This window comes from Hydra vulgaris, chromosome 04 (genome assembly GCF_038396675.1).
Source record: "Hydra vulgaris chromosome 04, alternate assembly HydraT2T_AEP".
Lineage (NCBI taxonomy): Eukaryota > Metazoa > Cnidaria > Hydrozoa > Anthoathecata > Hydridae > Hydra > Hydra vulgaris.
In genome coordinates, this window is record NC_088923.1 from 10,178,499 (window position 1) to 10,239,446 (window position 60,948).

The window sequence follows — 60,948 nt, forward strand, 5'->3', positions numbered from 1 at the left end:
GCATAAATAAGAAAATTGAATCCTGAAGACCTGTAGGGAACTGTAAGGAGTTGGAAGTTTCAAATTTATATATATATATATATATATATATATATATATATATATATATATATATATATATATATATATATATATATATATATATAATATATATACACATATATATATATATATATATTTTTATGTATATATATATATATATATATATATATGTATATATATGTATATATATATATATATATATATATATATATATATATATATATATATATATATATATACATACATATACATAATCTAAAACATGGGGTGACATGAGCCTGCTGATTTGACATGGAATTACCTATACATATATATATATATATATATATATATATATATATATATATATATATATATATATATATATATATATATATATATATATATATATATATATATATATATATATATATGTATGTATGTATATGCATATCTATATGTGTATAAATTCAAAGATAGTCAGAACAGTGAAACAAATAGAAAATCCAGTAAATCTTTTTTCTCAAAATGTTTTTATTAAAAACTATATAATTATATACCAATATAATACCAAAAAAATTACGAATACAAAATATTTTTTTAAATATTAAAACTATTATCACTAGAGGCCTTTTGAATAATCATCAGTAGTGCTGTTTTTGGTATTATTGCAAGATGTTTGTATTAAAAACAAAAATAATTTAATTTTCATATTGTTGCTATGGGTGACTATTGATTGTGAAGGATTGAATTGTAACTATAGACTGGAAATATTAATTAAATGTATCATGTTTTTGTTTGTGCAAATGCTTTTCATATAATAACAAAAAACTTTCATTGTTAAGCTCAAGAAAGACGATAAGTTGGAAAAAAGGTTCAATTACACTTTTGTGTGCATGTTGACAAGTATAAACATGGTTATGTCCGTTTATACGTAATCTTAAATTATTAGTTTATCCAGTATATGCTTGTTTTTTGCATGTTAAACATATTAGGTAATAAATTACATTTTTGCTGTTGCATGTGATGTGACTTTTCGCTTTCCAAATAGTACCATTAGATGTTTTAAACTCTTCTTGAAGGTATAGTTTGCAAATTTTGCACCGAATATCTTTGCATTTGAATATGCCAATCTTCTTACTATTTACTTCAATATTTGAATAAGTAAGTCTTCTTAGTAAGTTAGGAGGTTGTTTAAAAGCTAATACCAGGTGAATATTAGAAAAAACATTTTTAATTCTTTCATTATAAGATACTTTGAGCAAAAGGTGAGCTTCTATTATTAAAGGTTGACAATTGAGATTACTAAAGAATGTTGTCACTAAAGGAAATATTTCTTTAGATTCCTTTTGTTGTGCTGGTCCTTGTAGTTTTGCATTATGGAATGCTTTTTCTATAATTCCATCAGGGTATTCACAATCTTTTAACCATGACTTTAATTCTATTAGGCATAAATTTTTGATTTCATATTTAGATGTAAAAACAATTATTCTTTTTGCTAAATTATAAAGAATATTCTTTTTAATGTGAAATTGATGATGACTGTTATAGTTTAAATAGTCATGGGTGTTAGTTTCTTTATAGTAAATGTCTGTTTGAATTTTATTATAATTTTCAAGAATGTGTGCAATGTCTAAAAAGTTAATTACACTGTAGGTGCTATCATTTTTTATAAATTCCTTGCCAAAATCTATTGTAAACCCAATAGAGTCATTTAATTCACTTAAAGAAATTTCAAATTTTTTGGTGTCAAGATGTTTTGGCCAAATTATAAAACCATCATCAATATATCTAAAATAAAATTTCTTTATATCATCTACATCATGGTTAGAAAAATACTGAGGTAGGATTATTGAAAAAAGCTTGCTTTCTTTTAGGAACCCATTGTAAGACATGCAAAATCTGGTGCGAAATCTGTACCCATGGCTGTACCAGTTATTTGGTGAAATAATTGTTTGTCGAATATAAATTATTGTTATTTAGAATAAAAGATGCTGACTCAATTATGAATTCAGGTGTAAATCTTTTATCCGTCAAGTCTTTATATTTATTTATCCAAAATTGTAAGGCTTCTAATCCAAAATAATGTGGAATGCTTGTATAGAGGTTAACAATGTCACATGCCATTATATGACTTTCTGATTCAAGCTCTCTTGGAATTTTTCTGAGGAAATCCCAGTCATCTGTAATAAAATTATTTGTTTTTTTACAATAGAGATATCTTTTACCTTGTCAATAATTTCTTGACATTTGTGAAATTTAGGAATTATATAAAAATTACTTGATTTTCATTTAAAGTTTGTGATATATTTTATCTCATTTGTTGTAAGGCATTTATGTTTATTTATCAAATTAAATAGATTTCTAAAAACTAAAGCGTGTACACAAAATAAATGTGAAAGTAGAAGTAGTATTATTTCGAACCAAGTAATAATTTTAATACAAGATCAAACATTAAAAAAAAAAATTAATTGTTCCTGTGGAATTCTAATAAAATTTAGAGCTTTTGCTTTAGTGGTACCCATAAGCTTGCGCACAGAATAAGAATCAAAACTATTTGATGCTTTTTTAAATGATATTTTAATATCTTTAATGTTTCTGCAAAGCTTTTTTGTTTTTTTCATTTTTCTGTAAATAATAGCCCAGTACTTTTCAATAACTCTCAATTCTGGGCAGTTTGGAGGATTTTCTGTTTTAGGTACAATTTTCACATTATTCTTTTTATACCATTCCATAGCTAGTTTATAATAATGAATTAAAGCTAAATCAGGCCAGAACACAGGTCTGTTATTGTGTGATTTAATGAGAGATAAAAGGCGTTTTTGTAAACATTCTTAAACATATATTTGACCAGAAAGTGTGGACTTAGAAATAAGGTGCTGATTTTTTGCCACAACTGCAAATAGCTTGCTAAATCAAAGCTTTTTTAGCAAACTTGTCATGTTTTTTGTATTTAAATTTTTTATCTGCTTTTCCTCTATATTTGGCAATATAATAAACAGCACCAGGAATTTGTTGATGATCGTACTTGATATAAGTTTCATCGTCTTCAATAATACAGAAATTTTTAGAAATAAAATTGTCATACAACTTTCTGCCGCGGGTTCTTGCACTTTTTTGTTGAGTTTCAAAACGGTTGCGCACTTTTTGTGCTTTGAAAGTATGAAAACCATGTTTGTTTCTAACTTTTGCAACAAAACTATGAGAAAATTCATATATTTTTGCGCGTTTCCTTAGTGAAAGGCTTTGGTTATTTTTCTAACTAGTTTTATATCTTTAAAATCTTCCTTTCTTCCACCAGCAGATTTGCATTTGATCGATTTTGTTTGAGAAAAACGTTGAATAACACGACTAACGGTGTATGGATGTATTTGTAATGATTTTGCTATCGAATTGTAGCTACAATTAGGATTTTGTAAATATTTGTGCATAATTTTTTCTTTTACGTCTTCTTCTTTTGTCATTTTTAAAACTAATTTCAAGTTAAATCCAAAAACTAACATATTTATTTGAAACCACAACACGTTGTAAACAAAATACAAAACAATTAAAAAGATTTTAATACAACCACTAAAAAAAAATGGCGTGCTTATTCTTTCACATTTATTTCGTGGACACGCTTTATTTTATCAGATTCCAAACTTATTTTTTCGTATGTAGTAAGAGATAAAAGATGGTCTTGATGAACAAGTTTGTTAATACAATATGTTGAATCCATTATAACTAAAGTATTACCTTTGTCAGTTTTTTTAATAACTATGTCTTTCATTAGTTGCAGTTATTTAATCGCTTTTCTTTCTTGTTTAGTAATGTTATCAACATAATGAACTTTAATAGGTTTGATTGATTCAAATTGTGAAACAATTTCGTTTAATTCTGGCATAGTGGTTTTGGTACTATAGTTGGATTTTTTTTTTAATTATACTAATGTCATTACTTGTGGTAGCAAAAAATTTTTCTTTCAGTATAAGTTTCTGTGTAAAATTTTTAATATCTGAATCAATATGTAAGAAATTACCATTTGTGGCTGGGCAAAACTTATACATATATATACATATATATATATATATATATATATATATATATATATATATATATATATATATATATATATATATATATATATATATATATATAATAACAGAAATAATTAGCAAAAAAATTTTTAATAAATATGAGTAAAAGTTTCAGGTAACAGAGGAAAAACTATTCAAATTAAGATAAGTAAAATATGTTTATTATTAAAAATATATTATTTTAAATATTATAATTTTTTCTCCAACACAGAATGCCTTTCATATAAAATCTTCAGCCGTGTATGATATTTACAAAACTATAAAAACCTCTTTATATTGAACTTCCTATAAATAATTTTAAAAAGGAAGTCATTGAGGTTTATATAAAAGAATTACAATAACAATAATATAGCATAACTTAATTCTTATTGGTAAGGAAATTTTAAAAGTAATGTGAAAATTACTTTTCTGTTATATGTTCATTGTGTCATGTCCCTGTTTATGTAGGTGAACTTCATAAAAAAGAAGTAAATCGTTGTCAACATGGTTTTTATTAATCTTTTGGGCACACAGGTATTTTATTTTTATTTAACTGCCGAGGTTGCAAATTTTTTTATATTAAAAATAAAAAACTGAATTTATATTAAATTGATATTTTTTTTTTTTTTTTGTTATTCACCTCCTCAATGCCGAGAAGGCCACTACAGATGAGGAGGTTACTTAATAGTGGTTATAACCCTTTCTCAACTCTATAACTCCGAAACACGAACCTTGACGAACAAGGCCGCTGCGCGGAGAAACAAGTTGAGCGCGGTACTACCAGGGACGTGGTGGGGATCGAACTCGGAACCTCTCGCTTATGAAGCGAGCGCTTTACCACTACTCCACTACCGCATTTATTATTATATATATTAAACTAAACTAAAAAAATTTTTTAAGTAAACTTGAAATTCTTTCAAACTAGAAACTTAACTAAAAAATTAGCTTTTTCCAGTTTAAGATCTGACTGGAGCAGGGTTGAGGTTTTGCATAAAAATTGTTTTTTTTTTCATTTTTAACATTAAATATAGTTAATAACTCTCGAAATAAAATAGTTAGAAATATAGTTAATAACTATCGAAATAAAATAGTTTAAAAATTTACTTTTATGTGCTAGTTGTTAAAAGGCTTATTTTCATTCTATTTATTATACAATTTTGTTAGTATTGTCTTTTTTCTTAACCTAAATTATAAATACCTTTGTATTTTTTCTTAACCTAAATTACAAATAATTGTATTTAGAAAATGCTGATTACATATATATGTATTTTAGTTTGTATTTGGAAAGCAAGCATTTAAATATTTCTATTTGTATTTGATCAAATGTATTTAACCCTAAGCATAAGCTAATTGAACAACCAATTTATTAGTTATCTAAAGCAAGGTTATCTTGTATGCCAGATGGACTTCAACTGTTCAGGCTTCATTATTTAACTGAAAGAGTATCACTACCAAAATGTTATGAAATGTCTTGTGATGCAGTTGTTTTTATTTGGATGCGAACCAGAATATCCAAGTTCTGTAATAACTAAGATATGGCACAGCAGGTTGAATAATGTGTCAGGAAATTGTTAAAGCTGCATCTAAATATAAATGCCTTGCTATTAAGGTACACAGAATAAAACAACAACATGTTTAAAGGTGGCCTTCAGGAATTGTTTGGTATTCTGAGAACAGGCATGGTGGTAGAAATCCAAAGGGTTTCGCAAGCGGATGGAGTCCCTGTTGGTGATTTTGGTGTGCATTCTTAAGGCCACATACAGAGCCATTTGATGTGACTTTGAGTTATTTAGCAGCTAACTAGAGTTTATTATTATTTACCAATCAAATCAAGTCCTCTAATAACTTAAAAACATAACAAAAGAACTTAAAAATATTGAACATTAAAAACCATCAACTATTTATTTTAATCTTTCTTTTATAACTAATTTTTTTGATGTAGCTTTTTATCTGTTAAAAACTCCTGAAAAATTTACCATTTACCATTTTTGTGTAACTAATTTGAGTTGGCCTGTTTCATCTTTAGATCTCAGTGTTATTGATTCACAAAGACCTCAATAATCAAATGCTTGGCCTAGATATGTGCTTATATATCAACTCGCTTATTTGTTATAAAATTAGTTCCGAATCCTCTAATCATTTTTTTATTTGCTTTTATTTAGAATCGCTTCAGTCAATTGCCTTTCTCTTTTTTCTTTATTGTTTTCCTTCTCAAGAGTGCAATCTTGTCAACATTAACTTGCATCAAATTGACTGTGTCTCTAGCCTTTTCCAATCAGCCAATATTTTGACCCTGACTTGTGCTCAGTTTTTCCTTCCAAAAGTGTTTTCCAGAACTCTATTTAATATTCTATAAACTATTTAATAAGTGCTTTACTAAATCTGGTTTTCTTGCATGGTTTCAAATGGCATCTGTGTTTTTTTTTTTTTTTGAGAACTCTAGAGAACATTCTGCCCCCTCTAACTATTGTCAAATTATTCTTCTTAGCAATTATTAGCAAGATCTTGGAGTTAGTGACCCGGGTCCTGGCAGTGGTTCCAGCTACAAATGAGACTTTTCACAAACCATCAATGAATACTCGTCGATTTACATATTTTATTCTCAACAAATGTGAATGCAGCAAAAAAAACTTCAAATTTGATCTCTACATATTTGAATACAGCTCTAAATTTTCTTAAACTAAGAAAAAATTAAAACTTATAACTATTTCTCTTGATTCCAATTTTCTCTATTTTGTTTTTTATTATTTTTTTACTTAAAAATGTAATCTTTTTTTTTATTATATTCTTCCTTTATTATTATTTGTTTTTGTTTTATCTTTGTCATTGGTAAGATTATCTTTTATATTTTAAATAAAAAGATAGTAGTAATTTAATTTTTTGATTTATAATTTTTTTTTTTTTTATTTTAGTTTGTCTACTGTTGAAATATGGTTTAGATTTAGTAAATTTTCATGATTTTAAATTTACTATATTAATCATTAGCCAGCAGTTAATGAAAAGTAGTTCAACTCAATTAAGGTAAGAATAACTTTATTCACTTTTTGTGTTACAAAACAAGGTTTAACGGTTAAATATCTGATTGGCTAGTCTTCTTTGAAAGCCTGGATAAATCTCGGAGTTAAATAGTTTCTGGAAAAGTCATTTAATAACTACGCTTTATAGCAATTAGTCCTATAATGCCTGGATTTTTTTTTTCTGAAATAATTTAATACTCCTTTACTGTATATTTATCTTTTACAGAGTTATTAATTTGATTTTTATGTAGATTTATAGTTCCTTTAATAACTATTTATTGGAATACAATAAATAGTTTCTTTAATGTTCGTTTCAGCATTATTAAAATCTACTAATTAATTAGAAAATGAAGTATATAACTAATATAATGCTTGAGACTAAAAGCTTTTATTTTTAAACAGAAAAGCTAAACGATAAAAAGTATTCTTGGTTAAAAGTTTGCTTTAAGTTCTAAGAAAGCAAAATGTAATTAGTGCAGAACAGATATTTTATATTACTAAAAAATTGTAGAAAAAAATTACCAGTATATATATATATATATATATATATATATAATATATATATATATATATATATATATATATATATATATATGCTGGTAAGTTTTTCCTTTATTTCAAAACATGTGTCTTTTTTGAAAAGCTCAAAAGAATTAGATTTGTGTAATTGGTTGTGGTAACCTTTTTTTTCTACATTTTTTTAGCAAAAGATTTACTATAGAAAAATAATCTGGCAATGAGGCAGCTTCAAGTAATTTACAAGAACATTCTCCTAATTTAAAAAAGTTATCAACTACAAATCGGAACAGCCTATTATAGAAGACCTTTAAAAATTACGTAATATCATTTTAATAATTATCTGTTTATTAAGGAGCACCTTAATAACCAGGGAAAAAAAAAAATTAATCTCCAACTCTGGTTAGGCAGAATTAATACAGACTTGGAATTGTTGAACTTTTTTTTAAATGTCTAATTTTAAATTGTATAAGTGCCTATATTTAATTGAAATTGAAAGAACATGCAAAGGAGCTGCTGCTACATCGACTGAGGGTTTGGATTAGGTCAGCAATATCTTTACTTCTTTTTGATGAAAGCCGTATGGATTTAGGGGCCTTAAAAGTTCATTGTTTGTTGGCCACCCTGGTAAATAAGTTTTGGGATTTTATTGGCATAAACATTCATTTTATTGTGAAAACTAGCATTATAAATAAAAAAATAAATGATGAAATTTAGTGAAGGAAATGTGCATTTTATTGCAATTTTCGACTGGAGTCTTCTCGTTTAACTTTAACAAATTTAATCATATTCACCATTTTCTCTACACTATTCCGAAAATGCTAAGAGCTGGTTAGATTATATTTACAAATAAAGCTTTTACGAAGTTCAAAATTAAAATCAAAGTTTAACACCTTTTTATTTCTCATATATATTGTACCTGAAAGGTGTGTAAACTGAGTTCAAATCGTTGCAAAATAATTAATTTAATCGTAAATATCAAGCATTTGATATTAAAAAAAATTTCAGGAGACTCAAGGATTACTTTAGGGAAATGTTAGGACATTAAGCCGGGTAAATAAAAAAAAAGCAATTTACTCATTATTTTTGGATTAATTGCTCAGCTTTAGGTAAATAAAAACTTTTCCAATTTTGCTCAAACTTTTGTTCATATAAAGCTGAGCGTTCATTTAAATCTATTCAGCGTTTTTGGAGTAAATTGCTCAGTTTTGCGTGAAAATTTGAGCGATTTTACTCAAACTTTTATTCACGTAAAGCTGAGCAATTACTACAAAAACGCTGAGTAAAAGCTTTTTTTTATTCACTCAGCCTATTTAATCTGCTAAAACTATAAATTTAAGATCCAGATTCCTCGTGTTTATAAGCAGTCGTAGCGCAGCGTTTGCGCACTTGTCTAAGTAACAAAGAATCCGTGGTTCAAACCCCACCTCACGGCAAGTTTTGCCACATCGGTTAGGATGGAGGCGTTTTATGACTATTGAAAAATGATAAATGATAATCTAAATGCAATGATAACTATGAAACTAAATGATAATCTAAATGCAAGAAAAAAGAAGATAGTGACAACTGAAAAATTAAGGAAACTTGGTGAGCTAAACTGCTATATGCTACTAGAAGTTATATGCTATGTTCTACCAGCAGTTAGCAACTAGCAGATCAGCAGTTAGCTACTAATAGTTACCAACCCTTAATGGGCAATTCCACCGTTTCAAACGAGAAATTTTGGTTTTTGTAATATCATATTTTTAGATATACATTTTTTTATTATTATTTATATTTTATTTTATATTATTTTATTCTTTATTATTCATTGAACCTGTTGTTTTCATTTGAATATTTCAAGCCAAATATTTAACCTACATAAACTGGCTTCTTAAATTAAATTAAGTAGTTATTATTCTGCGTGAAATTATTCAAGAGATTGTTGTAGCTATTTATTTATATATCTTAAATCAAATTAGTTATCATTACTTACGATAACAGTTCTTAGTTATTAAGTTAACGTTACTTACTGTGACAATTCTACACTTTTATCAAAATGTAGTTTAGCTACCATTTATATAGAAAGAATGCCGTATGACTTTAATTTGAAATTTAAAACAAAAAATAGGGTAAAGTGACCAAATTCCAGCCGCATCTTTACGAAATCGTTTCTACAGAGATATTAACAAAAAGATCTATATGAAAATTATACATTTCTAGAAAGATAAATCTTTCAGCATTTAGGATAAATTACAGCAATTATCATAAATGAAAATTGTTTGAAACAACAACGATAACAAAAAGTATATAAATTAGACCAAAATACAGCCACTTTGACCAAATTTCAGCCAGGCGTATGCGGAATGAACTTAACTACAGCCAATATAAAAAACAAGCTTTTTACTTTTATGGGTTGGCATTTAAAATATTTAAAAACTATACTGTAAAAAAACTATACTTCTGTTTTAAAAGATTTGCATAGAATATAATATTCACATTAAAAAAAAAATTCAGTGAGCTCTATAAAAGACTTTTTTCAAACACTAAGAACAAAAATTCATAACAACATAATGAAATTACATACCGTTTTTTAATACTTTTATTGGTTCGTTTTTATAGCAACGGTTTTTTTCTAGGATTATATTTTGAAAATACTTTTGCTTCCTTTATTTTTAAGTTTTGTAGTCTTTTCAAATTACCCAAGCTTGCCAGCATATACCATGAATTGTTCTTTTCCAAAACCAATGCCCATCCTAGCTCGGTTGTCTGACACATCAAGTAACTTTTATTCAATATAAAGTGGCATTAAACTTTTTCTTCCTGCTTTTGCACCTATTTCAACTTTTTCATTTATTCTGCTCTGCAAAGTTGCTCGGGTTACTTTAAAAAATTTAGCAGCAGCTCTAACAGACATTTTAGGTGAACTAATAACACTATTTATAGCTTCAAGCAATACTTCCTCTTTATATTTTACATATTTACCTCGAGTTGGATGAAATTGTTTCTTATTACGAATTTCTTTTTGATTATCAGGCATTCTAAAATGAAAATTTTATGTTATAAATTATTAAAATTTTCAATTGAAGATTGTTTTATAATATAATTTCATTTATAAGCAATAATCTACATGAAACAATATGGTATCTTTCAATTATTTAGACTTTTGTTTATTTTAAGTCATCATCCTCATATTTTAATGATATTATATAAATTTTTAACTAAATTAATGCATATATTTAAGATAACTTTTAGGACATACATGTGTTATAAAGTACTTGTATTAAAAAAATAAATTCTAATAATATAAATATTTTACAAGTATGAATTACTTTTAGACACTCGTGAACCTAATTTCGGCCTTGGCCGGAATAAGGTTTATGCCTGGCCGGATTTTTGTCTCTCTACTAGGTGCATTTAATTCAGAAATACAATCTATAGAAATGACTCAGCATAATTATAAAGCTAAAATTGCTTTTTTAAGAAATATATTTATAGTTTAAAAAAATTAGCATTTCGTTAAGTAATAAATATATAGTGTTTATAAGCTTCAAACTGGATGCTTACATGATATTTCAAATCTAAAGTAGTACTTTTTTGAGATAAATATTTGTTATGATGATTCTTCTATTATAAACACCCGCCAACTGAAATAATGTCTTTTTTTATTGGCTGAGTTCATGCCAGTCTCAAAAAAGTCGCATTTATAAACATAAAGCAGAAACCAAGATAAAAATATTAAATTTAAAATGTGGCCAGAACTTGGTCACTGGCTCGAATTTGATCACTTTATCCTGACACAAATAACGTTATTAATCAAAATTTAAAATTTTAAAACATATGACAACCTAATAATTATTTGGTTTTTACTTGAATTTATTCATTTTATCGAAATAACTCACTTGAGCGTGGAATTGCCCTAATACGGTTTATTAGTAAAAAAAATTATAATTTAACTTTATATAATATCTTAATATTCTATAACATTTTAACTTGATATAATATTAGCTGTCCAGACCCTTAATATCATAAATTATGGCTGATATGTTTCACACCTACCATTTAAACAGGGTGTCTATCAACGTTATGTTTGATTTTTATGATCATCGAGTTGTTTTTTCTGATTAAAGTTACAAAAACTTAACTTAACAAAAAAAATGTATTTTAACCCTCTTAAAAAACACTTATCACTTGCAAATATAAAAATATCAATGAAATCTGCATTAAAAAGATGGAGTGGATGTTATAAGACAATATGACAGTTTGCATCTTACATTATTTGGATAAGAAGTTATTCTTACCTTAATTGAGTTCAATTTGATTACTTTTCATTAACTGTTGGCTAATGATTAATATAATAAATTTCAAATCATGAAGCGTTACTAAATCAAAACCATATTTCAACCATAAACATATTTCAACCATACTTCAACCATATTTCAGTAGACAAACTTGAAGAAAATAAATAAAAATTAGAAATAAAACAATTAAATTCCGACTATTTTTTCATTTGAAATATAAAAGAAAACCTTACTATTTCACATTGAAAAAAAATTGAAACTAAAGAAAAAAGAAAAAAAAAAGAATATAATAAAAAATAGATTACATTTTTAAGTAAAAAAAATAATAAAAACCAATATAAAATAAAATGAGAAAAATGGGATTTAAGATAGTAGTTAAGAGTTTTAATTTTTTCGTACTTGTAGAAATTTTAGAGCTGTATTTAAGTATATAGAGAGATTATGTTTTAAGTGTATTCGGGATAAATTTGACATTTTTGTAAGGAAAAAACTTCTATATAACTACTAAATTTAAGGAATTAAAAAAAAAAAATTACGCGCACAGAAATTACAATACTGTTAACAAGTGTTACTCAAAATAACTACCATTAGCATAAATCATAGCTTCAATTCTGTTTTGAACCTGGAACAAACTGATGCTGCAGTTTTCCTGGGAAGGGCCTCAAAAACACTCTTATTCTTTATTCATTACCTGGGCTTTTGTATTACGGGCACAGAAATTGGTGTATTTTTCAACTGCGTTCCAAACAAAATAATCCAAAGGGTTAAAGTCCGGGAATTTAATTTATTTGATTTTCACAAGACTTTTCTGTTAGCAGCTGAATTTTGCTGCGCGTTTATGAATAGTAGAGGTCTACATTGAGTGCAAGCTTCATAGTACATTTATATCACGTAACAAAGCCCGAACTCCAATCCCAGGGTTCTTTAACACCTTTTCCTGCAGATCTTTAAGGAATTCTGCATACAAGCGTTATCAGATTGTCTGTTATGGATTTTTCTTCTTGATACAGTCTCGTTGTTACCATTAGAAGTCTTTAATTCAAACCTAATTATTTTAATTGTGTTCAGGGAGCATTGGGCAGCAGTCATAATATCCTTATTTTAATGGGCAGCACAAATTATCATAATGCAAGATATTTTCTTCTATGATTAAGGTAGGTTTCAGTCATCCATCTTCTCTAACATCTTGAATATGAATGAAGAAGGGTCCAAACTTTAAATGATGACTAGTGTGGGTTATATTCTTTAACCTGCGGAAAAACATAATCAATTATAAATATGCCAAATATATCCCGAACACTCTGAAAAAACTAAATTTGAATTTTTTTGCTCCACTCACATTTGGAGAGAAAAATTATGTAAATCGACAAGTAATTAAAAGAATACAATTTATCCATTGCTGTATAACAAACACCATGGTTCATTCATAGCATTTCCTTATAAAATCTAATGAATAGCGCGGTTGATAAACCATTTGTTCGACCAAAAATGAAGACCTGTGTTGCTAACGGGTGATGCAGAAGTTATCGGACAAATCCTAATTTCATTATTTGAGCATAATAATTAGTTTTTGTGGTTTTATGCGTAGGCATAAACGTTCTATAAAATATAAACTTTATTATTTGAAACACAATTATTTAAAATGAGGTTAAATGCAGCTGAACGAGAATCTTTTCGAAAGCGACTAAAAATGTTTTTTGTAAATAAACCTAATATAGGTTGTTACGTATTAATAAAAACTAATTCCCGAATTAATTTACAATTAATACGTAACTGGTGTCATTAGGTTAACCTAATTTCGGCATGTTTTCTACCTATTGCACAATCTAACATCATGTGCAATCCTGTCCGCTTTCTTTATGCTACCTTTCTAACACAATTACTTCCATCTTTTGCTCTAAGATAACTTTGTTCTTCTAAACTCACTTTACTCTCGGCCTTAAAGTGGTTATGACGCTCCTTCTTGGGGGGCTGAACATGTCTTTGCGTACCTTGGTATGGTGGTCTCTGTATGGCAACTAGCCGGAGGAGAATAAACCACAATACCTAAATAAACCTAATATAAAAAAAAAAATCGTAAATCGTTTTGAAAAAGAAGGATTTGCTCGAAGTACAATATATGATAACCTAAAAAGACTTGAAGCTGTTCAATCGTTTTCTGATAGAAAGCACCCTGGTCGCCCGACATCCTGGACTAGAGAAAAGAAAGCCGAATTAACGAGACTTGTCAACAATCGAAAAGGGGTCAGTCAGAGAAAAATAGGTATTAAATTCGGTGTAAATCAATCGACAATTGGTCGTCAGTTGAAAAAAATGAATATTAAATATAGAAAACGTGAAAAGACTCCAAAATACACTATAGAACAACAAATAAAGGCAAAGAAAAGAAACAGGAAACTAGTTAACCAACTCTATAACACAAAATCGCTTCTAGTCATCGATGATGAAAAATACTTTTGTTTTGCAGGGGACAACATGCCTGGAAATTCTGGATACTACACAAACAACAAAAAGACATGCCCAAAAAGTGTTCGTTTTATAGGAAAAGAGAAATTTCCAAAAAAATTGTTAATGTGGATAGCCATATCTGACCGTGATATGTCCGAGCCATTGTTTCGCACTTCCAAGGCTGTAGCGATCAATTCATCAGTCTATATTAATGAATGTTTAGAAAAACGATTTCTTCCATTTATTCACAAGTATCATGGAGACTTTAACTATTTAATTTGGCCAGATTTAGCAAGTCTCATTATTCTAAAGATTCTCTAAATTGGATGGACCAATATGTCTATTACGTTGATAAAGAATCCAATCCCCAAAAGTGCCTCAAGCACGACCAATTTTTGGGGACATTTGGCACAGAAGGTTTACGAGGGAGATTGACAAGCTTCAACAGAGCAAGTTTTGATTGATCGCATTAAACTAAAACTACAAGAAACTAATTTAAAATTTTTACAGCTGCATATGAAAGTCGTCAGAGCAAAATTGAGATCAATTCAAGATGGTGGTGTTTTTTCATATAAAAAATAATATATTTTTATTAAAAGATAAATGCTTTATTTAAAAAAAATATAATAGTAGTTTGTTTTTTTATTTATAAATTAGTTATTGACGTTTTTATTTTGTCCGATAACTTCCGCATCACCCGTTAGCTGTGGTGTCAAAAATAAGGTCTTTGAATTATTAAGTCAATTTTATTTCTCAGTTAACTCTGTAAAGGCATCAGTTTAAGTCTCTCGTAGTTTTCTATCCACATTTCTTTAAAACTAATTTATCCCACAACGCTGCAAGCAACGACAATTCAATTTTGGAGTGACCTGAAAACAAAAAATATTGTTATAGAGCATGAAAACGGTGGTTGAAATGGTATAATATATATATATATATATATATATATATATATATATATATATATATATATATATATATATATATATATATATATATATATATATATATATATATATATATATATATATATATATATATATATATACATATATATATATATATATATATATATAATTACTTTAGAGTAAAATATGACTGACATAGCTTCAATTTTTTATACAAGATTGTGCATTTATTATTTTTTTGCATCAAGGTAATAATAATTTTGTGCATTGTAGTCTAGATTCTTTGTTTAATTAAAGATAATTGAAGTAAATAAATATTGTTTTATATTTTTGATTAATAATTTTGATTTCAATAAATCTTAAGTTTAAATAAAGTCTTTGATTAGAAAAGATCACAATTTGTAAGATTCTTTTACGTTTATTTATTCAGTTGTAACAATAGTAAGATTACTGGTTAAATGTTTAATGATATTAGTGAAATTGAAATAGATAGTATTAGGCTCAACGAAGTTATTAATGTAAATGCTAATAGACAATTTGAAAATAGTTGTCAAATGAAAAAAATAGATCTAGGCAGGATGAGATTAATCGTTGTTGAAATGTAAGAATGGCAACTCGGCGTGCAGAAAACTTACTTGACAGAATTCAGTGTCAAGCAGTGTTAATGTTTGTTAATTTGATTTTACTTTAGGCACTTTAGAACAAAGCAAAATATGAGTTTAACTACTTATAGTAACAATTAACAATTTTAAATTTAAATAGTTTTAACTTTTTTTATAATTTCTATCATAATTATGTTCTTTTTTTCATTTTTTTTTTTTTTTAGTTTGTCTTCCCTTTGTTTCAACAGTAAGCTAACTAATCTCTTGATTAGTTAGCTTACTGTTGAAACATGGTTTTAATTTTGTAAATTTAGTATGATGTGAAATTTACTCTATTAATCATTAGTCAACAATTAGAGAGAAGCTGGAGCTTAATTAAGAAATGCTGGAAATTTTAATCAAGCTTGATTAAAAGCTAGGTAAAAATAATTTTGTTTACTGGTAACATAATAAAACCAGTTACTACTATTTATTCCGTGTTTTTTTACTTTTGTTAACGTGCTGGTTTGGAAATACTTTCTTTCTCTCCCTCTCTCTCTTAGATGAGAGGGAGATTTAATAAAACTTATGTAATTACTGAGCTCTTACGTATTTCTTAAAACCACAAATGATAATGACCATTTATAAGATATATTTTACGAGTTGCTTGCTATTTTTTGATGATAATTGCTCAAATTGTTTAACTATAATTGTCCCTTGATTGTTTAAATATTGTTATAAATAAAATCTTTTTAGTCCAAGTATTTAAGTTAATAAAATATCTTATTAAGTTGTGGTGTTATTTGTCAGTGTTACTGCATTGTGTTGTCTAGCCTTTTTATAATCTTTTTTAATTATTCCGAAGTCACAGAATATATATTTTATGTTATTATTATCCTAATTCTACTAACTATAAAATGCAAATAGTACTTTTGTAATTAAAAGTTGTAACTTTTTTTTTTCATTTCTTTTTTTTAGGTATTTGCAGGCTTTACTTGACTTTCCTTTTCTGGTACCTGTGTTGTGACAGATTTTAAAAAGAACTCAACTGATGTTAATGCGGTCTTTATGTCGTTAACTATAAGCAATGACGTTGCTGATAGAAGTCAAAGTTAAAATATTTATAGATAAATTTGTATTTAATTTTTTAGATAATATATCAAGTTATTAATGTATTTTTAATCTTATTAATGATTTAATAACTCATAACCCGTATTACGGGTTGCTTACTGCTAGTCATTATCACTATGTTATGAATTCACATTAGTTAATAAAATTGTATTGAATATTCTCTGGTTATCGTGTTTTATACGTGTCTAAATGCGAGTTAGATACTCAGTAGGCGTCGTATTGTATACCTGTCTTTATGCGCATCTGATGTCTATTTTTAATGCCCGTTCGACTCGATAAAATGGCTAACATACATTCGTAAATAACGCGTATTGTGGAAAGTTTTAAACGCGCATGTAATACCAGGAAAATACCGTATTGAATATTCTCTGGTTATTGTGTTTTATACGTGTTTACAAGAGTTTCAAATGCGAGTTTGACACTTAGTAGGCGTCGTATTGTATACCTGTCTTTTTACGCACCTAATGCGTATTTCTAATGCGTGTTCGACACGATAAAATGGTTAACATACATACCACAACAATACGTAAATAAACGAGTTTCTAATGCGCATTTACAACTAAATTTACCGACTGGGAGACACTAGATCTCATCCAAACAAAACATTTTATTGTTAAAAAATATTTATCAGGTTAATTCAGAAAGAAATCTTATAATTACTTTAATGATTGTTCTGAAAGAAAATTTAATCACGATTTCAAGTAGCAAAAGAAAAAAAAACTTAATAAACTTTATTTGATAAGGCTTAACGACTTAAGCAGTGTTAAAATTTTAACACAAATTAAATTTCGCGCTTACCCACAAAAAAGGAGACAAAGTCAAGACTTATAACTACGAGCTGGTGTCTCTCACCTATACCATATACTTATAACTACGAGCTGGTGTCTCTCACCTATACCATATACTTATAACTACGAGTGTCTCTCACCTATACCATAAAAAGTTGCGAAGATAACTATTACAAATTTAATTATAAACTACTGTGCACAATCTAATATCAAAGTTTCAAAATGGATTTATATATCACAAATGTTGCGTTACAAACCTGATTGAATCTCGTAACATTTTACCGTGGACATCTAGTTTATTTAATTTTTACCAACTTTGCCAAAGCATTCAACACAGTGTCACTTAACAACTTCTTCATAAGATTTATGCGTTTGGCATTTGAGGCCAGCTATTAAACTAAATTGCTGTTATCATTAGCTAGTAGACAACAATGAATAATAATTGGAGAATAAACGTCCGAGTGGGAATGGGTGACAAGTGGCGTCCTTCAAGGATCAGTTCTTACATCTTATTCTTGTTCTTCATGAATGTCTTATCTGATTGAATTTATAACCATACCAAATTATTTGTCGAGGATAGCAACATCACATGAGTTATCGATATCATTCAGTTTTCCTCTGATTACGAACAACTGCAAGCTTACATTGGCTGCCATGTAAATTGGTTGCACAACTGCCGTGTGAATTTAATCGTCAAGAAGTGTCAAGTAAGGTAAGTTGGTTGTTGCAAAAGCTAATTCATAATACCAAAGCTGACGTTGATGGTAACAGACACAATCTAGTTCCAGCATGCATTGAGTTAGAGTACCTTGGAGTACTAATATCCAACAACCTCAAAGTTAAAGTACAAGTACAAGTAGCTGCTTGGGTTGGCAATTGAATGATTGATTGTCAAAAGTCATTTCGGTATCAAAGCTCTTCAGTTGTGGATTAAGTACTGCATCAAGAGTTTTATGTGCAAGCCTAGCTATCCTTTCTCAAAAACTTAAATTTTTTAATGCAATGCGTCGCTGTCTGGTAATCGACCTTTAAGTATAACAAAATTGATTTAAAAAAATGGTTGTTGGGCCACTATAGAACATGAACGTGGATTGGACATACACGTTGAAAATGAACTGGATACAATTCTGTCGTAAGATGACATAATAATAACAATGCTAGTAAAAAAGCAAAAAATGAGTGTTTTCAATATTAATTTCAAAAAAATAGTGAATGTGTTGCATAAGTGTTTTTTAATTCAGATGCGGTTCATAAAAATACAGTAACAGTATTAGAAATAAAAATGTACAGTAAAGGTATTAGAAATAAAAATGTACAGTAACGGTATTAGAAATAAAAACAAGTCATTAGTTTGTATAGTTGTACATGCTTTTAATTTAAAGTATGCTTATAGAGGAGCTTAACTGCTGCTATGCTCTGGGTATCATAAAAGTTCTCGGCGGCCCTGGCCAACATACCTATATGGAAAAGCTAGAGAACTGCAGCTTCTCTCAGTACACACGGTAATTGATCGTAGAGAATGGTGGCAGTTTTAACAAAACTTGGTCCCTGTATACACAACTCATACAGTCAAACATGAACGAAAGAAAGCAAAGTAGGTTCATTCCCATGGCCAGCATGCTGGCCATGGGAATAAATTCTGATGATCTGCTAGCAGATCATCAGAATTTATTTGGGCATGGTTGGACAACGGATTAGTTAAGGTTCAAATAAAATCCGACAGTAACATCAAGCAAGAACTAGATACCATGCCGTAGTGGTTTAGTGGTAGAGCGCTCGCTTTATAAGCGAAAAGTTTTGAGTATGAACCCCACCACATCCTTTCGACCTTTTGGAGTTAAATAACATAAAAAGCAAAAAAAATAAAGAAAAATTAAAATAAAAAATTTGTAGAAGATATCCAAATTAAACTCGCTGCAAAGAAAGCAAATTGATTTTTTTTTATATTTTACCAATTTTTGTAGTTTTTTATTGATAATTTGTTTGCGTATTGTAACGTTTTTATATACAACTGTATGTTTTAGAATGTCATCCAAAATGTAAGATTTGTTTAACAAAATTTTTTTTGCAAATAAAGAAAATTTATAAATATATTACGCTTGTAATTCGATACGATTCAAAAGTCAAACAAAAAATGTTTTATAAGATATTCCAAAATATATAAATAAGATTAAATATGAGTGAAAAGAATAGTATTAAAATAAAAACAAGTTTTTCGTTTTTTCTCTTTTTTTTTTTTAATTTTATTTTAATGTTTTTGCTTTTTTGTTTTGTACTTTGTTTATAAGAATATTTATTATAGATTATATAATGAACATGCAAGCAATGGATTAAAGATAATCTATTAACTATTGATAAAAACTTAATCACATGCTGTCATTTTGAATCTAGAGTATTTAATTTTACTACATAAATCTAATTCAGTTTAAAATATACGCTTGTTTTGATTTGCTTATTTTAAAAGAAATTGCAATGAGTAAAGAATTTATTAACGAAGAAGTTGCAGCGAATGCTCGAAGTGAATTTCGACTTGGCAAAAATGTTCCCACATTTGGATTATGTCCTGGGTTTTTGCAAGCAAATATTGTTATAATTCCAAGTCAATATGCTGATTTATTTTTAGAGTTTTGTAATTTAAACCCTGGTCCGTGCCCTCTTCTTTACAAAAGCAAAGTTGGCGAAGTTGGAATTCCTGAGTTTGCTAAAGAATCGGATATTAGGTATTCTTGCAAAACATTTAATGTATAAACTTTTATTCAACCATAAACACCTTTGACCAAACCCAAAATAAGTTATTATAATTACAACTAAAGGTAATATTAAAACAATGGAGCAGTTATTCTATTTTAATGCAAGAAATTCTTGTTATTATCTTTTGTTCCGTCAATTATTTTTTGTTCTGTCAATTATTTACCTTTTGAGTAAATCCAATATAAGTTAGTACAATTGCAATCAAACGCAAAATTAAAACAAAGGAGCAATTATTCTTATTTTATGCAAGTAGTACTCGTTATTATGTATAGTTTTGTCAACTGTTTGTTTTATCACGTCAAAAATTTTAAAATTGATTTAATAGTCAAATGATATCTAATATTTTTTTATTTAGCAATGCGATCTTTCTTACAGGAAAGTCTATTTTACCAAATGGTGATATAAAAGTTTGTTAACTACAAACAAAAATTTATGACCATAAATTTCAATTTTTCAAAAATTAATTACCATTAATTAGACTATTTTTTGAGGTTGAGAAGCGTTACATGGTCATAAATTCTGAACCCTAAACGCTAGGAAAACCAGAGTTGTTCTTGGGCTAAGAAAAAAAAAGATATTGATTTTGTAGAAAAATGCTGTCAAGATAAACAATCTTTCAAATACACTGCGTGCGTCTAAAGTTATATATTTGCCAGAATTTATTCTGGTAAATCTACTTTTGGCCACACTAAAACTTTTTTTTAGGAATAATACACTAGATATTGTGTAACAAGATCAAATGTATATGTTATATTAAAAACACACTAACCATTTGTTAAAGGAATAAAATATACAAAAAGAAATAGAAAGGGAAACGGGAATATAATGACTAAATCTGTAATAAAAAAATTCAACAACCTGGGCCGTAAGATAATAATCTCTTCGGGAATTTAGTAACCCACAAATTAAAAACTTGATGACTGGCAACAGCAACACTAGAAAAGCTATTATAAAAGAGTTTTAAAACGTCTGCCACTTGTGCAATGTAAACTGGTAGATTGGTATAGTGTGTCAGTCCTTGCTGTGTGTTATGTTAAGTCTAGCCCTATCAAAGACTAGTTGCAAGGATGACTACAAACCTAAGACAATGTGGGAAAATCCAGTCATATATCAAACTGTTAATATAAATTTCTCCATACCATATTTTAGACATAGTAAAATTGTATGGAGAATGGAGATTTTAGTTGTGAAAAAATAAGTAATTGCTTATTTTCTCTGGCAGTCCTTTCATCTCAATATAACGACTGGTCAATTAAGTATTAAGTAATATTATTTCTTTTTGTCATAATTATGCTGTAAAAGTTTTTAAACGACAATTGTATTGAACACTTTTAGTAATCTATTTTTCTACAAAAGCTTTTAATCGGCAGATTGGATTAACTACAAGTTTTTCATTATAGATTTTCATTAGATTTTTTGTAATATTTTTAATTATATATTTAAAGTTTATTAAAGAATGGTGTTAACAATTATTGATAATATTTTGAAAAAACTGGACCTGGGCTAGTTGGCTCGGTTTTTACTCTATGAACTCTGTAGCCCTAACAGTAGGGCTGTCCAAAAATTATTACACAACCCAGAACATAGCCTAGTGAAGTTTTTCCTATTATACTATCAATTCTTTATTGAAAAACATTTTTTACAGATTTATTTTAAGTCTTCTAGGGGTTGCTCAAAGCTCTTGAACATTTTAACTAAAATATAACAGAAAATGTATTAAAACGCTATCTTACTTTTGTTCTTACTTGGTCTTACTCAATTAAATTTATTAAAGTAATTATGGAAATTGTTATTTTTTATATAGAAGTAATATGATGCACAACTTATGCATGTTTGTTTACGTTCTACATATATTTCTGGAAAATAGTTCAATATTTTCATAGTTTTTAAGGTCCAAAATGAGGAAAAATGTCGAAATTGTCACTTCAAGTTAGTAAGTTCAAGTTATTAGTTTCAAATGTTTAGTTTTTTTTTGTCAAAACTCGGAAACAGCTTCCGATGTTGTTCCACACCTTGCAATAGCCATGCTCTCTGTTGTTCATCTGTTGTTATTATTGTTGCAAAATCTGAGATTAGTTTGACGCCTCGTTCGGCAGCATCGTTGACAACTTTTACTGTTCGAACAAACTTTTCAGCAACTTGGAAGTCTTCATCTGCTGCCCATTGATTCACTGGTTTAGCAAGCCAATCTCTTCTGATGTTGAGATTTTGGAACAACAGATGTGACTCCGGTCCTAACAGACTCTTCAATGTTGTGTTGCGTTTGATTTGTCTGAAGATTGGTTTACCCATTCGGAAGTTTTCAGGCACTGCTATTGTCCACAATTTGTTTGCTATTTCTTGCTTAACATGGTCACTCATTTTAGGATGATGACTAAATAAAGCAAAAGGAACAACTTCTTCTTCAGTGAGGTACCATCGATGGTTGTTTAGTTTGGCTACCACAACATCTGCAATTTCTCTGTCTACATTGCGGAAATCCATCATGTCATGAATGAGTTCTAGATCGTTTACGGGAGCATCGGCTCCAATACTGGCTTGCATCCATGCTGAGGTGTAAAAAAGAGCCAAGAATCTGTTTATACGTTCCAGTTTAATCACAGTTTCCTTGTCGTATTTCATTGCTTTTGAAAACATGAACATCTTCCCAGCATATATGGTGCAAGCCATCCAACGAGCCTGATGTATGGCTCCAGGTTTGAGGAAATGGGTACCACGAGGTGGTGTTTCACCCAGAACAATAAGATTATTTTCTGCGCACTCTCGGTAGTCATTCCGAGGAAACACAGATGATTCCTTGCTATTGAGGAGCATTTTTAAATTTTCAATGACTCGTTCTTTAACTTCCAACAACCATGGATTTTCAATTTTCAGCAACTGGATAGGTGATTGCTTATCGAGACCTGACCATGCCTCTTTGAAGGTAGCAAACATTTTGTTTTCTGGTCCTCTGATTTCACCAAACAGTGATTTCTAAACAGCGCTAGCTACAAGTTCAAGGATATGGTGACGACAAGCAAGATAAAATAGATTTTTATCAACAAGTTCTTCGATAAGTTTAGCTGCACCCTTATGGACCCCACTGTTGCTTGCTGTAGTATCAAATACCAAAGCGACAACTGATTCTTTTAATCTCCATGCTTCTAAGAGATCATATGAGGCATCAGCTTGAGTTTGTCCTTTAGAATCTCCTAGTTGTGGCACACCCAGCAATTTTCCCGATGAAAATTTTGGTGAACCTGACAGAAGAATTGCTAGACGTTCAAACTTATCACCAAGAGAGTCCTGCAGTAACTTTCCATCCCAGTGCATGGCACCAAATTGAGGTGGTTTTTCCTTTATTTTCTCCATTATGTTTTCTGTAATGTGCTGTCTGTTTGACATTCGCTTTCGACGCGTAGTTGAACGGGATACATCGAAGTTGTCTAGATTGCCACCCGCTGCTTTTATTATAGCTGAAACTATCATTGTAGTTTGATTGTCGGACAACTTTACCCGATCGGCTGCTGTCGTTAACCCGTCACATTCCATAACTTTTTCTGTGAACTTGAAGTGTAACAAATTCTTGAAACTCTATTTTTTCAATAATGTGATCTGGCTCAAAATCCGGATCAATTTCCGTACAACCAACTTGTGCATCATCCTCAAACTCTTCAAAAAATTCATTTCCTTCTAGCTCTGCAGCTGTTCTTTTCTCTAGTCTTTCTGTTTCTTTTTCTTGTCTTTGTTGCTGCTGTTCAATTATGGTCAGAAACTGTAAAGCCTTTGCTTCAAAAATTTTATCCTGGCCATTCATACTAGACTTTCTTTCATGTTTCTGATCAAGATAAAACGCAATGTCATCATCTTTGTGTTTCTGAGATAGAAGTCTAGATTTTCTTATGTCATCAATTGCATCTGGAGCACCAATGTCGAAAAGCATATCAAGCTCTGAGATGAAGTTTTCTCGTTTGTTACCAGGGTCGGTGGCACGACATCTGTTTTTTTTTAAACTGGTCCATTCATTCCATAATCGAAGAACATCAAACATACAGTTTTGTCTTACTTTGGTTTTGATGCGAGCCATGTGCCAAAAATCTGCAACACTGTCTGCAAGGATGTAAGAAATTTCTTCATTCTTAACACTGTTACCAACGCTATCAGGATCATGTCACAGATATAAAACATACTTCATCACCTGTCTGCGTGTAGGTAACTTTGCTCCTGTAATTGATGAACATGGCTGACCAATCAACCAAAAATTTGTACTAGTTCTAGTGGTAGGTTTTGAAGATGACGGAGTTGCGGGAACACTCGAAGGTAATGGCGAAGACGGTATAATTGGGTTTGTCACTTTTAATTCTTTTCCACTCCAAGTCAACATTTTCTATTTTTTCTAAACAAAAATGCAAAATTGTATGTACCCAATCATAGCATGCAGGTAAAATAAATAACTATTATAACAAAAACATTATTTCCTATGTGTTTTAGAAAATGACATAAAATTTGTTTGATTTTTGTCAAATTTGGGTCAAAATTGGGTCAAAATTGTGTAAAATTTAAAAAAAAATACTCACAATAACTTAAATAATCATCAACTTATTAATTGGCATCCATAACTTAATTAATCAATAACTTAAATTGATCAATTTCAACATTTTTCGACAGTTATACTAAAAATAACATAGCGTTTTTGTACATTTTCTGTTAAAATTTACTTAAAATGTTCAAGAGCTTTGAGCAACCCCTAGAAGACTTTAAATAAATCTGTAAAAAATGTTTTTCAATAAAGCATTGATAGTATAATGGGAAAAACTTCACTAGGCTATGTTCTGGGTTGTGAAATAATTTCTGGACAGCCCTACCCTAACAGCACATTTTTTTGAAAATATTAAATTGTAGTCTCAAAGAGTATGAGTTAGGGTAACTTATAAAATTTGTATTTGTTTACAAAAAAAATTCTTGGGGCCTTCCCAGGCCCTCAAAAAAAAAAATGCGCCAACTTACCCCACCACGGGGTAAATTGACGCAAAATATTACTTTTAGCTGGTACAAAAAATTAGTAACATAACAGCCAAAACAGTAGCTCGCTTTTTATCTGTAAAAAAATGTAGCTAAAAAAATTTTTTTTGATTTGTTTGTAAGAATAAATTTTTTTAAATATTAAAAATTATAAAAAAAATTAATTATATAAAAATATATATATTTTTTCCATAATAAATGCTATGAGCCAACTTACTCCGCGAAAATTTTCCCAACTTACCCCGAAAGCCTTTTTTTCAATCAACAGTCTATACATCCTGAAAAACGGTAACTTTGAAAAATTTCTTACTGGATATAGTAAACCAATTATGACTGGAACTTTTACAAAAAAATTTTTTCATACGGCTATTTTTTTTGTAAAGTAAAAAGGAATCGATGTTCCAAAAGTTACGTTTTTGTCCAAAAAACACATAAATCCTAATATCTCCAATGTGCATGCGCAAATCCTGACAATACTATATTGAATGATGAAATGGTCAATTAGGAAGGTTCTGTGCAGTTTTTGTCACTTTTGATGAAAGGCTCTGAAGATAAACGCAGTTCTTCAACTTACCCCTGCGGCCAATTAGCCCCGGTCTCCCCTACTTCAAACTATGCTTCCTTTTTTTTTTTTAGAACAGACCTTCCAGAATATAAAGTTTATAAAGGTGGTGCTTTAATTGATACCACCAGCACATTAACTGACTATAATTGGAATGATTTAGTAACATTTTACTTGGGCTGCAGTTTTAGCTTTGATGACAAACTTATAGCATGTGGCATTAAACTAAAAAATCTAGGCAAAATTGTTGCCATGTATGTATCAAACATTGAATGTGTATCTGTTCCACCTTTCTCCACAAAAATGGTTGTGTCCATGAGACCCATTTTAAAATCACAGCTACAGTTAGCTGTAGATGCAACCATAAATCACGATTATTGTCATGGTGCTCCGATTCATATTGGTTGCCCAAGTGATATTGGTGTGTATGATTTTAATTCTGGACTGGGTTCACCAATAGAATTAAGCAAAGATGAAGTACCAGTTTTTTGGGCTTGTGGTGTGACATCACAGAAAGCTGTTCAACATGCAAGTAAGAAACATTAATAATTTAAATTAGTCATTTACCACTTTCTACATTGTACAAAAATATATTACTTTTTTATATACATCCATTATATATACACTCGTTATTGCACACTTTTATACACATATATTTGTTTAATGCACAACATTATATTAACTCAACATTAATGATTTTTAGTAAAATCATTTTTTGTAAAACAGTATACATTTATTTGAATATTTGCCTTTGATTACATTGAACTAATATTTTATGTTAAACTTTACTTTGTATTATATTAAATGAAACATGAAACTTAATTTTTAAGAACTGTCGTTATCTTTTTCACATTCTCCTGGGAAAATGTTTGTAGCCGATATGAGAAGTGATGATCTCGCTCGTCATATTTCTATTAAAACTTATCCAAAAGCAAAAGTTGTTTGCCTCGATGAAAAACTACAGAGGTATTCTCTGGTTTCTGATAGGATATATACTTTGCTTGGAGCAATTGAAAAATTAACATCTGAAGACCTTGGAAATAGAAACATAGCTCAGCTGCTTATCAAAGAAGATTTTCATAAGGCATGCTTGAGTCTTTCTAAAAACTGTCATTCAGTTGCTATCATTTTAGGATTTCCTCTTTTTGAGTTAAAATGTCCTTCAGAAGAAAATGATGGAATTGCGGGTGCTGTTTATATGGCGAATGCTTTATTGAACGCAGGAAAGAAAGTTACATTTTTTGTTGATTCGTTTAGTGAAACTCTTAAAAGATTCTTAATTTCATCAGTTATCCAAAAAGAATCTACGCAAGTATTAAGTATTGGAACGGAATTCACTGAAGACAATTTTGATTTTATAATAAATAAAGAAACAGGAATGCCTAAATACACACATATAATTGCTATTGAGAGACCATCAACTTCAATACAGGGAGGTTACAGAACAATGAAAGGGCGTTCCATAAACTGCGACCCACTGGATAAACTTTTCAATCAAGGTAAATTAATTCAAAAATAAATTGCTTAGTAAGTATAATACCTGTTTAAAAATTATTTAGTTGTTTTTTAAAATTTATCAGTACAAATTTGGTTTAATTACGCTATTATTAATGAAAATAATTTTTCTTTTGTTTAATTTTTTGAATATTTAACTCTTCTGTATACACTTGAATATTTAAAAGTTCTTTTTAGTATGAATTAAGCTTTTTAGCATAATTTATGTATTTTTATTATAATTTATCACTTGGTAAATTTAGAAAAACTAAAATTGCAATTTCTTATCAAAAGATCTTATTTTCTCAAGTATATAACAAAAGTATAAAACTAAGTTTATACTCATTCATAAGTTTTAAAATTCTCACAATAATGGCAAGTTTTAAAATTCACAATAATGGCAAGTTTTAAAATTCTCACAATAATGGCTTAGAGTTCAACAACTATGGCCTGATAATATTAGTAACCCCCTCAAATTGAGGTTGAGGTAACCCCCTTAAATTGAGATTGAGGTAACCCCCTCAAATTGAGGTTGAGGTAACCCCCTCAAATTGAGGTGGGTTCAAACTTTAAATGGTCATTCTTTTTGAACACTGAAAGATTATTGTTTGAATTTTACAGTTCATTGATAAATATTTTAGAGTAGATTTAGTTAAGAATACTTAATAAAATATTTATTAACTTGTTGCTCTCAGGTTTTGGGCAGGTCTAGCTAAAATTATGGGGGTTTTTTGTTCCCAGGCTCTAACCATCACATTTTCTTATTCTGTTCCTGAAGAGAAAATTGAAACTTACACAAGCAAATAATGTTTTGCTCTCCTTCTCCCACTTATACTTTACCACTTAACCACCCCTTTATAGTTGCTCAAAAGTGTTTCCGTACTGAATCTGATATCACCCTGATACAGAAATATGTGATATTGGTACCTGACGCTTCTAGGTGCAAGGTTATGCATTTGTACTAAATGCGATTTTAGGTCATTTTTGCATCTAATTATTTTCGACTTGATATTTTGTATATTGTTAGATCTTTAAACAGTAGATAATTATTGGGACAAATTTGAAGACTTTATTGGGATTTAACAGCTGGAAGTTAATAAAAGCAATCAGGAAATTTATGGTGGCGCTTTAGGGTAATTCATTTTATACTTTTTTTTTTCGGGGCTTTTTACTATTGATGCAATTTTCAATTTCTAAAAAAGGTTGAAATACCAAAAGTTAAGAATTTAGGACAATTTTTCAATTCCCCATTAGACAATAAAAAGTTGAGGTTGCGCAAGTTAGTTTGACAAATAATATTTTTATAAAAAATATTTCGGAATCTCTTTTCACAAATATTATTTTTCTTATTTAACGGGTTAATACATTATCTGAATTAAATATTGACAAATAACCTTGCAAAGTTTGGTCAATTTACGTCGATTTGTATGTACAAAAAACCCAAAAAAGGTTTATCAAAATATTTATAAATTTACAGTTAATCTCGTTATTGAAATGTTATTTGTTTGCTTATTAAAAATTTATTAAAATTTATTTTTTGGGTAATATACTCCTTTAAAGCTGTTTCAATGCTTTTCAAAAACTTGGGCAAGATATTCTCCACTAAGATGTTCTATCTCCACTAATTACAAAAACTTGTTTTTAATGTCTCTAAAAGCTCTACAACATTGTTGACAAAAGAAAGATTGCAATCAAACTTCTTTTTTTGCTGCGTTGAAGTTTTTATTTTCTTCAACATTGAAGAATTTATTCCAATACACTGAAGCAATGTTTAGCTACTACTGATGTGTGTTTAACTTTAAAAATGTGTTTTTAACTTTAAAAATGATATGTGTTTAAAAATGAAAAAGCAGTCATAATTTTTTTTAACAAAAGACAACCAAAAAGGTTTTTCTTCGTTTGCTTGAATACTAAGCGGAGGCTTCGGTTTGTAAGGAATGAATACTTAACGTCTTGGTATGTTTATTAGTTTGTCTTTTCTGAATAATTTACATATAATAAGTTGTAAAAGAAAGAAACGCTACCATCTTCTCAGATAAGTATTCTAAGAGTGGTTCAATGGATGAACCACTCTTGATGGTTTCTTCTGCACCTTTAAAGTCAATTCATTTAAAATTCCTCATCAAATAGCACCATACACCTTGCAAAAATGACTATTCATAAAAAAACAACTAATGTACTGCGACAATCTTTCAAGATATTTTCTTCTTCTTTATTAAGCTTAAAAATAGAGTATAAATATTTTTGGATAATAAATGGCTTTTAATCTTTCAAAAAGCTGAACTCTTGGTGAACTTTTTGGATCATAGATAGTATTGGATGATGCTTTTATTAAGAGCTCTGGTATATGATGGCTACGTTTAAATTGAAGTAGAGAACGATTAACTTGCTTCTTAATTAGAACTGCAGCTCCGTTATACGCTCCACTGTTTACAGCTGTTGTATCATAAATAAATGTAACTACAAATGATTTTAATTGCCACTTTTTAACCAATTTTATCATTAAACAATATTGCGTATGGTTAGTTCCTTTGGCCATTTAAGAATACCTAGCAATTTAGAAAGAAATCCTGCATTACAGCACGTTGATCTTCCTTTTTAACCAGTAGGTTGCTTGAATATTTTTCCATCCCAGTGAATTTCATAAAAATTTAGCCAAAATCCAAGTTTCTTTAATTATGTTTGGTTCTTTAATTAACTTTTTTCTATTTTAATTTTATTTTTTTAGGTTATTTGAGTGCTCACAGAAGTCCTTACGGTCTTATCACGGAGCATCGCGAGAGAACATTTAACTAGAGGTTCACGCCTCCTTCCTTACCAATGTCGCTTATTGGGCTGGAGTGGGCGTCGAACCTCGGACCTCTGAGTTCTGAGCCAGAACTCTAACCACTGCGCCACAGCTGCTCGTGGCATAAAAGTTATTTTTTAAGCTTTCATGTTTTGCCGTATAATTATATAAATACAGTTTATATTCAGTATAAATACAGATGGCGAGAGCAAGAATTATATTTTCAGATCTTTTTCTATGAAATTATGTTTTAGAAAATGATATATCATTTAAAGCTAATACACCAAGTGCTACAGTTTTTTCCTAAAATAAGTACCTGTCTTTGACTAATAACAGATTTAATCGGCTACTGCACATGTACATTTTAACAGTTGTTTTTTTTTTGAATTTCTAGCGTTAAAGTAAATTTGATAACGTATATATTTTTACCTTCCTTATCTTCTTTAGTAACATCTGAAGAAAAATCGACACCCTCATTGATTTTGTTATCATCAATAATAGTTGATTAAAGTTCAGGGTGTTTAAGCTGCTGTTTCTTAATGTGAACTAATTTCTATTTTTTCTTTTGTCTTTCGTGATGCTGCAGTTTAATGTAGCGTTGTTACTCATTTTCAACAAAATTTTTGTCTACTCGAGCTATTCATCCCACTTGAAGAAACTTCTGATATCCATTTAGGAATTCCCAGTCAATAAGCCACTTATTGTTACCTCAACGTTTCAGCAATGTGTTTGTATCTGTGTGTGATATATGAAGCCAAATGTTTTAAATTTAAAGATATAGATTTTTGCTTTAATAATCTTTCTGTCTTCTTGTTTTTTTTCAGTGATTCATACTCGACTACCAAACGAACAACATGATCAATTATGATCATGTTGTTCGTAACATGATCGACTACCAAACGAACAACACAATCTTTTCTACTAGACTTAGTTGGATTAAAAGTAGGTATCTAAAAGTTTTCAATGATGTCACTTAGATGATTAGAATCTTGTTTCTTTTCTCGAATCATTTTTTCTTTCAAAAAGAAAAAATGATTCGAGAAAAGAAACTTTCATTGAAAAAATTTTTGCAAAGCAAATTTATTCAATGAAAGTTTTCATCCTTTACAGTTATCTAGGAAAAACTAACAATCAAAAAATTTAAACGAAGAAAAACTAACAATATTATTGTATATATTATTGCTATATTATTGTTTATTGCAATAACTGGGATACTTATTGGATTCAGTAAAAGCTTTTTTCCTAATTTAAGTACTGCCTCTTCTGTTTTAATAGATGCAATTTTCCATACCAAAAAAACTTTTTTTGGTATGGAAAACTTTACCACCTTTTTAAACAAGACTGAAAAATTTAATGCATAATTAAAGACTTTTAATTAATTATAAATTTAAATAATCATAATTTTTTCAACGTTGCCATGGAATTTACTTTATACATGTTTGTGTTTTGTGTGAACCTCTGGCGCATAATTCATTTATCCATAAATTAGAATATGTATGTTTGTGTTCTGTGAGAACCCTTGTCACGGCGTTATCTTACCTATAAGTTAAAAAAGTTGTTTGAATCTCTAGTATAGTGTTAGCTCAATATATAACTATATAACTAATTTTCACCTTATTTTTTAGCTTTTCTTCATGTAATTTTTCTGTAAATGCGTGTGCATTGTAGAGGTTACGCAAGTTGCCATTTGTTATAAATTTGGATTAATTAGTCACACAGCTCATTGCTTGGGGTGCCATGCTCTATTGGGGTGCCATGCTCAATCTATAATTGAGTCAGGTTCTTTATTAACTTGAAACATCACAAAAACCATTATCACTACCTAAATATCCTAATATATTTTTAATTCGTGGTCTAACAACTTTCCATCTTTTGAATCGTACCTCTAGTAAAATTCACCAGATTACTTGTTCATTGTGAAGCTATTTTGAATTCAAATTTCTTCTTTGAATTTCAGTATTGATGGCTATTATTCTTTGATTTTCAAAGACTCAACAAGTTACATGCTTGGCTTGGGCATATAACGGGTGATGCGGAAGTTATCGGACAAATCCTAATTTCATTATTTGAGCATAATAATTAGTTTTTGTGGTTTTATGCGTAGGCATAAACGTTCTATAAAATATAAACTTTATTATTTGAAACACAATTATTTAAAATGAGGTTAAATGCAGCTGAACGAGAATCTTTTCGAAAGCGACTAAAAATGTTTTTTGTAAATAATCCTAATATAAAAAAAAAAAAATCGTAAACCATTTTGAAAAAGAAGGATTTGCTTGAAGTACAATATATGATAACCTGAAAAGACTTGAAACTGTTCCATCGTTTTCTGATAGAAAGCACCCTGGTCATCCGACATCCTGGACTAGAGAAAAGAAAGCCGAATTAACGAGACTTGTCAACAATCGAAAAGGGGTCAGTCAGAGAAAAATAGGTATTAAATTTGGTGTAAATCAATCTCCAATTGGTCGTCAGTTTAAAAAATGAATATTAAATATAGAAAACGTGAAAAGACTCCAAAATACACTATAGAACAACAAATAAAGGCAAAGAAAAGAAACAGGAAACTAGTTAACCAACTCTATAACACAAAATCGCTTCTAGTCATCGATGATGAAAAATACTTTTGTTTTGCAGGGGACAACATGCCTGGAAATTCTGGATACTACACAAACAGCAAAAAGACATGCCCAGAAAGTGTTCGTTTTATAGGAAAAGAGAAATTTCCAAAAAAATTATAGATGTGGATAGCCATATCTGACCGTGGTATGCCCGAGCCATTGTTCGCACTTCCAAGGCTGTAGCGATCAATTCATCAATCTATATTAATGAATGTTTAGAAAAACGATTTCTTCCATTTATTCACAAGTATTATGGAGACTTTAACTATTTAATTTGGCCAGGTTTAGCAAGTTCTCATTATTTTAAAGATTCTCTAAATTGGATGGACCAATATTTTTTTTTTTTTTTTTTTTAATTTTCCGTTTTTGTTACAATTAAATTCCGTTATATAATACAAGATACTCTTATTCTTTTAAAAATAATCCAGTTATAAATATAAAAAAAAATCAAAGACAAAATAATAAGAGATAGTTATACAAAAATATATAAAAACGCGGGAAACTTGCAGAAGACCATTAAGTCTTATCATCAAGAACCGTTGTACTAGTTATGTTTTTACAATATTAAATTCCTATAATATTGTTAAAAGCAAAACTTAATTAACTAAGGTAAATAGTGTTAACACCAAAAACATTCAATGTAAAAAGACAAGAACAAATAAAACAAACTGTCAAAGAAACAAAAACAAAACAAAGCAGTTTAAAAGAAATCATTAATAAGATTTTTATACTTTGAAATACTCTTTTTTATTAGTTTTTGAAAGCAATTTATATTGTTTACATCTTGTAAATTACTATATTTTGCTAAGATTTTATTCCAGATATGCGGAGCGCGATATGTAATTTTAAATTGTTCTTGTTTAGTTTTGCACAATGGTTCAATTAAGCCTGTTGTGCGTAAAGTATACTTAATGTTAGGTTTAATTTCATAAAGGTCATTAAAAATTGAGGGGCATTGTTGAAATTTACTTTTGTTCATGAGACATAAAATTTTATAAACGTTTATCTCGTATAACGTAAAGATGTTCATAATTTCGAACAGTGGTTTTGCATGTTCGTTTTTATTTTTAAAATTTGTTATTCTTGTTAGGCATGTTTTTGTTTTCGATAGAGTGCTTCAAGCTTGCTTTTAGATGTACTACACCAAGCAATATTCGCGTAATTCAAGTAACTTTGTATTAAACTGAAATAGATTTGTTTTAGATGATGCTTATTAAGTAAATCCCGTGACTGATATAGAACGCCAATACTTTTTGATATTTTGCTTCCAATATAGGCAATATGTTTATTCCAGGTAATATTTTCGTCAATGAGAACACCAAGAAATTTTGTGACTCTTTCGCGACTAACTTCTGTGTTTTCAATAACTAATTTTGGAAAAGAAATAGGAATTTTTTTTTTTTTTTAAAGGGTGGAATAATGAGAACTTTGATTTACTTGAATTAATAGAAAGTTTATTTGCATTGAACCATAGTGAAATTTTATCTAACTCGTTGTTCATTTGTACAAAGAGTTGAGGTATATCTTTTCCTGAAATAAAAAAGCTACTGTCGTCAGCAAACATTATTGTTGATATATTTGTCGCTCTCCAGAGATCATTCACGAATATTAGGAAAAGTAGAGACCCACGAATAGATCCTTGGGGCACTCCACAAGAAATTAAAGATGAATTAGTTAGTTTTTTATTTCCGTTATATATGGACTGTGTACGTTTACTCAGGAAATCTGCTATCCACCTGCAGGGTACGCCTCTTATGCCGTACATCATAAGCTTTTTTATCATTATTTTATGATCCACTGTGTCAAAGGCCTTGGAGAGGTCAATAATATGTCTATTACTTTGATAAAGAATCCAATCACCCAAATGTGCCTCAAGCACAACCAATTGAAAATTTTTGGGGACATTTGGCACAGAAGGTTTACGAGGGAAATTGGCAAGCTTCAACAGAGCAAGTTTTGATGGATCGCATTAAACTAAAACTACAAGAAATTGATTTAAAATTTTTACAGTTGCATATGAAAGGCGTCAGAGCAAAATTGAGATCAATTGCAGATGGTGGTGTTTTTTCATATAAAAAATAATATATTTTTATTAAAAGATAAATGCTTTAAAAAAATATATATAATAGTAGATTGTTTTTTTATTTATAAATAAGTTATTGACGTTTTTATTTTGTCCGATAACTTCCGCATCACCCGTTATTTACGCGTCAATTTACCACGTTGTTTGGAAATCAGGTTTGAATCCGCTGACCGTTCTTTTATGTGCTTCCGCGTACACCTAGTTGCCAAACTATCGCCTTTCTCTATGTTCTTTATTGTTCTCTTATTTTTCAAGATTGCATTTTACTAGATGTAATATCTGATCAAATTGACGAAACCCTTTTTCTTTATCCATCAGCCAATACTGTTTTTATTTGTGAATTTAATGCTCATCATGCTGAAAAATTTTGCTTTAACACCACTTACACTCTGGTGTCTGGTGTATGATACACTGGTCCGAATTTAATTTCTTACTCAGATAAATAACTTTGTGACTCTTTTTTCTGACATCCCAAATTATTTATCTTTAATATTTTACCTTTCACCACATCCTGATTTTTAACTTCTTTTTTTGACGCATCCTTTCATCGCACTACTTACTAATACCCTAAAGCTGAATAGGATTTTTGTCACAATTTACTTTGTGACGATCCTTAGACAAATGTCTTTTGTTTCTCTGCAGATAAATGCACTTCCTACGCAACATCCTGGATCCATGCAGGTATAGAAACATTTATTTCTTCTTGTCAGTTTCATGTCATTTTACTCCATGGCTTTCATCTGCTTGTTCAAATGCTATATCTAATTGTAATCATTTTTTTTATCTTTTCCACAAAAAAATTCTCTTGAGAACATACGTCATTATATTATTGCGAGAAGTCAATGTAAAAGGGTGCTCTCTTATGTTCTTATTTTCAATGTAATAAATCTCGTATCTTTTCTTCGAAGTTAGGCTCTAAATTATTAATCCAGTACTACTTCCGTTTCTAAATCATGAAATGGCAGTACTTGCAAAGTACTTTTTCTCTAATTTAACTTTTGAATCTAATGTCTTGAATCTAACCTTTCCAGTTGAATAGATTTATTAATTGCTAGACATCCAAACCACTCGCTGCTAAAGCCGCTTCTCAATTAACTCATTTACGTCTTGTGATCCAGACATTCCATTCATACAAAATATCTTACAAAAGTGTTCTTTAGAAACCTCATCAGTTCTCTCTAAACTATTTGATAAGTGTTTGTCTGAATCTTGTTTTCCTTCCTGCTGTAAAAATCTCTGGAAAGCATTCTATCCCCCCCCTCCCCTCCCCCCCCCCTCCCTACAACTCAATATCAGTCATATATGTCATATCAATATTGTCATATCATATCAATCTTCTATCGATTTTTAAGAGAGTTTTTAAGCCTTTAATCAAAAAATTTCTTACACCAAAACTTGAGTCTAATAACTCTCTGACAATCAATATGGTTTTCGAAATTTTCGCTTCACAGCTGACCTGCTAACTGCTGGAACTGAAAGATTCTATAGTGCGTTATATAGAAGTGGTGAGGCAAGGGATATTGTTCTTGACGTATCTAAAACTTTCATAAAGTTTGGTATGCTGGTCTTCTCCATAAGCTTGCTTCATATGGTGCTTACTTTCATCCGGGAGTGAAAGGTCATTTCTTTAAGACCAAGACTGAAGCGAGTTTTTTGAGGGTAATTATTGGACAAATTTAGTTTCTGCATGATATTCATGCTCAGAATTTTTTGCTCTTATTATTCTAGTAGGTGCAGTTTTAACATGTCTTTTTTCTTCTGCGCTCTATAAATTGAAATTCTAAGCAATGCTTTTAAGTAACTTTCATAAAAGTATTTGTAAAGTTGTATTTTTCACAAGTAGTTTTTATTCTTTTACAACAACAACAACAACAACCACAACCGCAACCACCACAACAGCAGCAATAACAACAACAACAACCACAACAACAACAACAACAACAACAACAACAACAACAACAACAAAAACACTAACAAGAAATTTTATTTTCTTACAACCATTATCTTAAAAATGTTGTTAAAATAATATTAGTAATAGCATTAATAAACTTCATTATCATTGTAACTAGAGTAATAAGACCAATAGAGTGACACAAAATACTTAAAGTAGTAATAATAACAACATTCAAAATAACAGTATTGATAAACTAAAAAAAAAATTGATCTTATGGCGATCAAAAATATAGTATCGATTTTGTATCATATTTGAAGTTCTAATTTAAAGCAACAATTATTACTAAAATTTTTATTATATTTATACAAATACAATAATCGTTGAAAGAATAAAATTTTTGATGGTAATACACAGCGTTTTTATATAATCGCTCACTATATGGTTATTCTATATTCGCAGGATCAGAACTTTTTTGTTCTATGGATGTAATTACAACAGGTAATTTTCTCTCGCGTAAATTTAGATAAATCACTTACGATCATTTACGGTGAACTTATAAAAAACTAAATCAAGTTTTTAATTTTCATTTGTTATAATTTCGTTAGATAAAAAACACTGATGTTTGGTAACATCTTCTAATACCCTTTCACCCCCTTATCTTAAAATACCATGTTTGAACAACCCCAATTATTGCATTATTGTAAACTAAATTGTTGAATAGCAACTCTTTTACTGAGTCATTTTATTCTTGATTATAATGATGTTCTGATTATAATGATGTTTTGATTATAATGATGTTCTTTCTTTTCTGGACAAGATTCAAAAACACGTCTCAATTAATAAAAACTTTTTTTTGATGTCATTTTTATTAGGTGCCCCAAAAAGACCTAACAGTCTTGCCACAGAGCATCGTGGAAGAGCATTTAAACAGGAAGTTTGCACCACCTTTCATTCCATAACTTAAAATTAGGCCAAAATTATTTTTCTTGAAAATATTTATTCAAAGTTGCAGAAAATTCGCTCTATGATGATGATGATGATATATATATATATATATATATATATATATATATATATATATATATATATATATATATATATATATATATATATATATATATATATATTAGTAGAAAATCACTTAATACAAATTTTTTCCATATAACACTGTGTTTCATCAACAAAGATTCATCAGAAATGCATTTAACACTGTGTTTCATCAACAAAGATTCATCAGAAATTTTTGTTAAGTGATTTTATACTAATATATAATTGCTCTGTTCTTTTAAGAACATTGAGCACTCTATTGTGTAGAATACTTTTTAAAGTTGTTTATATATATATATATATATATATATATATATATATATATATATATATATATATATATATATATATATATATATATATATATATATATATATATATATATATATGTAACTCTAAAACTCTAAAACATAAAAATTAAAGGTAATTTACGTTGCATTAGCTTTTACATCGTTAATTTCATCGATAAAATTATCTATTATCTTTAAGTATAATGAAAATTAAAATGAAAGATTTTGTATTTATGAAGAAAATAAGTTTTAATACTGATAAAATTCTAATGCTAAAAAAAAGCTGTTTTCGGTCATTTTCAAACATAAATTAATATTTAAATCTATTATTTTAGAACTTATTTTTTTATACCGTTAGAATCATAAAAAACTATAGAAAATAGATTATTTAAATTGGCTACTCACAAAACTGTATTTTGGCCAAACTTTAAAGTGTTTCTAAATCACTGCAATGGCACAAAATATGTCCAGAGCTCGTTTCAAACCCAAGATCTCTTGCCTCTAAAGTATCGTTTTAACCACTGCACAGTGGGGCCAGAGGTCAACAAAACCCTTTAAAACCAACTTTTATATTGGAGTAATTTCTTTTCGTAAATGTAATCTAGAGACCCTCAGCATTCTAAAACTGATATAATTTTTTCCCTACTCTGATTTATGAGCACAGTATATCAATTTTATCACAAAAATGGCAGTATTTTACCTTTCAAGTATTGGTGAAAATGTAAATAGTCATATAAAAATGAAATATGGGGCCAGAAAGACAATTTTAAAACATTTTAATTTCTTAACAGTTTATATTAATCCATTAACATCAAATATTGAAATAAGAAGAAATATAAAAATTTAATTTTTATGCTTGCTTTTTTTCAAAGTGTTTTTCAAAAAAAGAATGCGCAACGTTTTTTTAACATTTGCCTTTACAAAGGCAGAAAAACACTAGACCACACTAGGTCGCACATGTGATCTACTTTAAATTATACTCTCACATATAGATAAAAATTTACAACCCAATATTCTGAGCTCAGCTGAGCGTAGTAGGTGTTAGGCTTTTTATTATAAATAATATCCAATCGTAGGTTTGGCTTTAAAAAACTGAAAAAGATGCATGAAGAACAGTTTTAATCATTTAAATTTTTTTTAAATCTTTTTTAAATAGCACTTTTAATGTAATTGTGAAAAGTTATGGAACATTTTATAAAGGAGGATGGGAGCAAATAAGGATTTGGAGGCTAAGAACAAATAACCCCAAAAATTTCTTCCCCCTTCCCTCACATAAAACGTAAGGACAACAAGTTGATAAAATATTTTTTGTACTATTCTCAGCTAGACTCTCATAAATGAGTTTTAGGAAATAGTATTATCTCTCAATTTTCAAAAATATTTGTTCCCAGCCTACAACCATCGCAATTGTTTTGCAAAGTATCATTATTTGACATAAGTATAAACATACAAATGTTTGGAGTTTGCTCCATGTCTGGAAGTTAGCTATCGCAAACACCAAAAAATGATCCGTCACTGAAGAGAATATTTGTTATTTGTATTTATTTGTGAAAAAAGTTTTTATTTATGTAAAAAGAAAAGTTTAGTTTTGTTAAGAGAAATTAGTTTGTTTATAGGAAAAAAAGATTTTTCTTGTAAATCTTTCGTTCTCGTAAACAAACTAATTTCTAAATTTCTCGTTGTGTTAAGGGCGAGAAAACTACATCATCTAGTACTTTTAATTTTAATGCCATAGAAATAACTTTTCTAAAATGCTGTTATCATCTAGAAAGTTGTACTTTATATGTGTCAAATATGTATTGTTCCTTTAAAAAACGCCCATAAAATGAAAAACAGTAAATTAATTGTGAACAATAGTCATTATATATACCCTAATAATAATGTTTAGAATAAAATAACATAGAGCACTACACGAATTAATTCTCGAGGCCTTAAACAAATTATGATCTTATGATGAAAATCTTTGCTGCTACGTCATTAAGGTGTCCAGAATAAGGAGGAGTCAGGAAAAAGTCAAAGACTCAAATCAATCTGAGGAGGCCAAGGGGTTCTTGCTTATATATATTCTTTTATATTATATTATAGATTCTTATATATATATATATATATATATATATATATATATATATATATATATATATATATATATATATATATATATATATATATATGTATATATATATATATATATATATATATATATATATAAAATATATGTTAATAAAGTTTAATTTTATTGAACGTTATTTGTTAATATTCACATTAAAATTCGAAGAAATTGAGTACATAAAAATTAAGTAAATAAAAATTACGAAAATATTTTGAACACCCATCAACACACCTGCCTGTGTGATCATAACCACTCCTGGAGACCATGTATGGTCAAATTTTTTCCTGATATTAATTACCTATATTTAGACATACATGTATCATCTAATTAAAAAACCATTGGGTCATTCAAGGACCACCCTTGACCACGCCTAAAATGATCATCTGAGCGGTCATGACCACTCCTGAAGACTGAATATGCCCAGTTTCAAATTCCCTGACCGCAATTACCTATATTTAGACATACAGCATGTCCCATCTAATTGAAAAATACCAGGACATCTCAAGACCACACTTGACCACCACTAAAATGACCATTTAAGTTATCATGACCACTTCTAAAGGCCGAATAAGCCCAGATTTAAATTCCCTGACCGGAGTTACTTATATCTAGATAAGCAACATGACCCATTTAATTTAAAAACCATCGAGACACCGCTATACCACCCATGACAACTCCTTAATAACCACTTGTGTGGTCATGACCACTCCAAAGTTTAAAATGGAGCCAAAAAATAAAATCTTTGGTCCCAAAAACCTCTATAAACATGAATCATATGTCTATATTTAACCCATAAATAGTTTTGCCAATTTTAGACAGTTTTGGCCCACTGTGAACTGCGCCACGACCACAATTTGGTTAGCCAATAACAATTACTTTATTAACAATAATAATGCTAACCAAAATATTAACACTACCGATATCAAGACTGATATCAAAAGCTGTTATGAATCTGTTTCATTCAGATTTAGAGTATATCTTATCTTGTTAACTAAGAGTTACAAGTTTTATAAGTATTTTATAACTATATTCCTTTAGTAATTACGAAAGTAACACATACTTAAGCCCTTTAGTCGTAAAGTTTTCTCTGTTCGGTGTTTCTTAAATGACCGGTCTTTTTGCATTTCTTTGTTCTCTCTTTCTACCTCGCTTACTTCATACTTTTACTTTAATACCTTCTATTTTCTCAAAAATATCTGTTTCTCACCTTTTAAGAACGTCAGGATGCTCTGCAAAAGGAGGATACTGGTGTGTTTACGGGCTTGGATAGAGGTGACTTCGCAAAGCATACGCTGGAGGAAGATAAATTACAATATCCTGTAGTACTCACGAATAACCAATTTTTCTTTTTTTTTGTTTATTTTAATTACTTTATTGTAACTAATTTATAATAATTTTAATTATTTTATTTTTATAGTACTTCATACAAACGCGATTGTATTGCGTCTCTTGGGTTTGGATTTAAATCCTCTTTCTTGGTAAAACGTTTCCCTACGGGCATTTGTTTTTAAAAGTTTCGTTCTAAATGTCTTTTAAACGTTTTTTACAAGAGAGTGTTTAAAAAACGTATAAAAGACATTTAAAATATATTTAGAACTTTTAAAAACAAATGCCCGCTGGACTTAGTTTGCAATGTCTTAATTAAAAAATTAAGTTAGATCAAATTTGAAGTTAGATCAAATTTGAAAAAAATTTACAAAAATGACATTTGCAGAAAATAGTAATTATTAATCGAGTTATTAATTGAATGTCTTGTTTAAAATTAAATAGGGAAAAACTTTTGTAAAAATATTTCGGAATTATTTCATTTTAAATTTTAAACATAAACAAGAGGTTTTTGTTATTTATGTTATTTATTACCAAAAATTATAAATCAGTGGCCGTTGGTCAATTTATGAAAAGTGCAAATATTGAAGGAGAAGAGTTTGAAAATTTGATTTGTTGCCATAAATAGGGTAATTTTTATAAATTGAGTAAATTGGGTAAATTGGGTAAATTGGGTAAATTGGGTGAATTGGGTAAATTGGGTAAAATTAAAAAATAAAAGAATTTTCATAAAAATAAATTCTCTTTTTTTTAATTTGGGTATTTTATTTTATATATTTAATTTGGGTATTTTGTTTTTTTTAATTTTGGTATTTTATTTACAAAAGCCACAAAACCATATCTTTTTATGTTTTTATTTCTAACTACAATAGTGGTGGAGTCAAAACTTATTCCACTACTACAATTTTCAATAAAAGGCAGCGTATAACTATTTTTAAATATATTTGATATAACAATATATTGAGATTTCTAAATACGTACTGGTATATACATTTTGAGATTTCTAAATACGTACTGGTGTATACATTTTTATACTTCTTGAGTTTCAAATAAACATCAAAAATGATGAAATATCAACTGGTATTTTAGGTAATAATCACTCTGACATTATCACTATTGGTATTGGAGATGGAGGGAATGAAGTAGGAATGGGAAAGGTACGAGACAAAGTTATTTTAAATGTTCCTTATGGAAATGAAATAGCAACAAATGTTTCATGTGATTACTTAATAACATGCGGAGTTTCAAATTGGGGAGGTCTTGCTCTTGCGGCAGGTATGTATGCAATTACTCAGTGTCCTGTACATGAAAGATTCCGCCGTAATGGTATTGGCCATCAAAACCATTTGAGTTCCAAAGATTCCTTCATACCTGATAACAAAAAAGTAGGTAGAATTTAAAATTCTTTTACATGATCGAGGCAAAATGGCTTCCACGTGATGGAAGCAAAATGGCTATTATGCTTTTTCTGACTCCAACCTTTTTTAAATTTACTATCAACTACTTTATCTAAAGTACCACAAAATAAACATACGTCGAAAAAATTCCCTTAAAAAAGTTCACGCGTGGAGTAATACCCATTGGCAATAAACTTGACCGTAATTTTTTTTTAAGCATAAAAAGAAACTTATAAAACCTTGTTAACAATATTTAATAAAAACAAATGGTATATTAAAATACAAGGCATATATGTAGTTTTGTTTCCTCCCATTTTTTAAAACTCTTTTGTTGAGTTGTTATAGAAAAAGCCATCTTGCCCCGTCTTCCTCTATATATACATAAGTATATATATATATATATATATATATATATATATATATATATATATATATATATATATATATATATATATATATATATATATATATATGTATATGTGTGTGTGTATATATATATGTACATGATGTATATGATAATAATTACATATGTATATGATAATAATTATAATAATAATAGTAATAAAAATAGAAGATACAAAGTATTAATGACAATAAATAGTAACAACTGTGACAGTAACAAATAGTTTTTAAAATATATTAAAAGTTTATAAATTGAACTAAGGTTTTAACACAAAGAAGTAGATTAGCACCCCTTATTACATGAAAAAGTTGGTGAAAACTGAGGAAAGATATGGTTTTCAAAAGATTGTACTTGCCCGTATGGTGGGGTAGTGAGTGTTTGGGTGCCAGTGATCCATCTTTTTGTACCAAGTGCCATTTTTAATTTGACAACAAAAATTATTTCACGACTTTTTTTATTTTGTCAAAAATAAACATACCTTTTAAATACCTCAATTTATTAACAAAAGTGCTAAATCTTTCAATGCTATATGTTGCAACGCGTTGCAAGAAAAATTACCTCTAAAATGAAAAAAATCTTTCTTAGAATTGTTTTGCAGATAGGTGTGAAAAGTAATGGTTACGATTGAAAATTGCAAGAGGTACAATGCTAGGGAGATTCTGATGATGAAGAAGAGTGAAATAATAGTTTTAGAGAAATCAAACCGTGATCATAAGAACCTAAGGGTAAATGTGGAGAAACTGACCATTGACTAGGACCAGAAACAACATATAAGTTGAGCAGAGAAGGTAAATGATTCGGACTGTGAGTTGAAAAGTTGGCTATTTGTGTTAGAGATTGAGGAAAAAAAAGTTGAGAGCCTTATTGCCGGCAGAGTCACTGAAACTAGAGCCAAGCCATTCAGTGTGATGAGCATTAAAGTCACCAACAATAAAGATATTGGCTAAAGAATAAAAAGAAAGGGCATAGTCAATTTGATCAAAAATAACATCTAAAAGAGTGCGGTCTTGAGGTAAAGGAGAGCTATTAAGAACAAAAAGAAAGGTAATAGAGCGAAGTGGTGCTATAAAAAGTACTTAAAAGAATAGTCTGTGGATTAAAACCTAATATCCCGACAAATGAATGAATGAATCCCGATAACCAGATAACCACCAACACTAAGATTACAAAATAAGACAGCTGAACTCAAATTAGTCTCACAAAGAGCAAGTAAGGTCTGGTAAACATTGAAAGAGATAAGACTCAACAGAAGAAAAGTTACTTTGAAGACCTAATATTAGTGAATGATTTAGAGAAGTTGGTAATGACAATGGTTTTTTTTATGTTTTGTAGTTTTTGTTACGTTAATCATTTTTAAGTTTTTAGAAAACTTGACTCAAAGTACAGGTAGTACTCTATACACTATTTAATAGTCCAAGCAATTGCGTCATTACTATTAATAAACCCGAATCGATCACAAAGCGCTTTAAACGTTCCATCCAAGCGCAACATGGCATTGCTCCTACTCTGATATTTTTCAGCTCTTGATGAAATCAGCCTTTCTGAATGCTACCACAGAGTTCCGGAAACCTGACTACCAGCCAGCCTCAGATCCATAAAATTGAGTTTTAGAGCTGTACCCTCATTAGGAAATAATAGAATGAGTTGACTAGTCATAAAAACATATGCACAAGCAAAACCTATGGATTAAGTCAAGAAGATCCAGCATGCAACACCGAAAGTGACGACGTGATTTGCTGCATGTACTGCACTTTATTTTAAAGACAGGATTAAAAAAATCTTTGAAAGTTTTTTGAATTGAACAAGCTATTGGTATTTGTTGCCTTTTTTGATGACCCAAGACAATACCATTACAAATGAATGGTTTTTTGAAACAGCGACAGAAAATACGTACCTTTTCTGCAATGCGAAGATTATTAACATGTATAAGAACCAGTATGACTGCAGACAGACTGAGTTAATTAGCAATTTTGAATATCTACAACAACGAGGGGATAAATATGACAAATTATTAATTAATTTAAACAAAATTGGATTTATAATACAATAGATTAATCAACATTTTCACAAATTTAATTATGTTTTCACACAAATTCTATAATGGCACTCTAACATGATATTTATTTGATATTCTGAAAGTGCCTTTACTTTTAAAAATTGACCTCCATCTTATTGCAAAATTTCACGGTACGGGCCTATTGAAGTTACTGTAGTAAAATAAATAAAATAATAAAAGACTGTAGTCACCATATTACAACAAAAGTATAATAAAAGACTGTAGCCACAATATTACAATAAAAGTATAATAAAAGACTGTAGTCTCCATATTACAACAAAAGTATAATAAAAGACTGTAGTCACCATATTACAATAAAAGTATAATAAAAGACTGTAGTCACCATATTATAACAAAAGTATAATAAAGTTATTTTTGAAACAGTGAAAAACTGTCAAGAATTAGAAATTTTTACACTTTACACTGCACCATGGTTTGAATGCTGCCCGGAATTACTTCTGCCTGGCTCTGCATTGGTCAGCCACCTTGTTTGATGAAAGACTTAAATACTATTCTAGAAATTATTTTGCGCAATTTTCAAGACTCTGGATGAATTATTTGCAAAATTGAAATGAGCTTCCTTTAGAAATTGGACCCCACAGGTTTGACTATAGTTAAGTGTGTGAATCTGTCAAGCTTGTGATGATTCTTTTTAATTGTTTTATGTGAAGTACAAATAATAAAATATTTTAACATATTTATATTAAATATTTTTATTGTAAAAAAATCTATTGTGTTTTTATTTGCTTTGCTTTTGCTTTACTTGAATGTTTTAACTCTCATAATATCAAATAGGATGAGCTTCTTCACCGTTCGATTGCGGAGTGGAACTTTTGTGATGGAATAACTGGTTATGATGGTTTGACAGTAGACGGACTTGATTATTTTCAAGTACATTCAGAAAAATTAAAAGCACTTCATTTAATTTTAAATGAACTTTAAATTTCAACATTTTATTTTTTATATTTAATTTGATTATTAGATCTATAAGCTTATTGTGCATATACATAATTATACGTATGTCTAATTATGCACATGCATAATTAGGCATAAGTAACTATCAATAGATAATACTCACGCATGCTTATGTAATTACAGATTAAAATCCCGGATTAAACAGATTAAACTCGAACCTTCAAGGGACCGAGGAAAACGGTTTAACTCTTAAAGAATGCTTAAGTTAAAGAAGCAAATTAAAACAGTTGTTCTTACTTTCATGGGTCTATAGAATATATACGACAATTAAACAGTTTGAGATAACTAAAGTTCGAGTTGACCGGTGTTCGACTTACAGGGAATTAACTGTAGACACATTTAGCAAGACTTTTATTTGTGCATTTTTTTTTTGTGTGATTTTTCTATTAACTATTCATTATCTATTTATAAAATACTAAACTAAATATGATTTTTTACTTTTGAATTTTTTTGTTGAATTTTAAGTATACATATAGTTTTACTGAAAACTTATTACTTTAAACTATATAGTAATTTTAACATAAAATATGTAATCGTTTTAATCAAATGAAAGTGGCATAATTATACGATGAAACATTCGTTTTTTATATCACATGTAAAACGTGCCAAACCTCTAAAGATTGAATATACAATGAATAAAAATAAAAACTTTATTGCGAAATTTCAATTTTAAAAACCAACAAATATTGCTAATCTGCTTTTTAAATTCTAAATACTAAATTCTTCAAACTCCAAAAGAAAATACTACTTAAATACGACTTCAAACTCCAAGAGAAAAATAAAAACAAATGCTTAGTAAAATAAAATAAAAAAGTACAGTTATGCTTCAAAATCTCGATTGTTACCATCTTAGTGGTTCTTAATTGTTACCATTGTAGTGGTACATATGTTGTTGAATTTATTTATCGTAAACTATTTATTTATGCCGTAGCGTACATTTATAATCTATTATGTATTTTTGCATGTAGTTCTGTTGTACCGTGTGTTTCTGTTTCCTCCCATATATATATACAGTCCCAGGAAAAAATGTTTTATAGAATTTCTATAAATTTTTGAAACATATAGCCTGTAGAAATTCTATAGAATTTCTATAAAAATGTCAATTAGTTTTTATAGAAATTCCTTAAAAACTTTTTTCTTTATAAAAAGAAAAGTAAAAAAAAAATTTCTATGAAAATTGTTAGCTATTATCCTGAAACTCATTGCTTGCTATAATGATTTTTTTGTCACATTTATTAATAGTTTCTTTAGTCTATTTAAAGCAACTTTTGAAGATTTTTATCACATTTTTTTTTTCACTTTCTAATGCATTGTTTTTATTTGTTTTATACAGAATTTTACAAATATGAATAATTTGTACAAAATATTATTATATTCGAGTGAATTGTCATGATTAAATTTTATCAAGGGTGATAAAATTTACTTAAATTTCAGAAACTTTACAGAAATTTTAGATTATTTTTTTATTGAAACATGAATTGGTTGAAATTTTTAACAAATTTAAGAGTTTTTATTTACCAAGTCAAATTGCCGACCCAGTCTTCTTTCGGTGCAAGAAAGCTTTCTTTAAAGTCGTCTCTTTGTTTTAAAGTCATAATTTGTTATGCATTTGTTAGAACTTGAACGTGACAGTGGTTGTAGTGCACTAGAACATAAATTATATTTCCTCCAAACAACTGATCTAAAACCAACAGGACCGTTAACATCAGAGTAATTTGTAGAACAGTAGAAAAAGTTATTTGCTTATCTTTTAAAGGCTACAATCGCTTGTGTCATCAAAATCGCTTTTTCAAAATTAGCAATAATTGGTTTACGAAATATACAAAAGCATTTTGAAGCAAAATCAAATGTATCTTTTATAACCTTTCTGGTCCTTAAAAGTCTGTAATTAAATATTCTTTGATCTAAAGCAATATTTTGATTAGGATACGGTTTTATCACGTGCTTTTTTAAACCAATAGCATCGTCAGCAATAAAAGCATAAGGTAATATTTTTTTGGAATTACAAATGTTTTCTGGCCCAGAAGAATAGTTTTTTCATACCTATTAATTGCATAACAAAGACTGGAACTATTAGAAACACTTCCATCACTTTGTCTTTCTGAGTCTTCAATGTTCATCATTATTCGTGGACATTATCACCCTATTGAAATCGTATTACAAACAGATGTAAGGGCTATCCCAGGAAAAAAAGTTCTATAGAGTTTCTATAAATTTTTGGAACATATGGCCTATATAAATTATATAGAAATGCTATAAAACTTCTATAGAATGTCTATTAATTTCTATAGAAATTCCTATAAAACTTTTTTTTCTAAAAAATAAAAAGTAGAAAAAAAAGTTCTATTGGAATTTATATAGAAATTAACAGAGATTCTATAAAAATTCTAAAGAATTCTATAGAATTTCTATAGACCATATGTTGCAAAAGTTTATAGAAATTCTATAAAACTTTTTTTCCTGTATAACAACATTATAAGGAGCTTGCATAACGATGTTCTTGCCATCTATTGCACCTATAACATGCTATAACATTATTTCAATTTTTTTTTTTTTAATACTTTTGCAGTTGATTTTAGCATAAGTTTTATCCTAATTCGTTTCTTATTCTTTTCCTTTTCTCTTTTTATTTACAATATTTTTAAAATGGTTATCTTTTTTTAAAATCAACAACAACTTTTTTGTAGTCAACATGATTTCTGAAAAGCGCGCCAAAGATTTCGCTGGTGGAAATTAAAATTTTGACTCGGCAAAAAAACATTCGCAAAGATATCGCTTCGTGCAAAATATTTCCTTCCGTCGAAATCCACCATCATGGACTATATGGAGTGCCTTTTTCATAAATTTCTTTAATGAGGAATTATAAGAAAAATATCCAAATCAAAGAACAGTATGAAAATTAGACAATATATATCCGTTAATTAATCGAGTAACTTGTTTTAAGATTAACAAACAACTCAATTATTTTATTAAATTTCTTATACGATAAAAGGCAAAGCGCTTACTTTTTTCACATAGAGCTTTAATGTGATCACTAAACTTTAAATCTTTCTAATTATTACCACAAGTAGCTTAACTTCACCAAAATGCAAGACTAAATCTTGTTTCTTATAACTCTAATGAATGGTGCAGTTAAAGGAATGATATTTATCAATACTTACAAAGAGAGTTTTTAAATATATTTTGTTTTCTCCTCCTAATAGTTGTGGGGGCTACTACACTTGAATAGGTAAGAAAAAACTATTAGATAGTAATAAATCTTGAGGAATCGTTTCGTTAACCTTTAAAATATCCATTAGCATGGAACCAAAACGTCTCATTTGTGCAAGCACTAATGCTATCTTTTCAGTAAAATAAAAGCGCATTACTTTGTCATAACTTCTATGAGAGCCGCATAACAAAATGTTCAAACTAAATTTAAAAAATATCTGCATTTGCTTAAATAAACTCAAATGGTTTTAAACTCAAATGTTTTAAATTTTTTTTCATAATTTTGATACTCGGATGATTTTTCTCTCAACAGCCATTACAGCAGATTAATGCGAAACTCTCAAGTATTAAGAGATGTCGCCGTCGTTATAAATAGAGGAAGAGACGTTTATGAAAACTGTTAAAAATATTTGATATTTAATTGCTTTCAGAAATCAGTTTTCCGTTTTCTACCAAAGTTATACGTTCATTTTAATTTGCAGATTTTTTTGAAAAAATCATTTGCATAACCTACAAAAGGATGTATTAGTTTTGGTGGACAAACTTACGCAACTAAAATGTGCTCTCAGTTTTTGCAAGTTCAGGTTGACCACAAAATTTTGTTGATTTTCATATATTAGAAAAGAAATTTCGGATTCATTAACCTGATAAATTTTTTTTAAATATGAACAAAGCTTTTCTAAATGGTTCGGTGAATACTAGTCGTTGCATTTTAATGGTGCATGTAAATCTGAAGTTTTACTAAATATTTCACTCAACTTACAATATCTTGATAAGATTTTAACTTTTTATTAAATTTATCACAGAAAAAATTATTTAAAATTTTTGAATACAATTCAATAATTTTTCAAAGACATAAAAAGTGACTGGTTTAAAGTTTTTTAAAAAATCCTTCCCTTTTTTTTTAATTCTAAATAAACTTTATACGATTTAGTTTATAGTTTTTTGGGCGGTAGCTTACAGAAAATGGATCTTAACATAGTATAGACAAGCTGGTGATGGTTGCACACACCCGTACAAATAGCATTTGAATGCTGAAAACAAATATTTCTGTTTGTAAGTTTGAGATTAATACAGGAAGGCCTAATAACCGATTTAAATGAATTTCGTGATGGTATTAAATTAGCATTGGTAAAGTTCTGAGAATTTATTCATGAAATTATTATATTGTTCAAAATTATAGTCGCCTATTATAATAAATTTTTCAGAGGATTGCAAATAAAACTCAAACACTTCTTTTAGGTGAATGAAGAAATAGTCATATTTTTTTAATTTTTTTTTGGTGGTGATAAGACCGCAAAATTTGCAAAGAGGTGGGGTTTAAACCATCATCATTGCGTATCATTTGTGTAAGTTTAGCTTAAGAGAGTCAAAATAAGTCAAACTTTTAATATGCTATAAAATTCATTGGTAATCTTCTCGGTCCTTGCCTATTTAAATTAAGACTTTGCAGCTTAAGGTGTTCTTTTGTTAAATTTGAGTTATCAATTTTTAAATACTTTGATTAATTTTTCATTGCTATTAAGTGTTTGGATAGCAATTAGGCGTTAGCATTGTCGTGGGCTAAAATTGCCATTGATAGAATAAATAAAGAGAAGGGATTTAGACAAGATGTTAATGATACGAGATCATTTAGTTTATTCATATTAGTTTTCAATTATTTATTGTTGTAGTTGGATATTTAAAAACTGATATTTAAATATTGATATTTAAAAACTGATATTTAAATACTGATATTTAAAAACTGATATTTAAATACTAATATTTAAAAACTGATATTTAAATACTGATATTTAAAAACCGATATTTAAATATCAGTTTTAAATATTCAGATATTAATCTAATAATTTAAACGTAAATAATAGGGCATTTGTTAATTATGGGACAAAGAAAATGCTGCTAAACTGTTTTTATGGCAGAACTCAAACGCTGGATTCAAACACTGAATCGAATACAATGGTTTTGCAAAATAATATTTCAAACCAAGCGTTCTTTTTATATTTAAGATTCAAGTAGTTTTTAAAAACTTAGTTGTTTTTTAAAACTGTTAAAAAAAATTTAGTTACTTTAATTTTAACTTTTATAACTTTACCATTTCAAATTTAAGCAACAAATTTATTGAGAAAATGAAAAAAAAGAAACAACTTAAAAACTCATAAATAGTGTTAATATGTAAATAAGAATAAAAAATAAAATTTTTGATTTGATTTTTTAATTCACGTCAAGAATGCACTACCCTAAAGGAACCTTACAACATATCTATGCTTAAATTTTTTTATTTCAATCTTCTTATTTGTGTCTTTAGTCAAACTTTTTTTTTTGTGCCTTAAACTTTATTTTCATTTTGTGCATCAAACTTATTTTCAATTTTTTTTTTGAATATTTTTTGAAATTTTTTATCAATTTTATTTTATTATAATTCTACTTTGCATGTCTTCAACTTTAAGATGCTGTTATAAAATCTAAAATTTTACATATTTATTATAAAATTTTAGCTTTTTTGTTGTCCATATTCGAACTTTTATGAAGCATCCTTAAGGCTTATCCACATTAGTCAAGCGTCAAGATGGTCAATAAGGATTTGTGATTTCGGGGTTTTTTAATAGAGGAAAGAGAAGGATTTCAACTTTTTTTAAGTCGCAACTTTCAAATTTATGTAGCTGGAGGAAAATGAAACAAACGAAAAAAAATTTTTATATTGTTGTGTTAAATGGTTTGGCTATTGCATAGTAGTGGTAGTGATGAAGATTGATGATGAAGTTAAAGTTGATTGAAGATGAAATTAAAGTTATCTTCTTAAAATAAGCTACCAAAGTTAAGAAATTTTATTAAGGCTTAGAAGAAAGTTATTATGATATTAACTTCAAAAAAAAAAAACTTTAATTCACTAAAAAGAACTCGAGAAGTTTTCTTAGATTTAGTACATTCTTACGAAAAAAAACTTTAGTTAATAAAGGTTGATAAAAAATATCCTTTTAGTATAAATTTCTGTGTCAAAACGTGAAATAATTTAATAATATCATTTAAAGTAAAAAGAAAAACCAAGTAATTTTACTACTTCGAAAAAATTATTAACAAAGTTGTTCAAAATTGTACAAACTGTAAATTAAAACCAATAATTGCTTGTTGACCTATTGATAATAGATGTGAAAATATTCATTTATACAATTATAAATAAATAAAGGAAACCAGCAATTAATCTGAGTGTTAGCGATGTTCTAAATGTTAGCGACATTTTAAGTGTTAGCGAAGTTTTAAATAAAACTGATTATTTAATGCTTGTTTAAGGTTTTTAAAATGTAAATGTAAAATTTAGTTTTTTCTTTCCAGCTTACCTTCAGCTTGAAACTATATTTATACTCCTGAAATTTGAGTTTAGTTTTTAACTTCAGGAACTACAAACTTAATCATGTTTTAAAAAAAAGTTTCTAAAGCAATGTAAAATTTATTATTTTACTTTTATAGCAGAGAAAAACTGCTAGTGTGTATAAAAAAGGTAAGTATAGGGTGTTATATAATGGTGTGAGGGAACTGCGTAGAAGCAATTCTTTTGAAAAACTTGCTGCTTGAAAAATATTGCATGCATTTGCATCAGTTTTGCTAAAAAAAAATTAAATTGGTAATCTTGCGCTGTAAATACTATAAATACTCCTTATATGATGTAAATGTAAGCATTACTAAAAACATTATAAACCATTGAAGCATGCTAGAAACAATTTACTTTCATTTTCCTTTCGGGTTAAACTTATCTAATCCAGGTATTTCTTCTTTAACACAAATTAGATGACTTCCACATAGTCCAAGCATATCATATGGTCCACCACAATCTTCATCCAAAGCTTTAGCACATACGTCACAACAACTACATGCGTCTTTTACAATTCCAGCTAATTTATGGCAACATAGAAAGACATTAAAATAACTAAAACAAATTTAAAACGAGTGACTGCCTGTCAAAGAACAAAACAGTCGCAAAACTTAGTTATATGCAAATCTACATAAGATTGCAATATGTAAACATGTAAAACAATTTTTTACTTAAAGAGATTAGAACATCCTTTCTGTTTCATGACATACATGAATATCCTAGCTATATCAAAACTTAATTCATTTCAAATAGTAATTTTATGTGTAAAATACGATCCACAGCTATCATTTGAGCAGATATAATCACAGGTGTCATATTTTCAGTAATAAGTCAAAACCCAACTTTGTGGATTCAGTGGAAGAATAACAGCATAAAATATTTGAAAAGCATTTTCTCTTTTAAACGACACGACCCGTATTTTTTTACGCACTTGTCTGTTTTTGTATGCCCTCTTTTATGTAACCTAAAGGTTTCCTTGTAATTTATTTATTTTTTATTATTATTATTATTTTTTATGCGAAATTTATATTTAAAAAAGAAAAACGAGAGCTAATTTCGTTTTTTCGAACAAAAATCATTTTTGGAGAGATTTATTCTATAAATAAGTAAATTAAGTCAATTTATACATTTTTTTAACTTTAGCAATTTTGTACGTAACTTAAAAATTATCATACTGCAACAAAAACAAGACTTTTTTAACCCAAAAACTAGATTTGTTTAACCTAAAAACCGGACTTGTTTAACCCAAAAACAAAATATATTGATCTAAAACCTAACATCTAATTAATATAATTTTATAAAAGTAAATAAATCAATTCAAATATAGAGCATAATATCAAAAAAACAGATCTCAATCACATATTAAGTAAGCTTCCAATTTGGAATTAATGTCGGAAACATCTACTGACGGGATCAGCAGATGTCTCCAACATTAATTCCAAGACATATAGACCAGTTACATCACTGCTGATTGAGTCTGGAACAACTGCAATAACATGCTGCTCTGGTACCCAAAAAGTGTCCATGCTGCTAGACTAAAGCGTGTACACGAAATAATGTGAAAGAATAAGCACGTCATTTTTTTTCAGTGGTTGTATTAAAAAATTTTTAATTGTTTTGTATTTTGTTTACAACGTGTTGTGGTTTCAAAAAAATATGTTAGTTTTTTCAAAAAAAGTGCAAGAACCCGCGGCAGAAAGTTGTATGACAATTTTATTTCTAAAAATTTCTGTATTATTGAAGACGATGAAACTTATATCAAGTACGATCATCAACAAATTCCTGGTGCTGTTTATTATATTGCCAAATATAGAGGAAAAGCAGATAAGAAACTTAAATACACAAAACATGACAAGTTCGCTAAAAAAGCTTTGATTTGGCAAGCTATTTGCAGTTGTGGCAAAAAATCAGCACCTTATATTTCTCAATCCACACTTTCTGATCAAATATACATTAAAGAATGCTTACAAAAACGCCTTTTACCTCTCATTAAATCACACAATAACAGACCAGTGTTCTGGACTGATTTAACTTCAATTCATTATTATAAACTAGCTATGGAATGGTATAAAAAGAATAATGTGAAATTTGTGCCTAAAACAGAAAATCCTCTAAACTGCCCAGAATTGAGAGTTATTGAAAAGTACTTTGCTATTATTAAAAGAAAAATGAAAAAACAAAAAAGCTTTGCAGAAACATTAAAGATATTAAAATATCATTTAAAAAAGCATCAAATAGTTTTGATTCTTATTCTGTGAGCAAGCTTATGGGTACCACTAAAGCAAAAGCTCGAAATTTTATTAGATTTCTTCAGGAATAATTTTTTTTTTTTTTTAATGTTTGATTTTCTTATATTATTGTATTAAAATTACTACTTGGTTCGAAATAAAAATTGGGAAGTACTTTTTTTTAGTTGTTTTATTACTAATTTTTATTTCTAAAAAGTTTGATTATGACGACGAAAAGTATTTTTTTAACTTTTACAAGGCACCTCACACTTTCAATATCTTTTTGAGTTAAGTAATTTTGTTTACACCATTTTAAAGTTTTAGTTGTACTTTCACATTTATTTCGTTTATAAGCTAGCATTAAAATTGACTGTTAACATCATATTTGAAAAAAAATCCTAATATACTTATTTAGTAAAAAATAAAATAGTGAGTTACTTCAATAAAGCGCAACTTGTTATAATAAAATAAAACAAAACATAAACATGTATATGCAAATTTAAAAATCCACTTATATAACTTTTATTGAGGATATAAGAAAACTTTTATTATAATTACAAGTCTTTTTCGCTTAAACTGTTTTGTTTTAAAATTTTGTATTTTTTTTTTTTATTATTTATATTTATATATCTGTTAAACACCCATTATACAAATAAGGTAAATTAATGTTTCCTTCATGATAAACAAAAGATCTTTAAGGTTTTTTTTTAATCTTTTTTCTTTTTTACTCAGAATTTTCTTTCAAACATGATCATCTAGGAACTTGTTTTTCAAGAATGCTCTTTATGATTGTTTGAGGAAGTACATTTTTTAAGTCTATGATTTTTTTTTTTTTACCTTTATTTTCTCTAGATTTAGTTCATGACAATTTCACAAACCCTTGACACAATCTTAAAAAGGTTGTGGAGCTGCTTTGTTTTCAGCTGCAACATAAGCATACAAATTACATTTTATTATCAGGCTAATAAATAAGTTTAGCTTGTTTTGTTTTGTAATTATTGATATATTCTCAATAAAAAATAAGGGACAAATATAATTTTTGCTGTATTTTGAAACGTTTAGGATGCGTTTCTTCCGACTATATCAAGCTTTTGCAATAATATTTTTTCTATTTTCACAAAGCTCAAGACCAAAGTTAGTTTTAGAACAGCCAAATTTTTATATAACTGGACAATGGAGTTTGGGTGATAAAAAAGGACTACTGCCCGGAAATTGGCTGTTTGTCGATCATTGTTAAAGCAATTGGTGAGGTGAAGTAAAAGGTGAACTTTTTGTCTCTCATGAAGAGCCTGATGACTAAGTTTATCATGAAATTTTATTTGTTGGTAGTTGAGTGTTATTGTGCAGTTTTTAATTTGCTTTTTTCCAGAGAGCAAGAACTCGGTATTGTCAGCATTCAATTTTATGCAGTTTTCTTTTGTGTATATATTACATGTATTAATAAGCATTTGCAGGCCAGAGAGGGTAGAGCTAAGAAGTGTAATGTCATCACCATATGCTATAACACCCGTATAGTTTTCAATTATTGATGTACCTACGATGCTTTAATTTTGTAAGATTTCTAGTAGGTTTTGAGTGTAAATGTTATACAGATGAAGCAAGAGAATAGATACCCGTCTCACTCCTTGCGTTAGATAGAAAGGATATGATTTTTTTTTTCTTTTGAGTGTACTTAATTTCGCTGTTAAAGAATGTTTACATCGCATGAACATATATCGAAATTAATGGAGCGAGAAGATGGCACATTTTGCCTTATCGCCGAGCTCCATAAAAAAAAAAATTCTACATAACCGTTACATACAAATATATATATAAAAACATAAATCAAAATTAAAACAGAAAATTAGACAAAATTAAAATTAAAACTAAGAAAATTAAGAAATTCAAAATAGCAAATAATTTAGAAGTGTTAAAATGCTTACAACCGCTAAAATGTGATTGCTTTAGGGTGGAATGCAAGAAGCGAACTTGAGTCAAGTTCGACTTGAACTTTACTTTGCAACCAATAGCGGCAGAGTATTTTTTGAGGAGAAAACCCATACTCTGCCGCTATTGGTTACAATGTAAAGTTCAAGTCGAACTTCACTTAAGTTCGCTTCTTGCATTTCACCCTTAGTGTAAGAGCGATTATAAAAACAGTTGGCAAATTCTTTTGTGATTGAGTCTTTATCTTTTTTATTGTTTATGGTGTACAATATTGAGTTTTTATCGTTCTTTATATTTCTGAAAGTACTCCAAAAATCATTTAGATTTGTATCTTTTAAATTTTCTATTTTTATCTGTTCTTTGTTCAGGTTTTTGCTTTGAGCATTTTTGACAGCGTTGTGAAAATTCTTTCGAGCCATATGTATTGATTAAAAATTACCGAATTTAAATCTTTTACAAACCCAGTGTCCTGCCATTTTTTAAACTAAAATGCAAAATCAATTTTACTACGGCTAAACTCTGGTGTCCACCAAGATTTACTATGCCAAATTATTTTTTTTGGATAAATATTGGCTAAGTGCCTCAGATGCGGTAGTGATGAAGTGGTTGTCAAAATCAATGTTGATCTAGGCATAGTTGGGAATCCAGTACTTGTCTGTTATTTTATGAATGTTTTCTTGAGGATACTGTCCATTAATTTCAATTTCAATTGGTAGACAAAAGTCAGTTCAAGAAATCGACTAATATATTATTATACAATAAGGAGCTTAATAACAGTACTCATTCGAGCGCGTTTGACACGGTACTCTAGGCAGCCATTGCAACCGAAGCAAATGCGAGAATGAGTAGCAGTACTTTTTTTTATAAGAAAAGTCAACGAATGTGTATGCAAATATCTAACTTACGTAAACTTTAAATTATGTAATGTTAAAACATACTAAAACATATATCAAGTTTTAATGTTTTACTTTCACTTTGAAAATTGGATTGCGGCAATATCTCCTCAAGATTTGAACTGTAGCACTTATATCAAGATTTGAACTGTAGCACTTATATCAAGATTTGAACTGTAGCACTTATATCAAGATTTGAACTGTAGCACTTATATCAAGATTTGAACTGTAGCACTTATATCAAGATTTGAACTGAAGCACTTATATCAAGATTTGAACTGTAGCACTTATATCAAGATTTGAACTGAAGCACTTATATCAAGATTTGAACTGTAGCACTTACAGTATCGGACAAAACGAGTGCAACCAAATAATGCTAATTTAGTTTCTTTATATAAAAGTGCTGCATTTTTTCAATTTAGAGAAATAACTATGTAACTGTTTAGAGACAAAGTTCTTCAAGTTTTATTCATCACAAAGTTCATTATTTGTACACGAAAATTAATAAATTAATCAAAAGTATTAAAAAAAGTTGATTTCCTTCTGGACAAAACAAGTGCAACTCGACAAAATGTTGACCAAGCTGTATTTCGCTATCAATATTTCGTGGCGAATCCTTTGTTGTTGATCACAGCCTTGCATCTTCAAGGCATAGATTCGATCAGGTGATCAATGAAACTTTGTGGAATCGCTGCCCAGGCCTTTTGGATTTGTTTAAACAGTTGATCCTACTTATTACAAACACCTTCACGATTAATTCTGCGGTTGACGATCTCCCACAGGTTTTCGATAGGGTTGAGATCCGGAGATTGAGGCGGCCAATCCATCACCGATAGGTAGTTGTCTTGAAACCACTGCTTGACTACTTTTGCAGTGTGTTTCGGATCGTTGTCTTGCTGAAAAATCCATTTTATTGGCATATTCCATTCAGCATGAGGTAACATAACATCTTTCAGGATATTTTTATACATGAAACGGTCCATTAATCCATCGTTTCGATGTATTGGACCTAGACCGTTAGCAGAAAAACACCCCCAGACCATTACATTGCCTCCACCATGCTTCACAGTCTTATGGCAGTAACGTAAATTGAGGCGTTTTCGACGTACACGGCAAATGCCATCGCTCCCAATGATGTTGAACTTCGATTCATCACTGAACAGGACAGTTCGCCATTTCTGCACATTCCAGTCAATATGAGATGTAGCAAACAGGAGTCTTTTCTTCTGGTTTTTTAGTGAAATCAGCGGTTTCTTTGCAGGGCGTCGAGAAAACAATCCGACTTCAACAGCACGTCGTCTGATTGTTCGGTCCGATACAGGCAGCTCTAATTGTTTTTGTATCTCGACTGATGATATCCAGGGATCCTTCTTGACGGATCTGACGAGCATAGAATCCTCTATAGAAGTGGTGGAACGCGGTCTTCCACCTTTGTTATCTGCTGCCAACTTGCCCGTAGAACGATATTTGGAACATAGTCTTGATACGGTCCATTTTTTCACGCGATATTTATCACAAATACTTTTTTGTGACATTCCACTTATGTAATCGCCAATAATTTTCTTTCTTAGTTCCAATCCAAGACTGTCGGGAGCCATTTTTGCACTTAAAGTTATAAAAATAATAAAAATAAATAATCACGCTTCTCAAGGCTTACCATGTTACATTTACCTTGTGATGATACAATAATGCTCTGTGGAACACAACGTCTTGGTTGGATGTGGACTGTATTGATGTAATGAAATACTTGTTGTATTTCACTTCTTGTATTGATGTTTTTCGATAAAACACTTTGATAAAGCTCACTTCGATAAACTGTCTTGATAATACTGACTGATTGACTTCCATATACTGACTGAATTACATGTCGATTTACATGCCTCTTATATAGTAAAATGAACCTGTGTGAACCTGTTCTGAAAGATTCTAGATGCTTCTTTTTGAAGCTTCTGGATGCGTCTGGATGCTTCTGAATGTTTCTGGATATTTCTGGATCCTACTGGATGCTTCCAGATGCTTCTTCTGGAAACCTCTGGAAGCTTCTGGATACTTCCTTTAATTATTAAAAACTTTCCGTGACGTTGACACGGACCAGACTTAAGAAAATGAAACAAACCAAAAAAGTTGCACTTGTTTTGTCCGCTGCAAAATGGCACTTGTCAACGAAATTCTGCCTGTGTGCTGTCACCTGTCAGCTGATTGCTCATGTCATGGCATGCTATGACTCCAGACTCCTGAACTGTTTGTTGTGGTAGTATAGTTCGTTTCGTTTTTAAGACATGTAAAATTAGGAACACTTTTTAGCATTGTTCGATGTTGGTTACAAATGTTTTGTCCAATACTGTATATCAAGATTTGAACTGTAGCACTTATATCAAGATTTGAACTGTAGCACTTATATCAAGATTTGAACTGCACTTATTTCCGTTTTATAAAGTCTTTTACTTATTATATACTTTTAAAATTTTCTTTTTAAAATTTTCGCTAAATAAAATGCCTGCGTAGCTGAGTGAATAGCACGCAGAGTTCCTAATGCAGAAAGCCACAGATTGATTCCTACCACTCGTTTATTTTTTGTTTTTTTTTTATTATTTTTTTTTGTATCTAGTCTTTTTTTGATTTTTCTAAAATCCAAAATAAAACTAAGAAAGAAGTTTGTTTTAAACCTATGGTTCCGTTTACGGAACAAATCTGTAAGATGCTACAACATTATTTGTAATCATTACTTTTTTACTTTTTAAAAAGTTTTAGAAGGCCAACATTATTGCATATATATATATA

General features: G+C 29.0%; 1 protein-coding gene across 1 annotated transcript; it reads left to right on the forward strand.

The window, feature by feature from the left end:
* Nucleotides 1-20,128: 20,128 nt before the first annotated feature.
* Nucleotides 20,129-46,521, forward strand: LOC100204445 (D-glutamate cyclase, mitochondrial). Its single transcript, XM_065795404.1, has 5 exons — nt 20,129-20,465; nt 26,134-26,591; nt 26,890-27,558; nt 42,802-43,097; nt 46,364-46,521. Exons 1-5 carry the CDS (start codon nt 20,218-20,220, stop codon nt 46,508-46,510), a joined length of 1,818 nt encoding a protein of 605 aa, XP_065651476.1. The 5' UTR covers nt 20,129-20,217; the 3' UTR covers nt 46,511-46,521.
* The last annotated feature ends 14,427 nt before the right edge of the window (nt 46,522-60,948 follow it).

Bases quoted from the DNA above. Each gene is read 5' to 3' on its own strand.
- LOC100204445 (XM_065795404.1), top strand. From the start codon at position 20,218: ATGAGTAAAGAATTTATTAACGAAGAAGTTGCAGCGAATGCTCGAAGT. The intron at 26,592-26,889 runs GTAAGAAACATT...TTAATTTTTAAG, and splicing joins GAAAGCTGTTCAACATGCAA to AACTGTCGTTATCTTTTTCA. The intron at 43,098-46,363 runs GTAGGTAGAATT...AATATCAAATAG, and splicing joins TCATACCTGATAACAAAAAA to GATGAGCTTCTTCACCGTTC.